This window comes from Triturus cristatus, chromosome 3_1 (assembly GCF_964204655.1).
Source record: "Triturus cristatus chromosome 3_1, aTriCri1.1, whole genome shotgun sequence".
Classification (NCBI taxonomy): Eukaryota; Metazoa; Chordata; class Amphibia; order Caudata; family Salamandridae; genus Triturus; species Triturus cristatus.
In genome coordinates this window covers 443,145,327-443,217,415 of record NC_140583.1, presented here as the reverse complement: position 1 = coordinate 443,217,415, position 72,089 = coordinate 443,145,327, and positions in this window count along the sequence as shown.

Here is a 72,089-nt window from a genome sequence, read left to right as displayed (position 1 = left end):
TCACTACAATTGAAAGTATATATATATTTAGTTGCCCCCCTCTGTGGGGTAGTGGTCTTTCCTTGTAGCTTTGTTTGTGCTGTGGTGAGCAGGCCTTGGTTGCATTTTGTTTTGCATGGCAGGTTGGAGGAGCCATCCCTGTTTCCTGTTCCTTCATATGGTCTACTTTTGTGCTTCGGTCTGGCTTTTGCTTTGCCTGCACCCCTTTGTGGTCATGTACAGTGCTTTCTCTGTGCAGTTGGGGTCAGGGACCCTGCTCTTTTCTTTTGGATGGGAGAGTCTCTTCCCTCTTCCACTCTGCTGTAATACATTTAGTGGGACAGTGGCAGCTCTTCTGGGGAGCATTCATGTACTCTGACGTAAGGTTTTCTGCACTTCTATTTTCCTTTTGCAGCGATGGTTGCTCTCCCTATGGTTATGGGGCTCTCAGGGTTGAGTTGTCTGCTTGTCCCTACATTGCACATTCCCTATTTCCTGTGTCCATCCTGTGTGTTTGGTTCCTGCCCATCCATCCCGTGGCTGATTATTTTGTCCCAGGAGGTCTTTTGCTTCTTCTTCTGCTCCTAGGGGGATTTGCCCTTTTATGCACGGGGTCTCGGCGGTGGGCTGATTCTGCCCCCACCTCCTAGTCCTGCTTGTCCTCTGGTTCCTGCTGGCAGGGCTCTGGTAAGGGGGCATTTGTTGCCTTTCCTCCCGTCCTGGTTGGCCTGGGTCTCAGTTCTGTGGGTTCGGCGGTTTGTACGAGGTGGCTCCCTGTTTTTTTTTGGCTCCCTCCCTTCGGGGGCTTTCATTCTCGATCCCCTGCCTTCGGCCATGCCAGCATGGGTGGCACAGTTGGCGGGCATTCGGGATCTTCCCAAGCAGGGGCCGTTTGTCCGATTACGGAGTATATTTGGGGTCTTGGAGTTTCCTCCGTCCTGTTCTGGTGGGTTTGGTTTCTGGAGCCTTCTTTCCTGTGTTGGTTTTACGGTGGGTGCATTAATTTCTTCTGCATGTTTCCTCTCTAATGGTCTCTTGCGGGTTGTTCTGTCATTCCTGGTTCGGAGGGAGGTGTTGGCTTCCTTGGCCCTGCTGGCTGTCTGCCTCCGTGTGCATTTCCTCTTTTTGTCTCCGTGGTTCCTGCGGTTTTGGGTGTGGGACATGCACTTCTGATTCCTGGTGCTCGCCTTTGTTTTGTCTTTGGCCCCAGGGGTCTTCACAATGGTGTTGGGCCCCTTGGTTGGGATCTTCTGCGAGGCTGCCTGGCTGTTATCTGCCTCTTCTTTCTCTGTGGAGGTGCTTCTCATCCGGAGGATCTGCTCGGTCCGGGCCCGTCGGTTACTCCAGATCCGCCGCTAGTAGTCCTGTCTGGTTCCGTCCCTGAGCCTTGGTGTTCCTCGGGGGTCCCTTGGCCTTGGTCATGGGGATGTTGTTCTTCCTGCAGGGCGGGGGTCCTCCTTGTGGGGGGCCTGAGTTGTCTCCTGCCCTCGGATTTCACCCCTGTTCATCTGTGGTTGTGGGTGCAGGGCTTGTTGTCTGCGGCTGTCACTGTGCTTCCCAAGGGTTCGCCTACCTCTGTTCCCTTTGGTGGCCCTTCTCTTGTCCCTGTGGGCCCCTTGTCCTGCAGCTTCCGTTCGACCGGTGGTTTTGTCCCCACGGGTTCGGTCCGTTCTTGGCCGGTGGTTGGTGGTGTCCATTCTCTCCTGATATCTTCCTTTTCTGGGGCCCTCTTCCTGGGTAGTTACGTTCATTGCAGGCTTGGGGGCTAAAGGGGCAACTTTGGTTGTCCAGTCTGTGCAGGCTCAGTGGGTTCGCCTGTGGGCGGGTTGCTCATCCCACTTCCGGAATATGTGGGCCCTTCCTTTGGCTATTCTGGTGTTTGCCCCTGCTCTCCGGGGTCGTCCTGTTTCCGGTACGGGCTGATGTTCTGGTGGTGTTGGGCTGCCTCTATCTCCAGAGCGCTGTGGGGTTCGCCCCTTTTGGCTCCTTGCGCTGTTGTTTTGTCTGGGCGAGGGTGGTGGTGTTGCTGCTACCAAGGAGCTATAGCTCACTGGTAAGTCTTGTGCCTCTGGTGTCACGAGCTCTAACAAGACAATGGTTCGAATACTGTCCATGCTGTCAAAATATCCAGCGATGGTACATTTTCAAACTGGGTTTTAAGTGGGTGGCTGTGTCCCTTCTGTTGCAGGCACAGTTTGGGCACTGGTGCGCTGCTTACTTGCCTTGCTTCGGAGCTCTCCTCCTGTGCACGGGGACGTGGCGGCAGGTTGCTGGGTCGTTACATTGCCCGGGCTCCCGGTTTTACGATTTTCCTCAGTTTCCTTTGATGACACGTGTTCTGTGCCTGATTGGCCTGGACAGGGCATTTGTTGTGTTGACTCAGTTCTCCGCAGTTGGTTTCCTCTGCTGAGGGTGCTGGTGGTCCTGGGGTACTGGGTTTTTCTGGGTCTTCCTTTCCCGTTGTGGAGCCCTCACTTTCTGAGGGGGTTCGGCCTCATCTTCAGGCATGGCTCCTGTTTTGTCTTGTGGAGCCTGCTGTCTCGGGGGTTCTCCCTAGTGGTGGTCGTGTTGCTTCAGGCCTCCCGTGGCCCGGCTCCTTTTCTGTCTTGTTCTCACCTTTGGGGGTCTTTTTCTCGATGGCATGTTTCTGTGAGGTTAGCCTCTGTTTCTGTGGCCCCGATGTGAGGGCCCGATTCACAGAACTAACTTAAGACAAAATCCTAAACTTACTACCATTTTGGTATTCACAGAAGGCACTTACTCATTGTGGTATTCACAGAAGGCACTTACTCATTTTGGTATTCACAGAAGGCACTTACTAATTTCAGTATTCACAGAAGTTAGGAGTCCTAACTTTAGGACTCCTAAATGCCTTCTGTGAATACCGAAAGTCTTAAAATTAGGATTTTTCTCAGTTTAGTAGTAGTATAGTTAGTACTCCTAACTTTAGGACTCCTAAATGCCTTCTGTGAATACCGAAAGTCTTAAAGTTAGGATTTTTCTCAATTTAGTAGTAGTAAAGTTAGGACTCCTAACTTTGGGACTCCTAAATGCCTTCTGTGAATACCGAAAGCCTTAAAATTAGGATTTTTCTCAGTTTAGTAGTAGTATAGTTAGGACTCCTAACTTTAGGACTCCTAAATGCCTTCTGTGAATACCAAAAGTCTTAAAATTAGGATTTTTCTCAATTTAATAGTAGTAAAGTTAGGACTCCTAACTTTAGGACTCCTAAATGCCTTCTGTGAATACTGAAAGACTTAAAATTAGGATTTTACTCAGTTTAGTAGTAGTAAAGTTAGGAGTCCTAACTTTAGGACTCCTAAAGTGAGAAAAATCCTAATTTTAAGACTTTCGGTATTCACAGAAGGCATTTAGGAGTCCTAAAGTTAGGACTCCTAACTTCTGTGAATACCGAAGTGAGTAAGTGTCTTCTGTGAATACCAAAATAAGTAAGTGCCTTCTGTGAATACCAAAATGGTAGTAAGTTTAGGATTTTGTCTTAAGTTAGTTCTGTGAATCGGGCCCAGTGTGTTGGTTTTCTTTTCTGTTGGCTTTGCCTTGGGCCTTGAGCCCTCTCCTCTTTGGGCTCTATTGATAGTTTGGGTGCTTTGGTGGCCAGGTTGCTGTGGTGTTGTTTCCTGCTGAGTGCTGGGGCTCCTTACCCTGTGCCTTCCTGTGCTCTTTTGTTGGTGCTACCGTCCATTCCAGGGGGTCCGATTGTGCCCTTGGGGTCCGTGGCCCTCTGGTTCCTTTCCAGGATGGTGGGGTTTTTTGGTGGCCGTCTTCTCTGCGGGTCAGATTGGAGAGCTGGGGTCCTTCTGGGCTCACCATTGTTCTTGCGGGTCCTGCCGTTCTGTTTTTTGTGGCATCAGGTTCCTGCGCTTCTGCCTGGGATGCCCTGGGGTGTCACGCCTTCCCGGTCTGTTGTTGCCTACTTTCCCTCCAGTCGTTGGGTCGAGGAGGGGTTTTGCTCTCTCGCTGTTGTTTGTTTGATGTGCGGTGTTGCTGGTTTTGGCGCGGTCTGCGTCTTTTTACTACTGTGGCATCTTGTTTGTCGCTGTTGGGTCCTTTCCGGTTGGTTCGTTGGCCTTCTCTCTCCGCCCTGTGTGGTTGGTTTCTGCTGGCTTCTGGTGTCCTGGGTTCTGTATTGTCTATCCGGGTGCTGGGCCGGTCTTCTAGGGCTCAGTCTTTCTCCTGGGTCTTTGTTCGTGGAGGTCCCCCCTGTGGATCTCTGTTGGGCGTCTGCCTGGTCCTCACCGCACCGGTTTGTGGTTCGCTCCCAGTTGGTTGTGGGTGATCCTTCTGTGGGGTGGGGCTTTGCTGATCGGTTTTCGGGGCACATGCTTCTGGCTCTTGTTGGTCATGCCTTTGGTGCTTCTTCTTGGTTGTTGTCCTCCTGTTTTATATTTTAGGGCTTCAACCTTCTGTTTTGCATTATTCCGTTGTCTGTAGTTTCTTGTGTGATTCCATGAAGCTGCTGGGCTTGAGTATGTGCTCACTTGGTAACTCTGGTGGCGAGGAAGACTTACGAGGAGATAATGCCCCGGTTGCTTACCGGTAATCTTCATTACTCTGAGTATTGTCTTCCTCGCCACATGAGTTCCCATCCTTCCCTCCCTGTTTGGCTATGAGCTTCATGTGGTTCTTGGGGCTTGGTAGTTCTACAGGAAGTGGGGTGGGTCGACCCACCTCTTATACTGGGTCATGACGGAGGTAGGCCATGTTGGGGAGGGATTGGAGGCATGGGAGGCTAATTTGCTTAGGAGGGTTCTGGTGGGTGGAGCTAAAGCTCACTTCGTAGCTCATGTGGCGAGGAAGACAATACTCAGAGTATAGAAGATTACCAGTAAGTAACCGGGGCATTATCCTTAGTCCTGATAGTACTCATCACATTCATTACATATGAGGTGGATACTACCTGACAGGAAAAAATCAGGAAGTAGGACTCAATAGGCTGCAAGTTTCCCACCCTCAGGGTACCCTGAAGCATAGCTTAGCCATAATCCTTCTTGAAGTACCAGGACTAACCAAAGAAGGCCAGCAGTCCAACGAAGGGTGGATGGGTCATAACGACTAAGAGTAGTATGATAAGGAGTAAGGATAATAGCCCATCTCGTAAATGTTTTCTGTATCTATCCGCTCAAGGTAATTTTGAAGCCTCTTTGCTGTATCCTGAACAGCAAAGGTTACAAAGGACCAGATTTTCTAAAGGGCTTTGTACAGTCTAGATAAACACTGCCATTTTCACATCCAAATGATAAACATTTGGAAGGAAATAACTATACTAGAATATCTTCCTGATCCAAAAAAGCCATGGAAGGAATCTTTCGAAAAAATTCTGGATTCAGTCTTAAAACAATAACATCCACTAGAACTCTCAAAAATGAAGGTTTTGGACGCGACTTGTGGGTGCAGCGGCCCCCCCCTGGCGAAACCCCCCATCGGGAGCTCATTGCTGAGAGTTACCGGAGATAACGACTTACCTCAGAGTGGAACAACGGGATATTTTTGGCTCCACATCCAGACCACCCCCTATTTCACTACGGTATAACATGGTGAAAGATAAGCCACCTGGCATATCATCCAAGCAAAGCACGATGGGCAAGTACACCTGAGCGGCAGCCCTGGCGCCCGCGCAGGGCAACCAAGCGGCGGTTATGCCGGACAATGCGGCATTGCTGGCGGCGATCAAGCAGTCCAGGGAAATGCTGGTGGCCAGGATCGGAGCTGTGGCTCTGACGTAATGTTGCTTCGATAGGATCTCAGGAACGCAGTGCAGCACATTACGGAATCAGAATCCCGGATCTCAACAGTGGAAGACACAGTGAGTACACACCAGAAAAATTTAACTACCTTAGAGACACTCACGAGGGGCCTGGCAGCGCGGGTAGAGGAGACAGAAGTGCGCACCCGCAGAAATAATCACGGCTTCGTTGGCTTTCCTGAGGGATCCAAAGGAGGCAGTGTGGAGGACTTCTTTGTCAGGTGGCTCACAGAATGGCTCCCACCCGGTGTGGGCTCTCTGTGCCTCATAATCAGGCGCACACATCGGACGCTGCTGCAGAAGCCACCGACAGGTGCTCGTCCTTGACCAATAATAACGAGGCTTCTCAATTACAAAGACAGAGATGTCATTTTACAGCAAGCCAGAGTGAAAGTAACCCTTAAATTCGACTCCCAGCGTATCATGATTTTTCCAGACTATACCAGGCTGGTACAACAGCGCCGACAATCATTTGTTGAGGCTAAGGCTCGTCTTCGTGGTCTTAAGCTCCAATACTCCTTGCTGTTCCCGGCAACCCTGAGGGTGGCCTACCAGTCACGTACACATTTCTTAAAGACACGGGAGGAGGTATTTCATTGGATGGCTGAAACTATGAAGATCGAACCTAATACTCCACCCAAACTTGACTCGGACTCCTTATCTGGGGGACTTAGACGGGGGCCGCCCGGAGCAGATGGCAAGCAGGGTCGCCCATCGCGTTCCAAAGGGCATTCTAAAACTCGCAGCAAGTCCCGTAGGTGAGTGTCGAACGATCAGCCGGAACATGGGGCCTCCTAACTGATGCTCCACCGAGATCTATAACTACATCAAACCCATACACTTTGGATGACATAAACATTCAGGCTAGGGGGCATGGCTTGGACACCGATGGAGTAGGCGGCAGAGCTTACGAGCTCCGTCCCGGCAGCCGCCCCTTGGCACCATCCTGACTTCCATAGTGATGGAGATTCGCCTGCATAGTGGACGCAACTGCTCTATATCGGAAACAGCCTATAAGGAAGACATTATCTGGATCCTACGAGCTGAAATCAGCAAAAAAAGATTGGGCGGCTCGGAAGAGCAGTGGACAAAATGGCGGCGCCCATCCGTAGCGGAGAGGGAGATGGAATGGCAGGCGCTTCCGGTGCGCCTTGAACCTGACCTGATTTACTGCAACCTCCCGGACTCGCATCAGTCCGAGGGGAACGGTGAACTGGGTAGCGTGTGGACAACCCCGGGGGGGCAGAGATGTGACCGGGGGCACCGGACTGCGGAGAAGCTACAAAGGGGCACATGCATCAATTCGCAGAATTCGCAGAATTGGTCTCAAAATTGGTCTCAAAATTGCTGAATTATGCGAATACCAAAATAGCAAATCCGAATTAGCGAATCTGTAATAGGTAATCGGTAATTGAGAATCGCTAAAGCTATGCATGAAAAGTCGCTATTTGCGAAAACTCAAAAGTTAGCAATTAGCAATTCTTAAATAAGAACAAATGAAACCAGGTGGCAACCTTTACAAATTGGACAAATCATGTGTCAGTCATCAGGAAACTGCTTAAACAGGCCCAGAATGCATCAGAATGTTCCACAATGGCAGCGCTCTACGTCATGGTGAGGAGGATGAGGCTATGAGCAGCATCACAGAGAAGGAGGATACAGGAGCGCATTTTCAGAGTGCGTGTTACTTTGCTAGGGCAGACAGAGGAGGAGATCTATGATAAATATAGGCTGAATGCAGACACAATCACTGATCTAATAGCTGAATTAGATCCACTACTGCAGTGTCAGACTCGCAGTACACATGCGATCCCCACTCATGCACAGGTCCTATGTTCCCTGCACCTCCTAGCATCAGGTCAGGTAGCTTCCAGGGAGTAATTGCCGCAGCTGGAGGTGTATCTCAAAGTGCACTATTGCGCTTTTTTAACTCATTCCTAGATGCCATGTTGCAGAGGATACACCACCACATCAAGGTCCCCACAACACCACAGGAATTGCAACAAACTAAATTTGAATTCTATCAAATAGCACAATTTCCCCACGTAATTGGTTGCATTGATGGGACCCATGTAGCCATTTGTCCCCCCTCAGTGAATGAGTACATTTACACGAACCGAAAGTCATACCATTCATTGAACATACAAGTCATGTGCAATTCCAAACACATCAACACAGACATAGTGGCAAGTTACCCTGGCAGTGCACATGACTCCTACATCTTCAGACACAGTGCCATACACAGACGTCTCCTTGCAGGTGAATTTGGAGAAGGATATTTGCTTGGTAAAAGATGTTATACTGTCTTCCAGACTCGTCCATCATGATGACACATAGCAGTGAGTAATGTTATTGTTTATTTTCCTGTAGGTGATAGCGCATATGCTGTGCGCTCCTTTATACTGCCGCCATACCTGAATCCAAGTACCCCAAGTTAGCGATATAATGTGGCACATATCTCCACACGCAATGTAATTGAGCGGACATTTGGCTTATTCAAATCTACGTTCTGCTGCCTCCACAAAACTGGTAGTGCATAGCAGTACAGGCCAGATACCTGCTGCAAAATTGTTGCCACATGTGCTATGTTGCACAATATAGCCACTAATATGGGCATTCCCGTGGAACACTCTGACAGCAAGCAATTTCTTTAAAATTAGCTATTAAGGAATCTCAATAATGATTTTTGATGCATGTGCCCCAAAGTGCAGAGGCAGTTCATACAGCTGTATGCCAGCCTGTTTCCCCGCAGTGGATCAAAGTAGGGGACGAGAAGTACTGCGGCCCTAAGAGTGAGAGATCAGCGGGGGGGGGGGGGGCTCCAACAAAGATAAGCGGTGAGAGACTCCTCTCGCACAGACCGGATACCTTGAGATGCCAGTGCGCAAAATGGCGCCCGCCGAGCTCTGAGACTGTGAAGACCCCGAGGGATTGCCTAGTCTGGCCTTACTGGCAGAGGGTGAGGTAGTAGATAATCCTGAAGTAAAGCACACTCCAAGACAGGCTATCACTGAGACAGCAGTTTGGAGGGGGGAGCTGAGCGCTACCTCCCCATTTCTGAACCCTGGCTACAGGATATTGAGAGCAGGGGAATGCTCTGGGCTCCACTTCGCGAGGACGACCTGCTGACCGGGAAGCCGGGTTATAGCCGCCTTGTGGACCCCAGCTCTCCTTGTGCTTGGAATGAACCAAGAGCGGTGGGGGAGAGCTCCCGGGCATAGCGGCGTGAATCCCATTGAGTGCACTGGGAGACTGGAGTCCACTCTGCAATGACAGTTCATTAGCACCTAGGAGAGCACAGAGCTTAAAGTCTGGACAGTGTGTAAACCCCCTCACCAGCATATGGCAAGTAACCCTCCCTCTTAACAGTAAGAGCACCGAAGGGAAGGTGCGAACAGGCTGCAACACACGGATATACAGCACCTCAGACCTGAAGAAACTGAAAACATATAACACATTTAGGGGGGGACTGATTGCTCCCTTGCGAGGGGATAAGAAGCCTACCCACGCACCCAAACAACAGCAGCAAGCAGTGTGGAAGTATAATGGGGAAGCAGGTCAAAAGAAAACAAAAGAAGGATGCGCCGACCAACCTGAGGGGAGTGAGCCACAAACCTCCCCGGAGATTCTGACTTTGTAGGACATTTTACCAACCATAAATACTTCTAGTGAGAGGCTGGAGACCAAAATGAATGCGATAGGGGTGGACCTAAGTCTACTGCAAGATGACCACAAGCGATTGGTCGAGAGAGTCGCTACAAACAAAAGCCAAATATCTGAATCCGGCCCAGTGCTTGCAGCTGTGAAAACCCAAATTTCTGCGCTGGAAACAAAGGTGCATGTCTTAGAACTCTGAGCGGAAGATGCGTAGAACAGCTCACGAAGAGGGGCAGTAGCACAAGAGGGACTATCATCTTTCTATGCCCTTTAGAGGGCACACCGAGTCCCAGCGACACCGCCTGCCCTGGGAACTCCCACAAGGCCAGTGAAAGCAAGACTGCTATACTACCAAGATAGAGACCACATCCTGGCACAGGCCCGACGATGGGGAGAGTTGAGGGTCAATAATGTGGTGGTGCAGATATTCCTGGACTTCTCAAGGGAATTACAGCAACAGAGGAGCTCCTTCCAAGCAGTCAAGTCTAAACTTCGACAGCTGAACTACAAATATGTCTTGCAATACCCGGCCACACTGCGAGTGCCTACCTCGAGCGGGAATGAATTTTTTACCACCCCACAGGAAGCATGGAGCTGGCTAGAACTGCATCGAGGGGTGTCTCCCCCCAGGGACCAATGATGTCGAGGAGGCCACAGTGGGAGGTCTCACAGCAAGGGACCCAGGAGAGGTACTTTGGCGCTGACGCAAGCAGAGACACAGATGGAGCTGCAAAGCGCAATGCAAGTTGTGGCATTGATCAGTGAGAAGAGCCCAGACCAAGACGACCAGGAAGTCGGCAGACCAGAAACAGACTCTAACTCGGAACAAGACACAAACATTTCAGAGGCTCCGAGCGAGGAGCTCCCCATAGTAAGGCCTGGAACGGCGGATGAGATCATCTGAAGGTGCAGGTAGGGGGGTATGAGAGAACTAGAAAGGAAAAAAAAGACAACAGGACACAATTGAAGATTAGATTTTTTGCTATGGAATGTAGTAACAAGGCCGAGCGGCGTGCTGGCGGGCGGATGCATCTGACGCTTCGCGTGCCTTGCCTCCCCTTCTGTTGAATGTTTGTACAAGGACTTGGACTCTTAGTTTGGATGGGAGGGTACAACCTACGTGTCTTGGGGAAAGGGCGTTGAGGGACATGTTATAAAGTTGTTTTGTTTGCAAGCTGGGGTACAGCGAGTCGCATTATAGGTTTACACCAGCAGAAATGGACAACAAAATGGACAACACCGTTATCCCAGCGAGTTCAGCATGGTGGGATGTGGGCAGGGAGGGGAAGAGGGAAGAAAATACACATGGCTAATGCAGTAAAGTACAAGAGTGTCACCTGGAACATAAGGGGTATGCATACTATGGCTAAACGATACAAAGTGCTTTCCTATCTTAACAGGCATGAAGTGCAGATTGCGCTTCTTCAAGAAACTCCCCTCACAGCTAAAGAAGGTCAGGCCCTACAGAAGCGATGGAAGGGACAAGTGTTTTACACGGACTATTCGGCCTATGCCAGGTAGTACTGATCTGGGTGAGGGCGGGAGTCCCTTTCCAAGTGCTAGATTACCTAATAGACCCCGAGGGTAGATATGTCGCAGCGTGAGGGAGGCTAGAAGGCAGAGAAGTGAACATTGTAAGTGTCTACACCCCAAACACAGATCAAGCACAGTTTCTGACCAGATTGTCCCAACAACTGGCCCCATATCGGACCTCAACAGTGCTCAGGGGTGGGGATTTTAATGCGGTCACAGACACCTCCCTTGATAGGTCTCACCCCCAATTTGCAGGACTCACTGGTCACCCGAACTGCGCATCTGTTTAGTGACTGGCAGAGACATTGGGGGTTACTGGACTCTTGGAGGACTTTACATCCAGCTGACAGGGACTACACATTTTTCTCAGTGATACGCAATGTACACATGCGACTGGATACGTTTTTATGCAGTCCAGACATACATGGACAGGTAGTCACCGTTGAATATTTGGCTACGACGATCTCGGTGCTGCTAGGCCTTCGCTGGGCAGGCCCTAACTTGGCCATCCCCACCTGGAAACTGCGCCCTGAGGGGCTAGAAGACCAGGTTTTTAAAGAAGGAATTCGAGGAAAGATTACACAATACTTTCAAGAGAATGACGGAATGGCAACCTCCTCCTTGCTGGAGTGGGATGCTTTTAAGAAAGTGATACGAGGCCACTGTATAGCAGAAACTGCAGGGATTAGACGCACACTAATAGCTGAAGTACTGGCGGCTGAAAGAGTTCTCAGGGAACTGGAACAGAGGCAACGGGGACATCCAGCACTGCAAGAGGAACTCCTAGAAGCCTGAGAGTCAATAGTGTGTAACACAGAGATGCTACGATGTTTTGATTATCGACAATACCTAGACCGTACACATGGGGGATGGGGAAAATCATGCTCTTTGCTGGCGTGGCTAGCCAACCCGAAGAGCAGGGGGTCCCCTAAAGGAGAAATGAATGATGAGGAAGGGAACAGACAATATACCCAGGAGGAGATTAACGGAATATATGCCCGATATTACACTAAATTATACCGTAAAACAACCCAGTGCAGGGATGAGACAATAAGGGAGTATTTAGAGGGATTGGAGCTACCGCAGTTGAAGCCGGAGGAAGCAGAAGTCTTAGGGGGAGACATCTCCTTGCGAGAGGTGAAGGTGGCCATTAAACCTATGGCGCGTAACAAAACGCCAGGAACAGACGTGTTACCTGTTGAATTTTATGGGACATATGTGAAAGAGTTAGCCCCAAAGTTGGTCCTGATGTATGAAGCAGCAAGACAATTGCAAACGCTACCGACCACCACCAAAGAAGCCCTAATAGTCCCAATCCTTAAACCTATAAAACCATCTCATGATAAAACAGGTTATAGGCCGTTGTCCATGCTGAACATGGACTATAAAATATTGAGCCAGATTTTGGCAAACAGGTTATTACAGTACATGCCCCAACTGGTACATATGGACCAAGCAGGATTTATCCCAAATAGGAATACTGCCATCAATAATAAAAGCCTTATGGCCATACTGGGGGCGGCAGACTACCGCAAAGATGCCGCCGTAGTTTTTGTGGTGGATATTGAAAAGGCGTTTGATAGGCTGGGTGGCAGTACCTATATCAGGTCCTTGAAAAGATGGGCCTAGGTGAGGGCTTTGTGAGGTGGGTGAAGTTACTGTATGCAGACCCAAGAGCCAGAGTGCATACAGGAAAATTTATCTCCCAGAGTCAGCGAGTGGAAAGAGGAACTCGACAGGGGTGCCCACTGTCCCCTCTGTTGTTCGCACTAGCCATGGAGCCACTGGCTTGCTTTCCCCGGATGGGGCGTGACTACGTAGGGTTGACAATAAGGGAGACTCACCACCAAATCGTGCTATATGCGGATGACCTGCTCCTTTTGCTCCAGGATACAGGGACGGACCTAGACGGAGCCAAACGTATGTTAGAGGATTTTGGTCACCTATCGGGTTTGAGGGTGAATTGGCAAAAATCTAGATTTTTCCCTACAGCACCGGATAGACGACCACCGGAGGGTTTGGGAGATCTTCAGTGGGAATCCACCTGCCTAGACTACTTGGGGGTGACAGTATATAACAGAACTGCAGACTTAGTAGAAGGCAACATGGGTAAGGGAATAAGGGCCCTCCGCTCTTCCATGGGTTTCTGGGGCTCACTGCCGCTATCTGTGGCAGGCAGAGCAGCCCTGCTAAAAATGGTGGCACTCCCACAACTGCTATATATATTAGGAGCACTTCCGATGTGGATACCGAACACGGTATTTCAAGATCTAACCTCACACATAATAACATTTATCTGGGGAGCTGGCCTCAGACGAGTGGCACTGGCCATGATGCAGCATTCCTCAGTGACCGGGGGCCTGGCAGTCCCGGACTTCGAGGCATATTACCTTGCAGCGCAGCTCCAGTTGATTGTGAGGTGGCTGGTGAATAGTAGGAACCCAGAACGGGCACAATCCCCTTTTATGCCAGAGATCTCAGTGCTGGCGAGAATTCTTCTAAGACTAAAACAAAGACCATACAGGAGAACAGAAGAGAAAGCGTAATTACGAGGTGCTGGAAAAGATGGCTCCAGCAAGCTAGATGCAAGGTCCCCTACTCCCCAGAGTTGCCGTTGTAAATATTCCGATACCTACCACATGGAGGAGACTGAACAGGGTTGGACGATTGAAAGGAAGCTGGGATGACAGTGGTTGGGGACCTATTTAGAGAGTCCCAGTCGCTTCCATTTGAGGATTTCTGGGCGGGGTTTGACCTTCCCCGAGGACACTTTTTGCTGCATAGGGCGCTCACTGAAGCACCTTGAGGCACTGGTGCACAGGAATGACAGCACCCAGAGTGTTGGACTGTTGTAGATATGTGGCTCAGTCCTCAGGCAAAATTACGACGGTCTCCTGCATTTATAGGGCAATCAGAAGAGATGTCCAGAAGCCCCTGGAGCGGTTGAGAACACAATGGGAGGGTGATCTGGGGGTGCCAATCCCCAAAAAAGATTGGGAAACCATTGTTGAACATACCCCTAAGATATCGACAAACACCAGATTTAAACTCATAAACTATTCTGCACAGAGCGCACTTAACGCCGGCACGCATAAGACGATACTTCCACGCGGATGAAGTGGCCTGCTCGAGATTTGGAGAAAAAGAGGCGCATATATTGCATATGTTCTGGGATTGTCCGAGACTGAGTGATTTTTGGGAAGAAGTACTAAACATAGTTGAAAGCTTTATAGACAAGGAGGTACCACATACCCGTGGACACTGCATACTCCACTGGTTCCCACACACGGACAGGACGAAGGTTACTGGGAGGTTTCAGGACCTGGCATATGTCTTGGCAAAGTGTGAAGTTGCAAGGAATTGGAAACATTGGGACCTGGAAAAAAGAGCTAGAGAAGTGGACAGACACAGAAAACAGAATCTTGCAGAAAGAAGCACAACGAGGTATAGGGAACCTAGAAACAGCAAGAGCATGGGGAGGGCTGTTAGATGACATGCGGACACCAGACCTAGATGAGGCAGAAGAAGCCAAATCGAACCCACCAACACCGGAAAGGGATAATGAGAAGAGACCCTTCAGAGACTAAGATCAAGAAAAGGTGGTTAGCTATACGCTGTCCCGCAGAAATCCCAGATAAGAGTAACACAAGATAAGATAACGGTGAACACATAACGACAGAACATTCAACTACAAGTAGGCGGTCTGCAGGGGGGGAGGTGGTCTCTGGCCCTTCGAATTATTTGTACGAGCTTTTGTGGCAATAAGAATACTAGGAGAACACCAATGTATTTTCTCCTTGTATGTATAAAGCCTATTATTGTAATACTGAAGAAGTATATAACTCAAATGTCAATAAACTTTTTTGTTTTAAACAAAAACAAAAAACAATCAGGCTCCTGTACATAGGATCCCCGGTCATTAGACTTTAATATGTGCAGGGGACTCAAATTGGGGATCCATTGGCTGCATGTTGCCTCTGCCCCCCCGTTGGGGGTTGGGGTCACATCATGCCGCAATAGATACTTTAGTACAACACATCCTTTAGTGTTTATGAGGTATTGGGGTGGGGGGGTTGGTTAGGGAGTTCATGGGAAGTTCTTGTGTTTTATTAGTGCCACTAGCAGATACTGCACACATAGTCTCCGGGTTGCTCTAGCCATTCAGGTATGTACGTTCCTATGCCTCGATGCCAGACATGACGTCGGGCTCGATGGGGTCTGGAAGTCGGGAACTTCGGATCCTTAGTTGGAACACCAGTGGCCTCATAGACAAGATCAAGCGGGGTGCCGTGCTCCGACAGGCCAAACGCTATAAAGCAGAAATCCTTTTTCTCCAAGAGACCCACCTGCTGGGTACTAAGACTCCATGCTTGGCAAGATTTGGATTTGCTCAAACTTTTCAAGCTGGGTTCACTAGAGGATCCTGCGGTGTAGCAATCCTCATACACCGCAGCATCCCATTTGTCCACTGTAAGACATGGTCAGACCCACAGGGCAGATTCATAGTGGTCTATGGAACATTTATGGGGAACCCCTCGTGCTAGGAAGTATTTATGATTCTCCCCCTTGCGTGGAACCTTGTGGAGCGCTTGACAACGCTCTGGACTGAGTCCCATCTGGCCTGACGATAGTGGGAGGAGACTGGAATGATGTACTATGCTCAGTGAGGGACAGATGGCGCAGCACGGACCGGGCGACAGTGATCTAAGACTCTAGACTGCTGCCCTTGATACAGGGGATGGGGTGGTTTGACTCCTGGAGGGCGCTACACCCCGTAGATCATGAATACACATATTTCTCAGGGGTACATGAGTCATTCTCTTGCATTGATTACATATTTATATCCACAGCCCATGCCCACAGGCTCATATATGCAGAGATCCTATCCCGGGGCTTGTCGGACCATTCGCTAGTATCCTTGCCATTGTCCTTGGACCCTAGACGTTCCCAGTTCCGATGGCGGCTTTCGCCATGGCTGCTGCAGGATGAGCATTACAGGTCACAAATTCATACGTCCCTCACTGACTACTTTTCACATAATACAGGCACGGTAGACTGTCCTATGGGAAGCTATGAAACCCACACTTAGGGAGGCGGATAATGTTTTCTGCGCCACGAGGCGTCGACAGCACCGCAAGAAATTATTGCAGACCGAAGCACAAATGCTTAACTTAGAGTGTAGAAGCAGGGAGGAGAACAGGGATGCTCCACGCAGACAGCTGCTAAGTGCACAGCAAACATATGCCAGTGAGCTGCTGGATGAAGCGCGACTCTAGTGGCTCGCTACCCGTAGCCCGATCTACCAATGGGGTGATAAATCCAGTGCCCTGTTACAATGCTTGTGTCGCCAAACGCTGCGCCCACACACCCTCCTGAGCGTATGTGGCCCTGACAGAAAGATACCCACAGACCCGCTGCAAATGGCAGATTGCTTTGCCAAGTATTTCACAGAATTATATGCCCCCCCTAGAGACTCTACCTGCAGATACCGTTCATAAGTTCATTGACGACCTTCCCCCGTGGATTCTCTTTGACATGGTCCGAGCGGCACTAGATGCCCCATTGCCGGTTGAAGAACTGCAAACAGCATTATTGGATATGCACTCAGGGAAGGCACCTGACCCAAATGGCTTCCCATGCGAGTTTCTACAAAAATACCAGTCTCAATTGATGGAACCATATCTTGCGGCTCTCGATGCGGCTGTGGATGATGGCTGTCTTCCACCGTACTGGAGACACGCATAGTTAGTCGTTTTCCTAAAGCCGGGTCGACCGCCAAAACTTTATTTGTCATATCGCCCAATATCTCTTCTCAATGTGGAGGCTAAGTTGTTGGCCAAGGCACTCGCCAATCGCTTGGTTCATCATATTACGGACTTAGTCCACCTGGATCAGGCCGGCTTTATGCCTAGCCATGCTACACGGCATAATATTCGGCATGCACATAATGCCATACCTGCCGTCGACCGACTTGAGGGACCGTCCGCACTCCTCCTTGCAGATATAGACAAGGCTTTTGATTCCCTTAGTTGGACCTACCTCTTCACTTTGCTTAGCTGCCTAAATATCAGCCCTCGCCTACTAAGCTTAATATGCCTTTTATATACAGACATAACGGCTTAGGTCCGAGTGGCTGACTTCGCTTCGGGACTCTTTACTATTGGGTAAGGAACGCCTCAGGGATGTCCCCTCTCCCCATATCTTTTTGCGTTGGCCATGGAGCCGTTGGCGGCCTGGGTGAGAATGGATGCACAGGTCTATGGCTTTGAGTGGTCATTGGGTTTCTTAGACCGCATATCGCTATATGCGGATGACGTATTGTTCTTCCTCACACGTCCCGATAAGACTGGCCAACCTCTACTCAGAATCATGCAAATTTTGGGTGAAACCTCAGGCCTCTATATGAATCGGGGCAAATCCTGCCTGTGGCTGCTGCGGGGGAGATCAGTTGGGTGGATGGTCATGGGAGGTGGCGGTGGTCCCGGATGGTTTCAATTATTTGGGGGTGTTTCACTCGGCTTTTCAGTCTATCGCATGGGACAGAAATCTGGCCCGCTGTGGACACAGATTGGAGACCCGGTCCGACAGTGGTCTCATCTGCCGCTGTCCCTGTTTGGCAGATCTGTCATTTTTAAAATGGTCTCCTTGCCTTCTACATCAGCTCCAGAACCACCCGTACCTAATAGGGCCGACATGGTTTCATCAACTAAATGCAATTCCAGCCTGGTTTCTCTGGGAGGACGGCGCGGCATGAGTAGCACTGAGGACTTGCTTTCAGTCCACATACTGTGATAGCGTTGCCACTCCAGATGTCCAGGCATATCACATGGCTGCACACCTTCTTGTCCTTAATGATTGGTGGTATGGTGATAGAGGAGACCCAGCATACGCGGTCAAACATTGGCTGATGGGTGCTATGTCACATACGGTCCTATATTCTGCGCCGACACTTAGGGAACTGCCGCCCGCAACCAAAACGGTATTCATGATCTGGAAATGTTCACTTCGTACAATGGGATGGTGGGGGAGGCTTGAGAGAGAAACTCCTCTGTGGCAAAATGGTCAGTTTCCACAACTGACGCAGTTGTCTGGCTTTCAGCGTTCGGAGGCCATCGGGATAGACACGGTGGGAGCAGTTATGCATGGTAAGGACCTAAAGTCCTTTCAAGAACTCCAGACCATAAAATAACCAACATTTATTGCGCACTCCTGAATAATTCTCCTACAACACTACATAAAACTAAATATGCATGGCAGCTGGACCTAGGTCCCCTAGATGAGCACAATTGGGTGCAGGCATTGGAGTCCCCGCACAGTGCGGCGATCGTGGCCACCTGCAACTTATCTAATTCAAATATCTACACCGGGTCTACTACACCAGACACAGGCTGTGGCTCGCCGGCCTGGTTGCCTCCCCACACTGCTTGTAATGTGGGGCCACGGAGGGTACCTTTCTACACACGTTGTGGCAGTGTACGACACTGTCAAGGGTTTTGGAGAGGGGTGACCACATGTTTGTCATTGGTCCTGGGGTGGGATGTCCCGCTTCCTCCACGATTGGTCATGCTGCACATACTGAGGGCTTGGGCGGTAATAGATACAAACGCCATCTGTTATTCCTTGGCCTCTCTTTGGCAAAGAGAGATATCGCCAGGGCGTGGAAGGATTAATCCCTGCCATCAGTGGCAATATGGAAGAAGGCCCTGGATTTTACCATGGGCCTGAAAATCACTGTTTTTAAGGTGAAGGGGTGCCCACAGAAACATTTTAAAATATGGAAACAGTGGGTGGAGTACAGAGGGTTGTATTTAGAACCTGTTCCTACCGTTTCTGTTATTGAGGGGTTGTTGAGATGATTGTACTATGCTGTGACTCAAATGCTGCATATATTTGTCTTCGTAATGAATGGCCTAGACCCCCGTATTTAAGATGCATTTGATTCTCCTGCAAATTCTATATGACACTATTGTTGGTTTTAAAAAAGGTATTTAGTAAGTATGTTTACTTCATAAACGATGCTACAGTAGTATTGGAAATACTGATATCACTACAAGTGACAATACCTGTATATCACTGGTGTGCCTAATGGCACCAGACTTGTACCGGCTGTCAAAAATAAAATTACGTTATGAAAAATAAAATGGAGGTTTTCACAACAGTGCTCCCAATTCCTCAATTCTGCTAGCTGGTGGTATGACCAGCAAAAAGACCTCCTTCAAGGACAGGAATTTCAGTTCTAAAGATTTAAAAGGGTTGAAATGGAATCCTTAAAGAGTTTTCAAAAACACGGGTAGACCCTAAGAGAAATAAAAGGTCGGATCACCAATCCAAAACTCTTAACTAATCTGAATCCCAGGCTTATCTCACCTGCTAAACCTCACCATGGCTCCTGGACATCTCTTCAAGTGCAAGGGTGTATGCATTGCAGGGGATTGATCGTTTGTGTGGAGGAAGGTGTTCCTTCCTGCACATAAACAATCAGTAATGGTGCTTTGTAACTTCTGTATGTGCTGCTTAATGCAGCCCACATAGAAGCTGCAAAACGTCATTTTTTTCAATGATTAATTATGTGCAGGAGAGGACACCTTCCTTCACATAAACAATCAATGGTGTTTTTCTGTTTCTATGGGTGCTGCACAATGCAGGACACATGGAAACAGCAAAAACGAGGAGAAATAAAGCATTTCTCCTTGTTTTGCCTGTTCAAGACCAGGTTTTCCCTGGTCTTAATTTTGGTGCTGCCTATTTACGCCACCCTTGTAAATAGGGGGCAGCGTCAAAATCAGTGGGTGTTGTGGTGGAACGCCCACCGCAACACCCATTGCCCTCCCCTTTCACGCTAAGTGTAGCGTGAAAGGGTGCCTTATTTACAAAGCAGAAGCGCCTATCGCCACCACAACCCCTGAGTAAAGTGAATTTGTGATGGCGATAGGGGCTTGTAAATATGCCCTGTAGTCTCTTGTTCATTTTCCATTTCCTTTGAACAACTTTGTCTGACAACGTTGCTTCCCAACCTGTAAAATTGGCGTCCTTTGATAACACATAAGGAGGATCCGTGTTGAGAAGAAATTCATTGGTCAATGACATAGATCTCAACTACCACTGAAGTTGAAGTGACACCTGAGAAATGATTGGAACCAACCTGTCTTACTCCATTGACACCAGTATCCAATATTTCAACTAATGGATCATCGAATGTCATAGATGTAATCTGGCCCAAGGTGCTAGAAAACACAGGAGGCGATGTGTCCTTGGATTCTTAACCCTAGCCTCACTGTAGCTTACTTCCATGCCAACAAGTGTGACAGCATATTCTTGAGCCTCTCTTCTGTCTCCTCTGAAAGGAACACCATTCGTCCAAAAGGACACCCCTATGAAGATTCTGTTCTGCGATGGTTACAAGAGACACTGTGTTAAATTTATAATCAGGGCATGACATGCCAGGCACTCCTGTGCCACTTCCAGGCCCTTCAGTGCTTCTTCCTCTGAGGTTTTCAGAAGCAACCAGTCGTCTAGGTATGGAAAAATATGCCAACCTGAAAGATGTAGCCAAGCCAGTAAAGGTACCATCATTTTTGTGAAAACTCTAGAGGCAGATCAGATTCCATATGGCAGAATCTGGAACTGATAATGATTCTCAAAACAGAGAATCTCTGGTATTTATGCTGTTGGACAATAATTGGATGTGAAAGCACATATCCATCAAGTCAAAAGTCAACATGTGAGACCCAATTAGTATCAAAGGAATTATCCTTTGAAGCCTCTATATTTTGAATGGTATTTTATGAATCCATCTTTTCATATTCCTCAAATCTATAATTAAAAAAAAACCTTGAAACATTTGGCACTATAAATATTCTCTAATAAATTCCTTCCTCTCTTCCTGTTTTTCGACCATCTTTTTGGCATTCTTCATTATTAATGAGTGGACTACTTTGTTCATTGCATCAAGCGTCATCTGATTGGAAGGACTTGGAGTCTTGGAGTAAGAATGGTCTCAGTGTCTGGAGGAGGATAAGAAAATGGTATAAAGTTGCCCTCATTCACTATCTTCAATACCTATGGATTGGAAGTAGACTGTTCCCATACTGATAGGAAATGTCTGATAATCCACCTTTCTTTTCCTTAAAAATTCTATGCAGCTTCTTCCCAAGTTTCAGCCCATTTAATGTATTCCCTTTAAAGGACATTTACAGTGATGCTGCCTTCGATGCTGCATCTGTATGCTAGTCTCTTAAATACATGTTCTTCCTTGATGCAATCACAGCTTCTACAAGAGCAGCAGCAGGGACTACATCAAATAATAATAATAATACTGCCATTTGTAGAACGCGAACAGCTACCTCCAAAGAGGTGTCCCGGCGCTATAGCATCAGATGGCGCGTAAGAAAGCATGCAACGTAACAAGAGTCTAGGGAGATTAATCTTGATTAAAAAGCCATGTTTTTGCTATTTTCCTAAATTGCGTTTCTGAGGTAATCTGGCGGAGGGCATTGGGCAAGGCGTTCCAAATAATGGATGCCCTGAGCATGAAAGATCTACCTCCCATCCGTGCTTTCCTGACTCGAGGATACATAGCAGGTTCTGCGAGCTAGACCTAAGTAGACAGTCCTGCTTATATGCACCTAGCCTATGCTTCAAATAGCTGGGGCAAGTTCCATGGAATGCCCAAAAGGCTAGGGTTAATTCCTTGAATTTGATTCTATTGGCGACCGGCAGCCAATGCAGTTCTTTCAGATGCGGAGAGATATGTTGTCTGAATGGGACACGTTTGATTAATCTCGCAGCCGCATTCTGAACCATTTGCAATTTTGTTATCTGGTATGCCGGTAGGCCCAGATAAAGGCCGTTCGCGTAGTCCATGCGGGACGTTACTGTGGCATGGGCCACGACCTGCCAGTAATTTTCAGGCAAAAGATGTAAGACTTTTCGCAGGTTTCTAAGCCTGCTGAAGCACGCTCCTGTCACCTGCTGAATTTGGGCTGAAAAAGATAAATCTGTCTGCCATTTAACTCCCAGATTTTTTGCACACTCTGCAGGGACGGGAGGACAGCCCATTTCCTCCGGCCACCAGAGATCTGCAACGGGTGGAGGATTTTTACCAGAAAACACCACCTCTGTTTTATCCACATTCAGCTTGAGTTTGTTGTTATTCATCCATTGAGCTATATCCTTTAAGCAGCTCTTAAAATTCTCAAAAGAATCACTCGACTGGTCTTTAAAAGGAGATCGCCTTCACCCCCCAGTTGGCAATCAGTGAGAACAGGGAGTCAGATAAATGTTAAAAAGTAGAGGGCTCAAGGCCGACCCTTGCAGAACCCCACACCATAAGTGCTTGCGATTGGACTGGTGCGGTTGAAGCGCAACCCTCTGCGTGTGCTTATGGAGGAATGATTTTAGCCACTCCAGGACAGTACCCTGTATCCCAATGTCCGAGAGGGGCTGGACCAATATGAGATGGTCCACCATATCAAAAGCGACTAAAAGATCCAGGAGCACCAGCATAGCTGATGCCCCTGACTCCAGCGCCATCCTGACTGAAGCCGCCACCTCTATCAGTGCTGTTTCTGTGCTGAAACCAGGACGGAAGCCAGATTGGGTGTCGTGCAGGATAACATGGCTCTCAATAAAATTCGATAGTTGTCTCTGCACCATCTTTTCAAGCATCTTGGCTGGTGCAGGCAGCAACGAAGTTGGTCTGTAATTATTCAATTCGCCTGCATCCACATTGGGTTTCTTCTTGAGGGGGAGGAGAGTGGCGTGCTGCCATAAGTCAGGAAAGATGCCGGTAGTAAGTGAGGTGTTCCATATTTCAGACAACACCTGGATAGAAGAGTTATCCAGCTCTTATCACAATTTCGGTGGACAGGGGTCCTCCGGTGAGCCAGACTTACAGCCCTGGATCGCCGCCAGTGCCTCCTTCTGTGAGATCTGAGTGAATTCTGAGACGGAGGACCTGGGTACTTTCCTTTTAATTATGTCTGATTTAACCGTTTCATTTATAGCCGAAAAGGAATTGTAGACCTTACGGATTTTGGTGACAAAAAAATCCGATATTTTCTCACATAATTCCACCGAAGGTTGTGCGTCAGTCATCAGCTCACGAGGTTTAAGGAAAGCGTTTATCACCTTAAAAACAGCTTCTACAAGCGCAGCAGCAGGGACTACATCAAAGCAAATGTCAGATAGGAACTCCACCTGCATTTCCATATTTTCCAGTAACGATGAACATTCGGTGCCATCCTGAATTGCCTTTAACTGTTGCATTCAGTCTGCATTTGAAGATTGATTAACATAAGCTCCTACATAAACTTTCTTCAAAACTAACTCAACCTTTTTCACTGTGGAATCCTTTAACAAATTCTCCTCAGCCATTGCTGTTCTTCCCACCAGACTGGTCACCAATAAATTCACCATCACTGATCCAAGATTCTTCTTTTCCATGTCTTCAATTAGGAATAACTAGGACATGAACCGGGCATAATATTTTCATCAGGGTCTTTCCATTCATGTAAAATTACATCCAGAAGATGTTGGCGCACTGGCAAACCATGAGTCTGCGTTCTCTGAAATTGTCTCAACACAGGCTTAGACAGTGTACCAGGAATCTCGTCTGCAAGAAACCCCATGTTCTGTATTAATTTAAAGAGAATCTCTGGCAACAACTCTTTATCAATATATTTGCATTTATGTTCTGAAGAGGTAGCCATTGGTTCCTCTTCAGAGTGTGAAGAATTAGCAACATTTCCCTTAGGCTCTAAAGTTACTAAGGGCCCAATTTAGAGTTTAGCGTCACAAATGTGACGCTGTACCCTGTCTGCCAAAACGTCTGTCTGTCCAACCTATTTAGAGTAGGGCGAACCGCCAGCTTTCCATCGATGGTGCCCCCTTTGGCCCTATCAATAGAAAATGTACTCTGACGGCCTGACACAGTGCTGGCCGTCGGACTAAGGCCATCGGTCAATCTGTCCTATTTAGGGCAGATCTGTCTGTCACCATCAGTAAATATGTGGTGGTGACAAAATACAAATAATAACCCACACACCCAGGGAAACACCCCCTTGGTGTAAGTAAGCATGTAAGTAACGTTTTACTTCAGTTAATAGAAACCATGAAAACATTAGGCGTGGCAAATTAGAATTTCGAACAAATTAAAATGACTAGTAACAATATCACATCAGTTAAAGCCTGCAGAAGGTCCCAGCCATCAAAACAAGGTTGAAACAGTCCTTAAACTGAGACTGGGGTGTAATGGAAATAAATGCCCTGTGTAACAAGCAAACAGTGTGATGGCCATTGATAATCATTCTATAAGACACATCTCATAAAACGTTTAAAGCTGGTAAACAGTTTTGAGTGCTTAAGCTCTAAAGTGCTGAGTGCCGATAAACCATCATTTGTTAAAATCATCATTAGCAGAACCTCACAGGGCTGGAAAGAATAGGGCTAACCCTATACCTATCCTATACAACACATTTCGTAAAACAGTGAAAAGTGGTAAAAAAAATGTTTAATTCTTAAATGCTAAAGTGCCAGAAAACCATCCCTTAAAATCATCATAGGGAGAGCCTCACATGTCTAGATTAGAAAGAATCGGGCTGACCCATTAAGCTAAGTGTTAGCAAATCAATTATCCTATAATGCTGTAATATGAAAGAGAGCGAGAGGTCCATCCGTTATGTGATGTTTCCTGAGCTATTGGGCTCGGCCGTATCACCAAAGCTGTGGTTCTCAGGGGCTGCCATTAACAAATCGTTTCTGCAGAAGAGCCTGTCTCTTTTGTCCATAGATTTAATAAACCTGACTGTGACCATAGGCAAATCGCCCCTCATGCCAAAGATGGCCGCTCGTTGGCAGGTTCTGATGCCAAATTGGATGAACATTGGGCGCATCCAATGTCTGCGTTCAGTTCGAGGCGAGGGCAGATGCAAAGGAGGTGCAATGGAGGGGCATATTGAGACGAGCACAGTCTGCAGGAGCTATGGAGAGCCGTTCCTCCCATTTTAAGAGTAAATCTTGTGAAGCGTAATTGCGTTAACCTTTGTTTGAAATAAGGCTTGTAGCTTTCAGCCAGATAACTCTGATGCTGAGGGCGCCTACAGGTGTTTATCGTCAGCCCGGCGTGGCTTCTTGTCCGGATTTGTTCCTTGCCTCCAGGGAAAGAGAGCGGATTCATTTGTTCGTTCAGCATTGCTTCAAGTTGGCGAAGGGTAGAGCCAGGAGCCCACCCAGGGAGACACACGAGAAGACTGGGCACCCGGTGGGTCGCGGTCGTAGACAACATCTTTCCCGCTACCACACTTCCACATAGACGGTAACTGGCATCCCTGCATCCTCCTCCTCATCCGACTATCCTCCTCCCCATCCCCGCGCCTGCGATTACTCCGACATCATCCCACGCGATGGTCCAGTGCTCAGGCTCAAGACTACTGTAGCTCACATCCTGCGGCATAGTGCAACTCCCTCCCCCAGTTTCTATATCCCCAGTTGGCTGAAGGTTAACCCATGGCTGCAACCCCATAGCTTGATGATACGCTTCGCAGGGACATAGACACACTACATGGCTCCTATGCGGCGCAGTGCTCGTCATGCGCAGTGGTAGGACATGCCCAGACGCAGACCCCGGACGTCTGTCCGCAGTTTACAAAGAGTAGTAACACGCAACCCCACGAGTCCACGGGCTCGGGGGCTCACCTGGGCCATGGCTGGGCATTCCTGCCTTATGTAGTTCTACACCAACAGTAACCCCGAATGTGCCTCTGTATGTAATGTTTATACAAATGCCAATAAAAAAGATTTTTCAAAAAAAGTTGGCGAAGGGTAGACTCTGCTCTCCTAGCCTTCTGCCTGGATCTCTCCGATCGACGAGGGCACGTGCCAGCTTCCACGCGCTCGAGGTTGCATCTCCTTACAGATGAGGCATCAACGTGCCTCAGGGGAGGCATCCTGAATCTGTGAGGACTTCTGTGGCAGCTGTGGATCAGTGAGGCCAAATCCCAGCCTAACAGGGGCTTGCGAGGCATTATTGGGGAGATTAAATAATAAACAAAACTCTTCACTTTGTGAGACGTTTGGAAAGGACCCCAGTTTGCCGGAAATGTTATGAAGCCAAAGGATAGTGCAGGGTAAGCTGTACTTATTACCCCCAACAGGGAAACCAATGATGAACTGGAAGACTTACAAGAAAGTGCTTGGAAGGCATGAATGGCACTGCCAGCTTAGGTTTCAGTGAGCTAAGGTGCAGACGGTGCGAGCCATGGCCCTGTAACCACACTCCCAGGGTTTTGTAATGGGTGCAAGGTCAATACAAAACCAAACTCCCAGTTTGGGAGTCTGTTTTTGAAAAAGATACATTTTGGTGGATGGTCGTTAAAACTGACAGTGGCCTTCTACCAAACTTTTGACACTGTCGGAGGATGGGTCTTATGATGGTACAGAGATCACAGTGGTCTCTAAATAGGGTGCTCTTCAGTTCATCAGGGTGGCATATGTAATGTCCTCCACCACCCTGATGGTCAGAGTACAGTCTGCCATGCTATAAACCAGGGTTCTCCAATGTTGGTCCTGGAGGGCTTAATCCATGCCAGATTTTTAAGATAATTACATTTACCTAAATATGGATATGCTAAATACCTGGCATGGATCCAGCCCTCCAGGACCACCATTGGAGAACCATGCTATAAACCAATCCCTAAGTTTGTATTCTGCACATTAGTTAAGGTTCTCCATAGCACACGCCTTATCTTATCTTCAAAAGAGACATCTTCCCAACCCTTACTACTCCTCGTCCTTTTCTTAGGAGGAGAGGGTGGGCTAGATCGGATTCTAGATAATGTCATTCACGTGCCTCATCTTCCTTGAGTGTTTGTCCATTGCACACTAAGATAGTGAAATGTGTTACTTTCCCAAAAATGCCACCCCAAAAGCCTTAAATTTGTGCCTAACTACAAGCACACTGTTTGCTACACTCATTTACGGTGCCAGAAAGAGTGCACTGAATTCTCCGCTTAAAATATCTTCCTCATTACATGTGACTTGCAGGATTGCCAAAAAGAATTACTAAATTGAATCTCCTTACAGTCAACCTTATTGTATTACACCATTGAGTAATATCCTTCTAAAGAGATCTTTGCCTATCCCTCCTGGAGAACTCCTTAGCCCAACCATGAGTCTGGAAAAAAAACAGGAACCATTAGCTGTGCTTCAATGAACCCTGAGGCTCGGTGGACTCACATACTACTTACTCCTATTTCCTGATTTTTTTCCTGTTGTTAGGTGGGATCCGCCTCATAAGTAATGACTGGGATGGGAACAATGGATATACGGATAATGAGAACATTTGTAAATGTAAGGAGGTTGACTATTGATCTCTTCATTGTCAGTGCAATTCTGAACAGAAAATCCGTAATCAACCCTCTGGCAAAGGGATTTCTGGACTGATCAATTAATACTCTGAATTATTATTATAATTATATTGTATCAGGAAGTGTCTATCAAGAATGCCAAATGAATTGCCTGTTTTCAGATTGGTAGATGTTAATTTTTATTCCTAGTATTAGCCAAACCTTTTGATTTGATTAAAATTATCTATTTAATATATTCACCTTATATTGATATTCAGCCAGCCCTGTACAGCAAGGGCCAATAGGTCAGCCCACCTCAGCTATTAGTTAATTTCACTGTGAGCGATGGCATTCTGCCCTTTCATAAGGAATATATCCACACAAAGTAGTTCCCTTCAGTGCCTGGGACTACTACCGCAATGTATGGTTTTTGAGAGCAAAAACAAATATTTGAGTTTAGACATTTTTTTTATTTTGCTGAGGGGTCCAGCATCCCCTTCAATAATAAAGTTTGACAAAAAAACACATCAAAACAAAACAAGATCTTGTTAGATCTAACATTAGCCAAAATCTTTTGGTTTTACTAAAATTATATGTATAATATACGTAGTTACAGTGCCTTTCAGCTAACCCACTTCCTCTATTGGTTTCTTATTTTATATTTTGCCAGTGATTGGTTGTTCTGGGCATCCCTTGTGCTTTTCGGTTAGAGACCATCCCCACCAGCTGCTCCAACTTTTCATGGGAAGGTATTGTCCCACTTTCACCTTTAAAATGTTTTTAGAAACACAGGGCGACATTTCAGATTGTACTAGTAAATATTGAATATAGACTTTTTTTTTAGAGTTTCTGTAGCTGATCAAGAAGGCATGCATACAAACGCATAGTAGGGCAGATAAAGATCTAAGGTGCTGTCAGGCTGTCTCCCTCTCCAGGGATCTTCAACTAGATCTGGGTGACTATTTTGACAACCTGATCAAGACATTTGTTAGCATTAGAACATCTCTTTATTATCCTGATCAAAGCATTTGATAGCATTAGAGCTTCTCTTTATTATAAATCCCATCCTTCATCGACTCTGAAAAATCCAGACATCTGCGATCCACAGACACATGGAACGAACAGGCAAATTACGAACAAGAACCAATAACGCATGTGGACACATAGGGCCTGATTAAGACGATGGCGGTGCGGTGCCGGGTCCGCCCCGCCGCCGCATCGCCAAAGCAAAGGGCAGATTAGGAGTTTTCCTCCTGACTGGCGGGCATTACCCTTGACGTTCCCACGGCAGTGCGCGGAAAATGGGCCCAGCGATGGAAACTCCAAAAACAGTTCCTGCACGGCATGGGCTGTAAAGTCCATGCCGTGCAGTACTTGGTGTGCATGCACACAGGGGGGCACATGTTGTGCCCGTTTGTGTGCATCCACAGGGCATGAGGCGCCAGGGGACCCTGTGAAGAACTGGAGTTCATGCACACGGGGGCACATGTTGTTCCCCCCTGTGTGCATCCACAGGGCATGAGGCACCAGGGGACCCTGTGAAGAACTGGAGTTCATGCACACGGGGGGCACATGTTGTTCCCCCCTGTGTGCATCCACAGGGAATGAGGCACCAGGGGGCCCTGTAAGGCCCCCTTTGTTTTCTCTCCGCCACAGTTTTCATGGCAGTGGAACCACCATGAAAACAGTGGCAGAGAGGAAACTTGTAATATGCCCGGTGGGTTGCGCCAAGCATATTACTGCCTCCTGACCACTGCAACACTGCCAGGGAATGGCGTCCGTGTCTATTTCCAACCAGCGCGCATGCCACACGCTTCTTTGCCATCGAGGAGGCCTCTGGGACCTTCCACTCATGCCAGCAGCCTCCCCACTGACACCCTGTCAGCTGCACCTGAACGCCGCACAGCCACTAGGGTGACCGACTCGCATGGGTGCAAATTCGGGACGGCGAGAGTAAAATTTCATGGCAAAGGGTGACAAAAATTCAGGACAGGAGATCAAAATTCAGGACAAATCTTCGGGATAAAAGGTAAGTTTTATAGACGCATCAGAGGAGGTCGCGCAATAGTATATGAGTAAGTAAATAGATAACCTACTTAGGTACAAGTCAAAATAAGATTATATTAGGTTGAGAGAATCGTGCACTTCACGGTTTGTCAGTATGGGCACGGATTTGAGCAACTGTGCAGGTCTTGTTGAGGTATTTCATCTGATCATAATCTATTTATGTGGTTACTGCACTGGGTTGTCCGGTCTGATATTTTGTTTACAGTTCATGGTCCTGAGCAGGCATGTTTGGGGAGAGAAGAGGTCGGGAAGATCTGCTCGGATGGACATTGTGAGATGTAAAGCGGCACCCATAGGAGGCAGCTGATTGGGCCTGCAGCGCTGGACTGGAGGGCAGTCCTCGGAGTGACCAGCTGAATGTGTCAGATCGCTTCCCGCATTCCATCTCTGGTCAGCTGGTGATGACTGCTACAGCGGCTGGTATGTACTCGAGTGATGAATGAGAACCACAGCGGACCGGTCTTGTGTGAGGGGAAGAGCATTAAGCAGAAAATGGAGTTATTAACCAGACTGCATGAGCTATAATTGGCTGCACCTGCTGAGTGTTATGGTGTTATTGTGGGTCAGAGCAGTTAGATAGGAGTTGACATTGCTATATAATGCCCTGACTAGCCATATATCAGCCCTCCTTATTTGAGCTGTATATTGGAAATAATATACTGATTGGGCCATTTTATTTCTGTGAGCTTTAAACTGCAGATTCCCACTGATGCACAGAAGTGTGCTACTGACTATAACTGTATACGCTGTTGAGGCATTATTGTAGGGCAGAAGGAGGCACTGACTTTTACATACAGAACATTTTCTATTGAAATGGAAGCAAAATGCCATCATGCAGTTTTACTGATCAATCTATTTAGTGCACAAATACTAATGTGTGGAAATGTGGTTTCAGCAAATATGTATCATTTGAACATCACCAAGTAAAGTGTCTTGATTGTTTTGATCCTATTAAAACTCTGTTTCCAGCACACTTCTGAATTACAAAAAAGCGGTCCATTTGTGGTTTCCTAACTGCTGATATGTTTTGAAACATTTGCACAGTTTATTTACAGATATTTAAAAGTTGTTGTCTGATATGAACAAACTGACAGCTCACAGCCTTTGTTTTCGCCCCCCTAAGAACATTTGGGAAAACATGGTGCATTCTACAACACATTTGTCATTATATATCAATTGTATTAGCTTCTAAAGCATAGTAAATGATGACTTTACTGTGCACCAGGATACGACAATCTTTGATGGGGCTCTGCAATGATTCCATCACTATCACCAACAGTGCCTCTCTCTCACATGTGTTTCATTTGGTTTATAGCGCCTCTCATACCAGTGCAGGGGGCCAGAGCACTTTACATCACACACACACATACAGAGACAATGAATCATAGGTGTGTAAATCAGTGTGTAGAAAGTGTTACATAAGGCAACGGGGACTGCAAGGTGTAGGAGGCACGTCACCCGTACTGGTAGGCATTTTGTAAGAGTGCTTGGTCTGAAGAAGCTCAAACTCAGGATTCTAAATATAACACAGTAGTTAGAGTTGACTTTAATGATAAAAATGTATAACTACCCAAACAAACCTTTTTTAGCAACATCAGGATAATGAAAAACTGGAAAGAAAACATAACTTTATAACCTGTACCATGCAGCTCTTTGATGGCAGTTCATAGCTCACTGGGCTAGATTACGTATGTAACTTATGAACTTCACAGTAACAAAAGAATCTCAGTGACAAAAGTAGTAACCCACTGAGATCTGCACATAAAATACTGTTCTTTGATATGCATGGTACACATTCTTTGCAGCAGGCATATTAACCCTTTGTGGTACCTTAGATGATTCAAAACTCCCATCTCACGCCTGTACGTACATTAGTCACCAGACACTGATGAACCACACCTGATAATAAGTGTGGTTGCTTTTATTGTTGCCTGAAAACTAATGGATATACAAGGAACTTTGCAGTGCCAGCCCCTAGTAACAAAACCGCCCCCACAACTTTTCAGCCTCCCAGGGAAATGCCCGATGCCCGGTCCAGACAGTCCGGCCTTGCTATCACCCTCCAGTGGTGCCCCTCATCTTCACACAGACCCTCTCTCATGTGTACTTATTTTCTTTTATAGTGCTACTCATCCCAATTATGTAGAGCAGGATGTCGAAGTGCGTTACATCACACACATATTATATAGAGACATTGACTCATATAAATGTGAAAGTCAATGTATAGGAAATGTTACTAAAGATAATGGAGGTTACAAGGTGTAATGATACTTTCACCCATCATTCAGTCTTTCACCATTCATTCTGTCCTTCCATCTGTGTGCTCATCCATAACCATATTCAACAATTTACAAACCTATCCATCATGTATCGTTCCAGCCATCATTTCACTCATCCATCCCTCCATCCACCCTTTCACTAACCCATCCATTATGCATCCATCCACCCTTTCACTGTATCCATCCATACACTCATACATCCACTCTTCCACCCATTCAGCCATTTACCCTTTCACCCATCCTTTCACTTACTCATTCATCCATCAAGTCATTCATCCTTCCACCATTCACCCTTTCAATCTTCCATCCATCCATCCTCTCTTTCTCTCTCCATCCCCTTTCACTTAGCCATCCATCTTTCCATCCACACACCCGTCCATCTACTCATGAATCCATCCATTGACTCTATCACTCATCCATCCATTCTTTCTCTCATCCATCCACCCTTTCTCTCCTTCACTCATCTATCCATCCTTTTGTCCATCAATCCTCCCTTTCACTCACTCATCCAGCCTTACATCCACCCTTTCACTTATCCGTCCATCCATTCATCCATTCACCCTTTCAATTATTAATTCATCAATCCCTCATTTCAGTCATCCATCCACCCATTCACTCGCCCATCATCCACCCTTTCACTCATCCACCCATCCTTTCACTCATTTATCCATCCTCTTACCTATCCATCTACCCTTCCACCCATACATCCATCTATTTACCTTTTCTCTCATCCATCATTCCACTCACTCATCATTCCATCCTTTCTTTCACGATCCATCCATCCATTTACCCTTTCATTCATCCATTCCCCATTTCACTAATCCATCCAGCCATCCACCCATCCCTTCACTTACTTACTCACTCAACTTTTCACATTAATTATGAGCTGTACCTTTGTCTGCAGAGTTGCAGATAGAAGAGACCCATCAAGAACTCCACCCTCGCTGTAGCTCCTAAAGCAAGGGGTGGGGTAGGGTTTAATATTCCCCTGCACATAGGCAATTTGAAATGGTAGAAGCAATGAGTCATGTATGATGTCCAGTGTCAGGACGTGAGGCGACTGTGACATGGTGTTTCCAGAGCTTTAAGTGGGATGAAAAAACTTGGGGGGTTTCTCCATAGGGGGCTGTTCGATGTAATTAAGAGCATGGTTTAAAACACCCAAGCAAAAAATCTGTGCTTAGCATAGTGTGCCGCTCGACTGGTATTTTGTTCCTTCTGTCATTGCATCCAGATACATAAGCCAACAAGGAACGATACACCTACAACAAGCCAGAACTATTGGCTTCGTCAATAGTTGTTAGTTACATAAAATAAAAAAGCAGCAACCATGGCTTCGGTGAATATAATATTGAAAATATGTCAGTTCTAAAATGATGAGACTGTGAAATAACTATAATCTCTTCTTTGTAACTGGTTTCGCCACCTTCTTTTCATGTACTGGATTCTCACGTAGCAGCATGGACGTTTTTGTACATCTCTTCCATCTGACAGAATGCCCTGCCCTAGACCAAGGTTGGAGGAGGCCACCACATGCAGTAACAGCCCAGACTGGCCCATTGTCATTCTGTATGTGGCAATCAGCCGGCATACAGAATGACAATGGGTGGGGTGGGTCTGCTCTTGTGCTCAGACGATGAGTGCGAGGCAGCCCCATCAGGGAGCTGAGGCTTCTTGCAGGGGAACAGTGTTGTTCCCCAATACCCAAAATTACAGACAAAAGGCGTCCGTAAGAGGAATCTTCACGGACAATGGACGTGTGGTCCAAATTACGAACGATCTGTGAAATTTACGGACGGTTGTTCACCCTAACAGCCACCCGCTCGCCTCTCCTGTACACAGCCCACTGCTCCGTCCTGTCATCTGACTCACCGCGGATACCCGAAGGCCTTCCTTTATCCCTTCAACTGATACGCTGCGGAGGCCCAGAAGGCCCGCTTGCTCTTACCCTGTGGCATGTCCTGTGGCCCTGGCAGACGGGCCTGTGAAGGCGTCCTGCACCACATGCCCACAACTGTCAGCCTATGCAGTGGCAGCTCCTCCGCTAGTGCGAGAAGTAGTATCATAAAATGATAATAACTTCTAGTTATTATCATTTTATGTTTGTGCTGCTTTGTGCACGGGCAGGTGGGCCGAGCTTGTCTGCTCCCCGAGCAGGGCAGGAGAGGAGTGGTTTGCCCTAAGTGCGCGGTGATTGTTTGGGTGGCCCTCTCGGGCCACCCAAACCATTCATGAGCACTTTCCCTGTTCTCCATGCATGCTGCATTACAGCCTGCATGGAGAACATGCCCAGGTCCCCCTTCCCTGGTTGAGTGTTGAACCAGGACGCTCAAAACCAATCACAACGCTGCGTTGTGATTGGTCAGTGGGGCCTGGCTGTGCTCATTGTTTCTCGAGGAGAACAGGAGCAGGGACGCGGGACCCAGCGGCAAGTTAAGTTAATTTAAAAAAACATTTTTTTATTATGCGCACCCCCGGTAACCCCCTCTGGGCCGCCACTGAGCCTATGAGACCACAGCTCTGCAGTTCCATGCCTGTTTCTTTCACGCTTCACACCCAAGGCCCAATGCCGGCTTTTCACAGTTGATAGCACCTCCTGGTGGACACTTCTTCTTGCCATCATCAGCCACCCAAGCCACCTTCCTCCTCCTGTGAGTATCTGTGGACTGTGTGCTGCCCGCCCAGATCTTTCCAGCCGAAGTGCATATGTTTGCGAAAGAACCTGAGGATCCCCCACGCCAGACCCAGTGTGCAGCTGTTGACTCAGCATGATGTCCATCTCAGTCGTGGAACCTTTTACTGTCACAAGGCCCCCGTCGACTCAGGCTGCCCAATGGATAGCCTGGGTGGAACGCCCAAAGACTTATTTTGAGGCTATGGTCATTGAGGACGGCAGGGAATGATCCCTGCTTCTTCAACTGGGCTGACGTGAATAAGATTTCTAAAATCTGTAGCTTAGGCAGACCCACCACACACGTACACAATGTTCAAGTACGCCATCTCGGCACACTTTAAACCTTTTACAAATCCTGACTATGAGAGCTTCCTCCTCTACTAAGCGGGTGCACTTCTGTAAAACTCAGAGAACGCATTTTGCAGGAGCCCAACATGTAGATGAGGGACAGTCCAAAGAACTCTCCAAAGCGAGGGCAGCCCACATGGACACGGTACAGCAATTGCTCATCAAGGAAATGCCCATCAATGCTATCTGCAAAGAGACCCGTAAGTTGAAGCCAGAGACATTCAGCCCCAAGGCAACAGGTCGGCCCTTCAGATGATGTGGGGTACCTACCCCCACCAAGGCAACTGTCCAGAGCGAGGGAACACGTATAGTGCATACAGGAAACTGATTCACTTTTCCAAGATATACCACTCTACCCAGATACAATCAGCAACCCAGCGTACACTAAGCATCCGATGTGTTGACACAGACACCAATGCACTGGCAGAGAGTGACAATGGACTGTACTATATGGATGACAAGAAGTCATCCATATAGTACAGTCCATTGAACAGCAATGCTCAACGCTCCAGTCTGCACCCACATGCCTCTTCAAAGTCCAAAGGTAACTGAGAACTGCTCTAATCAACACAGGAGCCTCTATTAACCTCATGGCTGTGGATTTGTACCACAACCCCCCTGCCCCACTTGCCCTTCACGGCACTAAGATCAAGGTCTACGCTTTTGGTAACTGCTCGCCTCTGCAGCTGTCAAGAGCCTTCCACGCTGAAGTCACCTCTCATACTACCTCTGCAAAAACCAAAGTCTATGTGTATCCTATGATGGTGCTGGATTCCTCCTGAGTAGCCAAACCGCCCAGGGTCTCAAACTAGTGTCTTTCGTTTTCAGTGTTCACACACTAGTGATATCACCAGACTTACGCAAAAGTTTGCCCCCCTGTTTGACAGCAATGGGTGTCTCGAGGGCAAGAGGGTCTACTAGTATATCGACAAGATGATCGCACCTGTAGCACTCCGCTACCAGCAGATAGCTTTTCATCAGAGCTCCAATTTGGAGGCGGAGCTGAGGTTCCTCAATGAAGTCGCCATTATCGAAAGAGTGACTGGCCCGACTCCATGGGTCTTCCCCATTGTGGATGCGAAAAAACCCAAACAGCCAGGTGCCGTGCGGATCTGCATTGACATGAGAGTGCTTAACCTTCCAATCAAATAAGAGCGTCACTTGACACCTACCATTGATGACATCCTTGGAGAACTCTTGGGATTGAAGTGGTTCTCCATTAATGAATCTTAGGTCTGGCTATCACCAGATACCATTGCACCCAGACTCACGTTACATAACAACTTTCTCCAAACACGTGGGTCTCTGGGGGTATACCTGGCTAAACTTTGGTATATCAAGTGCACCTGAGGTTTTCCAACACATGATAAACGAGGTGTTAACCGGCCTCCCTTGGGTATTAAACGTGATTGACGACATCTTGGTGCATGCCCCGTTGATGGACAGCCATTTCACCCACTTCCGAGCTGTGTTCGCCAGCCTGAGCGATCACGGCTTATCTCTTCACAGAGCGAAGCGCTAATTTTTGAGGAAGAGCATCAGTTCTCCGACTGAGGAATATGACTTTACCTGGCAAAAGTGAGGGACACCAGCACCACACCTCCGTATCAGTAGTCAGCAGTTTCCTTGGCATGGTAACTTAGTGTTAATGGTTCACGAAGAACCTGTCGGACATCACAGGTTCCCTCCATGAACTCACCAAGTCCACCAATCCATGAGGATGGGGAGCAGAGCAAGAGCAGACATTTCGTAACACAAAAGAAGCATTATTCACTGATACAACTTTAGTTTACTTCGATCCCAAGAACGAGTCTCAGATAGCGGTGGATGCCAGTCAACATCCAGTGATTCTGGGCAACTCACTTAATCTCCCTGTGCGTAACAAAAATTAATGTGTCCATTTGTAACGCAACTAAAAAAAGAACAATTCGTAATTCACTGGGGGTGACATAATTCCTACATGTGCTTGTACGGTCACCCTTTCATCATCTTCACTGACCATAAACCATTAATCCCTTTATTCAGAGGATCTGCATCCTAGGCAGCCTAAGACTTGAGAAATGAATCCTGCAGCTACAAGAGTTCAACTTTACCATAGGTCAGGCACTCGCAACCCTGCAGACCTTTGTCATGCTACGCTCAGCCAGCTCCCCCCTCTGAAGCCAAGGAAGCACAGGACATCCAGGAGTACTTCTGCCTTGTTGTCGGGAGGTCCAAGCCAATCCCCATGTCCCTATCAGACATTGTGGAAGCCACAGGATGAGATGACTGCCTACAAATTGCCATCCAAGCACTACTAACTGGTGACTGGCTTGCTCATCGCTGCCACTCTGCACATCACGCTGAAGATGCAAGGTTATTTCTTCAATTCTTACATCATGTTCAGCAGGAACTCTCAGTGACAGCCGAGGGCTGCCTCATGTGAGGGCCTCATGTACGGCTCCCCAGCAGTCTGAGACACCGGGCTGTCCTCCTAGCTCACGGACCCTACCAAGTGGTAGCAAAGTCCTAAAACAGGCTTAGAAGCAAAGTATGGTTACCCGGCCTGGATCAAAATGTGGAAGAGGTTGTTAGGGACTGTCCAGCGTTTCAAGCAACAGGTCAACCTGAACATCCTGTACCTGTCATCAAGGAGAAAGGACCCACCGCCCCATTGCGGCATGTTAGTGCGGATTTTGGCAGTCTACCTCATAGCTCACACATGCTCAACCTCATAAATGACTTCTCCCAATATCCTGAAGCTGAGATCGTGCCAACCACCTCAACGTCGTAAGCCATTCTGAAAGTTGAGAAAGTTATGGCCACTCATGGGCTGATTGAAGAAATCTGCAACAACAGCAGCCCACCATTCAACAGTTATGATTGGGCTAAATATCTCCATTCATGGTATGCAAAGCATCAGTGCATCATGCCAAGGTGGCCCCAAGCTGACAGAGAGGTGGGGATGTTTGTGAGGACTTTAACGAAAGCCATCCACATTGCCATAGTGGAAACCAAGAATGCGTTGAGCTCCATTTACACATTTCTACAAGAATATCGGCTAGCACCTCACTCTATCACTGGCATTGACCCGAGCCGACTGTCCTTTGTCCAATAATAATGAACACCATTCCCCAACACCCCCTTTGGGCAGATCAACCTAACCCTCCGAACTGCTCCGACTCCCAGTGAACATGCAACAATGAATACGCCTCGCGCCGGTGACGTGCCAAGTGCCACACTTTTCAATTAGGAGACAAAGTGTTTGTTAAGGTCCGACACCCAGGAGAAAAGTTCAGCTTCCGATTCGAAGCAGCACCATGGACAATCACAGACATCAAAGGCACTATGATAACCGCCAAGAAAGGAGCAGAGACTGTCACCTAGAATATCTCCCAATTCAAAGCAGCGTCCCTACTACATGATGGTGAACCGCCAGATGATGACTCCATAGACCTCCCAATTCAAAGGAGCACTCGTACTACACAATGGCGAACCATCAGATGGTGATTCTATTAAATGCACACCTCTGGGCAGTCCTCACAGCCTCAATGGGGCAGTAGAGAGGAGGCTTAGTGACGCCCCAGCTCCAGATGGATCACCTCCAACACCACCATTCCAATGCTACCAGTCCCTATGCCACCTCCCTGTGAGCAAAGCCGCAGTACTTTAAGTACCCCTGTCGAAGCCACCCAGACACCAGCTTAGATGAGTGGCACAGGGCGGTATCACCTGAGATCCAACCCAACTCTGTCTCTATGGTATGCAGACTTTTTGGCTGATTAAAAGAGAGGGGGGACAGCACAGCCACTCTGGACCAGTGCCTTAACCACCATTTTGTCAGGTTTCTGCTGTTAATAAGTGCTCATGTTTTTGTATAGTTTCTACAACTCCATGTTAACAGAGGGATGTGGTGTTGCATCAAGTTTGTGCACCACCACGTTGGTCACCCGAGGAAGGAGGATTGCATACAGTCACCATGAGTGTGTGCATATTAGTATTGCCTTGTGTACTGCATCAGGCACTTAATAAATATAGCCCATTGGACGGCGGAGTTCGTTATTTACTGACCCAAACTCACTACATGGTGTTTGTGTCTTATTTACAGCCAGCCCACATGCAACACACTACATGGGGTTTTTGAGGATGCAGCCCCAAGCCCAACAAGGCAGATGCACCTTTCCAATGCTCCCGGCTGCAGCTCATGGAATGCTGTAACATTATGATGGATCGGACCTCGTCCTTCTCCATACTGAGGGAGCAGCTACTGGGAAACTTTGCTGTGCCAGATGCTGGCACCTGAAAGTGAGTTTGGAGGTAGCGGTTGACCCTTTTGCACAACGGCCCCAATAGAAGGACTGCCCTGCATGACCCTGGGCCCATTGATAAATCTGCCGTGCCCACTGTGGAGTTGTTGGATGGCCCGGGCCCACTCTCACTTTTGGGGTCCCAGACAACCCTTGCTAGTGAGCAACCTAAGAGACAACCATCCTGGGGGAGGAAGCAGATGAGCAGGACGTCCTGGGATGCGGCACCAGAGAACCAAATCTATGGCCCATAGCGCGTGAGTTAGCCTGCCTCTCTGCATTAACATTGGCTCTGCAGATGGCCTCATTTTGTGTTGAGGTTCCCTATTAAATGTGCTGTTATTTGCTGCTCAACAACCAGACAATCAATCACGCCCATGACTGTGTGTCGTGCAGTTTCCAATTTCCAGTAAAAACTGCATGTTTGTTGGGCAACATAAACGTTGGTATGGTGCCAGACTGATTCTGAGCACTCCTGCAGGCAGTGGGGTAACAAAGGCCGCCGCAGCACCCGCGGTGCAATGGGGATCGAGCTTCAGGGGGCACCCTCAGCACAGGACCCTGGCATGACAGCTCCTGATTGAGTACGGAGGGGGGGCCTCCATATAGTTTGCAGGGGATCCCCCTCAAGTTTCATTACAATAGTGCATACAGGATATGTTGTCCTATAGACCAGGTAGCTGACAGTGCCATCATAAGCACCCCTAACCCTAAGCAAGTAGCAAATGGGTTTGGCAACCACAGAACAAGACTACCCTGACTCCCCCCAGCAGTAGTGGTAACAGATCTAGAACCATTTCACTCAGTCACTTGTGCTCGCTCTTGGAGAAATATACGAAGAATACACAGAAGGGCGTTTTAAATATTTATTGAACTATCGTGATTCTTGTATAGAATATATGTGCTGCAATGATCAATAGACTGAAGCAGATATAAGTAATTAGCAAAATTATGACAGTGAACAAAATACATTATTCCACCATCTTGCTAAAACAATGTATATATGCAAGCATATGAAACTATGTATATATATATATTATCTACTATCGCCAGTAGATAGTTATAGTTAGGACCTATTTTCCATAAGAAATCCGCAACATTCTATTCCCAATAAGTCTGGCGCCCGTTGACGAATCCTCGCGAAATGTTTTGAAAACTTTTGGCCAGCTCCACTCCGCTCCTACCCTGAAAGTTTTGTGGTGATTCGTCAAGCGGGGGCCGAGAAAAAAGGGGGATCCCAAAACGCATTTTCCCCATGCAATTTCCCATAGGATCTGTTGTCACAGCTACAGCCCGAACCGCTGAACGGAATGACACCAAATTTGGCAAAGAGGTAGTCCTCAGTTCAGACTCGTGCCTTTTGCATAAATTGTGTGAATCCTTTCAGTAGTTCCTGAGAAAATTAGAGTTAAAAGTACATAAATATCTATGTCCGTGGAGGATCCGGGGACCCTACCCGCACTGTATGCGCACCCTCCCCGAACCAAGCGTGCACCCTCCCGATCGCGCACTGAATGCTAATTGGCTGTCGAGTGTCTCTCTACATTCGAAACCAGGAACTGTTGGCGGCCATTTTCTGCCTCGGTAGAAGCGAGGCTCAAGAAGCAAGGGGAATAAGTGTGTAAAACATATAAAGGGGGCAGAGTGGAAATACTCTGACCCTCTAGAGGTGCCCCCTTTTTAAAAAAAATAAAAAAACGGCGAAATGCGCGCACGGTGCCCGCATCCTATCGCGTTGGGTGCGCGGATACACAGAATTTTTTTTTTTTAAAAGACAAGACATCATTGGTTGTATGACTACTTTGTACACTGAAAGGTAGGGTGTATATTTCTGTTTTTTAAAGGTATGATTCTTATTGGTTAACAAAAACAGATTGTAAGGAACATTATATATGATTAGCTGATATGTTGAAAAGTGAAGCACACTTACTCTCATGTTTAGCAACATTGTGTGCTGAACTTCTGACCTGTGTGCTCAGTGCAGTGTTCCATGACCTGTTTCTATGGTAACAGGCAGAAGGCAGATTGGGGGAAGGGTTGAAATGTATTTCAGTTGGAAAGGGTTGAAATGTTTAACCAATAGAAATGTGTGTTTGCTTTTGAGTTTATGTGTGAAGGATTGTGATTTGATGTTTACATGTATATGTGTGGATAATGAAAGGGAGACTTTTCCATTCTTTGTTTTTGCTGAGAGGTGCACAGTGCAGAGATTCTGTAAAAGAAAATATGGTGAGTGACTGATATACTTCTTAATCTACAAAATAACTTGAAAGATGAGTTATTTAATTGTGAGGGGATATATGTAGACTATTTTGATTTTAATCAGACTAATGTATTTCTCCTGCTAAAGTGTAGGGAGTACTTTTTTTTCTCTACAATCTTATTGACAGTGTGTGTGCATGTAGAAACCATTCTGTGATAAGCATTTGTGTTTTTCATGTGTTTGCAGACAGATAACTGTGCTCTTTTTATATTTTGGTAGAATTAGAAACCAGTCATTGTTTATGAATTTGTGAAATGAGTTATGTTATGTTTCTATACTAAAATGTAGTACTTCTTCTAGATGAAGAAATGTGTTTTGGTGTAGTGCAAGGGATAGTGTTGTTTGTCTAGAATCACACAGTGAGTATGTGTGCATTTGGGAACCACTGTGAGAGAAGCATTTGGTAACATTGTGTATTTGTTGACAGATAAATGTTTTAAAACCTGTCTTGCTGTCCAGTTTTAGTAGCATTAGAAGGCAGTTTTTGCTTATGCTTTGATTAAATGAGTCAGGCTTTGACACAAAAGTGCAGTCCCAAAATATGTAGATTGTGTGCAGTCCCCTTACCACTTACACAGTAGTGAATGATTTTTGGTAAACTCCTAGGTATAGTGGTTGTTGTCTAGAATCACACTGTGAGTCTGTGTGCATTTGGGAACCACTGTGAGAGAAGCATTTGGTAACATTGTGTATTTTTTAGCAGATAACTCTTTTAAAACCTGTCATGTTGTCAAGTTTTAGTAGCATTAGCAGCTAGTCTTTGCTTATGCATTGATAAAATGAGTCAGGGTTTGACACTAAGGTGCAGTACCATGTACTATTCTCTTCACTGTGGCAGAACTGAAAATTTAAAAGTTTTACCCAAGCACTCTCCTAGAAGTAGTCTGATGATTTAGTCAGTTTCTAAGTACCAAATAGACTGCTTCAAATGTCTATGCAGTATGCAGTATGCATGTAGTGTTCTAACATACTATACACTTGTCTTTTACACCTTCAATTCCCTAGTCAGTATCCATACACTTCCAGGAAACACCCTGTCACTCCCTTTGCTGTCCTCTAGTGACCCATTCCACACCATGTACTAATCCATTCACTGTGCCAAAACCCAAACACTTATAAATTCACCAAGACACTCTCTTTTCAGTACTCTAATGATTCAGCACTGCCTAAGTATTCATGCACTGAGCCAGGCCTTAGCACATGGACTTCTTCAAACCCCTATCCACTATGCATGCAGTCCTCTAACCACCTACACACTTGTCTTTCACACCTTCAATTGCCCAGTCAGTATCCATACAGTTCCAGCAAACACCCTGTCACTCCCCTTGCACTCCTCTAGTGACCTATTAAGCATAAGGTACTAATCCATTCACTGCGCCAAAACCCAAACCCTAATAAATTCACCCAGGCACTCTCCTTGCAGTACTCTAATCATTCAGTCAGTACCCAAGTACTCATCCAGTGACCCAGGCCTTAGCATATGGACTGCTTCAAACCCCTATCCACTATGCATGCAGTCCTCTAACCACCTACACAATTGTCTTTCACACCTTCAATTCCCTAGTCAGTATCCCTACACTTCCAGGAAACACCCTGTCACTCCCTTTGCAGTCCTCTAGTGACCCATTCAGAATCATGTACCAATCCATTCACTGTGCAAAAACTCAAACACTTATAAATTCACCAAGATACTATCTTTACAGTACTCTAATCATTCAGTCAGTGCCTAAGTATTCATGCACTGAGCCAGGCCTTAGCACATGGACTGCTTCAAACCCCTCTCCACTATGTATGCAGTCTTCTAACCACTTAGACACTTGTCTTTCACACTTTCAATTTCCTAGTCAGTATCCATACAGTCCAGCAAACATCCTGTCACTGCCTTTGCACTCCTCTAGTGACCCATTCAGTACCAAGTACTAATCCATTCCCTGTGCGAAAAGCCTACCACTTATAAATTCACCTAGGCATTCTCCTTGCTGTACTCTAATAATCCAGTCAGTACCCAAGTAGTCATGCAGTGAGCCAGGCCTTAGTACATGGGCTGCTTTAAATGCCTATGCAGTATGGATGCAGTCCTCTAATCACCTACACAGTTGTGTTTCACACCTTCAATTCCCTACTTAGTATTCATACACTTCTAGCAAACACCCTGTCACTCACCCAGTGTGTCTCCTTATAGTACTGTAATCATTTAGTCAGTTAGCATGTAGTGTTTAAGTGAGGTAGGCTTTAGGGCATGAACTGCTTCAAAGTAGTATGCACTATGCATGTAGTGTTTTAACCATCGTCACACTTGTGGTTCAGGGCTATAGTTTCTAAGTCAGTATTTATATAAAATGTGTTTGTACAGTAATGGAATAGTATAAATTTGAAAGTTATTAATATACATTTATTTGTGATTCTTTTTTACAGATACAGAACAGGAGTGTTTCTCATCTGTTTGCACTCTTCTCGTGCAAGATTGTTTGGATGAAGGGTCCTTAGGTGTTTCATCATACTTGCTGTGCCGCACGAGTATTTTTTGTTAGGATCCCCTCGTAACAGAACTCTTTTGAAAATCTTGCGCGTGACAAAGGTGGCATTGGTCTTTGTTTGCCCCTCGAGAAAAGTAGAAAATGTCCACATCACTGAAGGAAAACGTTGTGGGCGTGGTGCATCCTCCAAAAATTCATCTTTAGATTCGGTGAATATTTTAAAGCGACATCATTTACAGTTTTTGTAAGTTAAAGTTAAAAAAAATTGTTAGCTGTGTGCATTTTATATATCTGTGATTTGTATCTTGTTTTTTTTATGAATAGCATGTTGGTTTTTTTTTTAACAATCTGTGAGATTGTGTTTTTTTTGCCCACTGTTAAGTGATGAGTACGATTGAAATCACTATTTTTAGTGAAATTTAATATATTCTGAGAACAGCAAAAAAGGCAAAAAAATTACTTTGTGGAAATTATGCTGTGTTGTAAAAAATGTATTATTACATGTTATAATTTTTTTTTCCTTTTCTTTCACAGATCCAAATTTTAAAATAAGCAATTTTTAAGAATGTAGATTGGAATGAAAATGTGAAAAAAATGTGTACCATTTTTTATTCCTATTACTGTGAAGGTAAGTTTAACTAAGTCTCAATATGCTGAATGAGGAGGTCTGCAAGAAGCTACAAAGTGGAAACATGTTTCTAAAAACACTCTGTTTATACCTATGTAGTTTTGAAATCTGACCATAATCAGATATCATGTGACCTGCAAAAAAGAGATTTGAGGGGTTCATAATATTTCCTATTTTAGCTATTGAAGGACCGCAATTATTTCAATCATTCTTCTTTGAACATCTTTGCAGACAAAACTCTGTGCTTACCTTTTATCAATCGCAAGGAATTTTAAAAACAAAAATATGTCACTTTTTTTAACATAGTTATTGTGTAAGATACTCTTTCATATTTATAAAGAGAGGAAAAGGCACTTTGTGCACTTTTTATACTCCATGTAAATACAACCTCATCATGCAGACCACTTTGTTTTGAAAGGGTGTTCTATAAGTGTTGTTGTGCATGATTGCACTGAATACTCATAGAACAAGCACATGTCTAGATTTATCAGAAATCATAAATCTCGATATGTGTGTGAATGGTGCACCATTCTAAAATTGGTGTAGGAAAGCACAACAAGGAGAATTGTTTTCATTTCTCCACATTTTTATATCTTCAATGCATGCTGAAATGTTCAGCATACATTGAAGGAGAAAAATGCATTTTCTCATTGTTTTTGTGCAGGAAGGTGTGTCTTCATGACACAGATATCCTTGCACTATGGTGCAAGGGTGCCTGTGTCACCACATGGCTGCAGTTTAAGCAGCCGTGCAGACAGAAGCATAGATTTTCAACATATTTATGTACATATGTTGCATCCCTGTGCTTCGGAAGTACTACAGCACACTGCAGTTAAAGAGGTTACTGTGTGATGCTGCAGCACTTCCTCATACTTCTGCACTTATACATTCACCATACGCTACTACTGCATTCTTTCAGTCAATTACGTACTACACATACATTCATCTAAACTAACACTAACAAAGAAATTTAGCTCTTTTTTTAAACCAGGAAAGTTAGTTCTTACAAGAACTTTTTTTTTTCTTCTTTCTTCTTTTATAATTTTTGTTTGGTTTTCTGAACAATTTTTTTTTTTTTTTGTTTTTTCTGCAAAAAACAAACAAAAAACAAAACAGGAGAAACCAAACAATGAACTTCAGGGAACAATAAAAAAAAAATAATAATAGCAAATGTGACTTTCTTGCCGGTGGCAGATCAGATCGATCGACTGCTCACCATAGCACAAAGTCTTATTGCACTTAGTGCAGAGCACTTTTAAATATTGAAATTGAGGACGGATGTCCAAGATTTGAGCTGATGGATGCACTCTTGATGTGCTCGGCTGCGATGAGGTGGATGGCGCAGGAGCAGGAGTGTTTCTCATCCGTTTTCACTCTTGTCGTGCAAGATTGTTTGGATGAAGGCTCCTCAGGTGCTTCATCATACTTGCCATGCCGCACGAGTATTTCTTGTTAGGATCCCCTCTTGACAGCACTCTTTTGCAAATCTTGCACGTGACCAAGGTGGCATTGGTCTTATTCTGCCCCTCGAGAAAAGTAAAAAATTTCCACACCACTGAAGAAAAACCTTCTTTGGGTGGTGCCTCCGCCAAAAATTCATCCTCAGAAGTATGAGGTGATGCAGGTGATGCCTGCTGCCCTGAAGCCATTTTTGGTTGAAAAAAGTTAGAGCTAAGTGTAAACTTAGTCTGAAAAATCTTCTTCTCTACAAAGAGATGGTGCTCTAAAGAAGGTCAAAGAAGAATGATTGAAATGGGTGGGGTCTTTCAATAGTTAGAAGAGGAAGTGTAATGAACCAATCAAATCTCTTTTTTTTGCAGGTCACATGGGTTCCGCACTCCCTGTGCTTACGCAGCACGCACCCAGCGCGCATCCGCGAAATTGAATTAAAAAAAATGATAGGATTAGATGTAAAAATATATTAGTTTTAAGACTAGTTTAGAGTTTGTCTTCAATTAATATTCACATGAAATACATATATATATGTTTTTTTAAATGTTAAATATTTTGCGGGATCCGCGCACCTACCGCGTCATAGACGCAGATGACGCATCGCGGAACCGCGTAAACGTCGCGTTACGTACATCGAACGTGTCGCGTATACGCTGGGAGTCGCGTACCGGTCGCATTGCGATCGTGCACTAAACACGTACCCAATGCATACCATGCACGGATGCTATCGCGTAGGGCTCGGGAACGGTGCGCTTAGGGTGCGCGGATCCAAAAACATTGAAAAAAATATATAAAATAAAGTTTTGCACATATAGTTAAAAAACATTTGGAAAAATATAAAAAAATATGTTTGAAAAACCCATTAAGTTCAAATAATATTTTTTAATTTTTAAAAGAATTAATTGAAAAAATAAGTTTAAAAAATGGTGATTAAAAAGTATTTTAAAAAAAATGTAATTAATGAAATTGACACACTGAATTAGAAAAATATACAAATCCAATCAAAATCACTAAACATGATATCTTTAGAGATAAGTTATAGATAGGAATTAGTATTTAAAAAACCTTTGAAATTCACTGAAAAAACCATAGGTTTCATGCACGTGATAGTTAGGAATTGGCATTTAAAAAACCTTTGAAATTCACTGAAAAAACCAAAGGTTTCAGGGGCGTTATAGTTAGGAATTGGCATTTAAAAAACCTTAGAAATTCACTGAAAAAACCATAGGTTTCAGGGGTGTTATAGTTAGCTGGACATTTCCCTCGTACAAAACCCTAGAAATTCCCCTGTTATAGTTAGTTCAGCTAATGCACTGCTGATGACGTCAAATATTACATCACTCATGACATGGTCGGTGACATCACTGATGACATCCCTGATAACATCTCAAATGACATCACTGATGATATCACGGATGACGTCATCCATGTAATAAATTACTGCATCTTCTGACACCCTAATTTAACCGTTGATACACCAACTTAAAATTTCAGACGTCCATTCTCAAAACCATATATACTCCAATACCAATAACTACATACCCACCTATTAACTCTTAGGTCTACATACACCGCCACTCATTCACCTGTACAGTCACTCATACTTACAGTCACTCCGTACAAGACTATCATATGCATTTATACACCTACATAGACACTCACACACCACCAATCATCCCTAGAGGTACTCTCACACCTAGTCAGTCATGCAAATAATTAATTACACTCCCATTTACTCACCTATGCAGTTATACACACTCAAGTTCACTTACTCATAAAAATAGTACCACATTCTTACGCTCTTATACAATCATTGATACAAGCACAAACTCATCCATACAGCCACTGTCACAATCACACACTCTCACATATACCTACTTATATACTCTTACACACATATATACTGCCTTTCACATATGTAGTTAGTCTCAAATGTACCACTGAGATATACATTCAATCCCTAACACACCCATACATACACTCACTCAACCATACAGTTCATCACAGATGCACTCTTAAAACCATGCACCCATAGAATCACCCACTCACACATCTATGCACAGAGTTACACACAGCCTACGCACACAAACACTCAGGCACCCATACAGATACTCATAAGAAACAATCAATAACCCATATAGACACTCATATAGCTATTCACAAAACCATGTAGCCACTTATACACCAACACACAGACACATACAGACATTCACACATTTTAGTCACTAGTCTGTAGTAAAATACATTTAATGACTCACTTATAGAGTCAGTTACACACCTACAAAATCATCCATTCACACACTTGTACACCCACTCATTCTTCGACAGGCTTTTCCCTATATATAGTAAACATATTAAAACTTTACAGAAACACATACTCACTGTATGACTTCATCAGTGATGTCATTTGAGATGTCATCAGTGATGTCATCAGTGATATCACTGACCATGTCATGAGTGATGTAATATGTGACGTCATCAGCAGTGCATTGCGGGGGCGCGAGTTATAGTTAGCTGAACTAACTGTAACAGGGGAATTTCTAGGGTTTTGTACAAGGGAAATGTCCAGCTAACTATAACACCCCTGAAACCTATGGTTTTTTCAGTGAATATGTATATACATACATTCACTGAAAAAAACATAGGTTTCAGGGACGTTATAGTTAGAAATTAGCATTTTAAAAACCTTTGAAATTCACTGAAAAAAACACAGGTTTCAGGGAAGTTATAGTTAGTTGGACATTTCACTAGTACAAAACCAGAGAAATTTGGCCATTATAGTTAGTTCAGCTAACTATAACTCACGCCCCCGCAATGGACTGCTGATGATGTCACATATTAGATCATTCATGACATGGTCATAGCATGGTCGGTGACATCACTGATGACATCATTCACATCACCAGTAGGTAATATATACATATATATATATATATATATATATATATATATATATCTTTACTCAAATGTCCTGTTAAAGTGGGAGCACTCTCCAGTCGATGCCCGCGTCGAGACCAGGGCAAAGTCTCGCAAGTTTATTTTTCCACGATAAAATAATAGCGCGGCACTCCTCTTGGTGATTAGATGTGATCTATTTCAAATCGTGTCTTTCTCCAATAAATAAATAACATCTAATCACCAAGAGGAGTGCCGCGCTATTATTTTTGTGGGAAAAAAAAAATATATATATATATATGTATATATATATATATATATATATATATATATATATATATATATCAAACAGGAAAAAGTCTTCCAGTGTAAAGACTGAGAGCCACACCAATCCAGTTCTTCAAGAATATCCTTTATTCACGGGCACAAAGACGCGTTTCAAGCTATCCAGCTCTTGGTCACATGACCATGGTTCCGCTACACAGGATTAAATGCTTTTTTTTAAAATAACAAAAATAAAGAAAAGACTATGGATTTCACCACCATCCAGAGGCTGGGTGAGTAACATAGTACATTATTATATACTATTTCAATGATAGCAATAAATCATAAGTGTGGGCTGGCTCAAATTATATTTTATAGCTTGTCATTGTAAATACTGAATTTAGGTATAGTACCTTAGTCTATGATAAAGTCTATGATAAAGTGTATAGTGTTGATAAAACGATATATACTGGGAACAAAAAGGTGCACCATATATCTTCTCAAAGGTCAAAACAAATCTTAGGGCCTAATTATATATATAGTTAGAAGACTGTTATCTCAGGTCTAGTATATATATATATATATATATATATATATATATATATATATATATATATCCAAAAACAGTTCCAGCTCCGCTATGCACAATCGAACGGGGATCATCTTGACGAACATCCATTCAAAATTGAATCAGGAACACACCAGGATAAAGTGCAAAGTGCATATTTTATTTTCAGCACATTATATCCAAAGACTGCTCGGACATAATGCCCGCCACTCTGATGCGTTTCGCTCACCTCCGCGAGCTTGATCACATGACACGCTTTCAGACGGGAAGTACTAAATACAAAAAGATGCACTATCTACTGTGAAAAAGTGACTACATTGTGGATGGCAATAGAAAACAGACTTTGGATACTTAGGATTGCCGAGAAACTACCCACAGTTCATCTCACAAAAATATGATCCATGAATTTAAAGGCATTTTTGTTGTTGGTTCTGATATTTGCGCACAAAGTACAAATCATCTCATATATACGTAAATGATACAATAAAATTCTACTCATTGTTTGCACAGTTGCATATGTAAACAGATCTCTTGTATATCTGTAAAAGCTCACTGCATTTGCCGATATTCACAGATTAAAAATACCTGAATCTTTTTTCGTCCTCACATTTAACAATCTATTGTCATTATATAATAGAAAATGCATATATATTGATAGGTGCCCTCAGTTGTCCAGTATTTGCGTGTTGTTTAAGCACGTGCTATCAACAACATATTCTAACGGGTAAAGTATTGTAAACTATACCTCGTGGGGAAACTTAGAGGACACTGAATAAACTGCAAGTGCAAAGTAATTATTAGATTGTAGTTGCTGGGAATGCAGTAAGAACCACTAATAAAGTGCAAGTGCATGAGGCTAACAAAAGAATAAATCGAAGAATTTAGGGTATTAAATAATGGGCAAATGCTACATATATAGAAAGCCCAAATACAAACTTTGAACAATGTAAGTCTATAAGTTTCCTTAGCTATGTGCAAATATTGCATTAGATAACAATGTGCAAATATCGCAATAAGCCAGTATTAGAACTAAATGATAGCTGTCTGGTCTAACATTCAGCATTGCTACTCAACCAGTCTGTAAAGTGCTCTGGTGCCTATACATGTGATAAATAGTGCAAAACATGCAAAGTTATAGGACATAAATGATTATAGCAGCTAGTAGAGTCTGTTCAAGCCTGAACAGAATAGCCTTAAAGTGCCATTGATTAAAAAATCAGTTAACAGTTAGTGCATATGCACACAAAATCAAGTATCTCTGACTCTATCCAGACTAAAAATCAATTACCAGAGAAATAAAGAGCCTCATGCTCTATAGGAATCAGAATACACATGTAAGATTATAAAAAATTGTATAGATCCTCGCTGTTAAGGAGGCCGTTTGGCATTTTGGTGTCTAGGGACAGTATAAAGTGAGTCTCCAATTGACGGAGAATTTTTTCATGATTCCCACCCCGTCCGGAAATGGAAACCGCCCCTAGAACAGTGTACTCTTAGTCCTTGAGTTTGTTAATATGAACCAGCTTAAAATGTCTTGCCACCGGGTAATTAGGGTACGAGTTGACAATGGCCCTCACATGTTGCAAGATGCGTTTATGTATGGGGAGTTTCGTACTCCCAATGTAGTCAAGACCCCAGGTGCAGCGCAGTTTGTATACAGCGTACTCAGTGCGGTATGTTAAGTGTTCCTTAATAGGAATTCTTTTGTTGTTAAATGCCGTGGTGTAATCAACACTGTTAGTTGCAAATGTGCAGGCGCGACAGGAATTACACTTAAAAAAGCCCTTTCTAGTCAACCAGGTAGTTTTAGATGTATTTTCTGGGCTTGGTTTAACAAGTGCATCCCTCATAGAGGGAGCTCTGCTTAATGAGTTTGTGCAGGAATGAGAATGAGCAGGTGTTTCTGGTAATATTGATTTGAGTGTAATATCTGTCAATACAATAGGCCACTGCGAATATAGAATGCTGCGAATCTTGCTCTTCTGCTGACTAAAAGTTGTAATGAATCTCACATTGCTTTTATCAGTCTCAGCATCAGGTTTCTGTGAGGCAAGAGATGGTACTCGGTCTTTTCTAGGAATAAATAATTCCTCCCTAGGTGGCAAGTTAGCTTTAGTTAATGCTTGGTTCAAGATAGTTTTGGTATACCCTCGCTCAAGGAAACAAAGAAATGCCTCATGTTGGCATGTTACGCATTCGGATTCCTCACTGCAAATGCTGCGAATTCAAAGGAATTCACCGTATGGAATGCTGCGAATGGTGTGGTGGGGGTGGGAACTATCTGCATGCAGAATAAAATTACCTGCGGTTACCTTACGATGTAATTTGGTATGTAATTCACCCGCATTAACATACAGAGATACATCAAAAAATTCAAAAAATGTTCATCCATATTGGCTGTAAATTTCAAATTCAAATCATTGCAGTTGATGGACTCAATAAAATCACTGGCCGATTGTCTGCTACCCTTCCATATCATGCAGATATCATCAATATAATGCCAAAAGAAATCACATTGTTGGCCCATACTGTCTGATATGTAGCTCTGAGGTCATGCTCCTCCCACCAGCCTACATGCAAGCATGAATAGCTGGGGGAGAAACATGCCCCCATTGCTACCCCTCTCAGCTGCTGATAGATTTCGCCGCCAAAGAGGAAATGGTTATTGTGAAGGCACAATTCAATCATTGTCATCAACATGATGTTATGTTCTCTCATCCCCATACCTCTTTCTGATAAATAGTACCTAACTGCTGACAGACCATCTGTGTGATTAATGCTAGTATATAACGATTCTATGTCCATGACAACTAGCAGATAGTTTGACTGCCATACAACATTCTTGATCTTGTTCAGAAAGTCAGGAGTGTCCTTGACAAAAGATGGTAAGGCAGAGACGTGCGGCTGAAGAAAGTGATCCACGTATTTTGAGATTTTCTCCATTAGACTTTTCTGTGCAGAAGATGCACTATCTACTGTGAAAAAGTGACTACATTATGGATGGCAATAGAAAACAGACTTTGGATACTTAGGATTGCCGAGAAACTACCCATAGTTCATCTCACAAAAATATGTTCCATGAATTTAAAGGCATTTTTCTTGTTGGTTCTGATATTTGCACACAAAGTACAAATCATCTCATATATACGTAAATGATACAATACAATTCTACTCATTGTTTGCACAGTTGCATATGTAAACAGATCCCATGTATATCTGTAAAAGCTCACTGCATTTGCCGATATTCACAGATTAAAAATACCGGAATCTTTTTCCGTCCTCACATTTAACAATCTATTGTCATTATATAATAGAAAATGCATATATATTTCTAGGTGCCCTCAGTTGTCCAGTATTTGCGTGTTGTTTAAGCACGTGCTATCAACAACATATTCTAACGGGTAAAGTATTGTAAACTATACCTCGTGGGGATAGTTAGAGGACACTGAATAAAGTGCAAGTATACACATATATTCACTGAAAAAACCATGGGTGTCATGCACGTTATAGTTAGTAATTAGCATTTAAAAACCTTAGAAATTCACTGAAAAAACCACAGGTTTCAGGGACGCTATAGTTAGTTGGACATTTCACTCACACAAAACCATATAAATTCCCCCATTATAGTTAGTTGAGCTAACTATAACTCGCGGCCCCGCAATGCACTGTTGATGACGTCACATATTACATCATTCATGACACGGTCAGTGACATCACTGATTACATCACTGATGACATTTCAAATGACATCACTGATGACATCATCCAGTGACTATGTGTTTCTATAAAATGTAAATATGTTTTATATATATGCCAAGGTGTATTGAAGAATGAATAGGTGTATAAGAGTCAGGATGGATGATTTAGTAGGTGTGTGACTGACTGTATAAGTGAGTGATCAATTGTGTTTTACTGAATGCATGTGTTAGTGACTCATACAGACATTCACACAGTTTAGTTTGTCAGTTGGTGTGTAAGCGGTTCCATGGGTTGGTGAGTAACTAAATGAGGATCTATATGGGTTATTGATTAGTTGTTTGAGTATCTCTATGGGTGCCTGAGTGTCTGTGTGGGTAGGTGGGGTTGGGTGTAACTGTTCATAAATGTGTGAGTGGATGATTCACTGGGTGTATAGGTTCAAGAGTGCATCTGTGAAGAGTTGTATGGATGGGTGAGTGTGTGTATGGGTGTGTTGGTGAGTGAATGGATGCCTCAGTGGTACATGTGTGAGTAACTGCATATGTGAAAGGCAGTATATGTAAGTGTTGGAGTGTATAAATGACTATTTGTGAGAGTGAGTGATTGTGAGAGTGGCTGTATAGATCAGTGTGTGCTTTTATTAGTTATTGTATTAGAGTGTAAGTATGTGTTAGTATATGTTTAAATAAGTGAGATGGTGCGTGTTTAACTGTACAGGTGAGTAAATGAAAGTGTGATTGATTATTTCCATGACTGACTAGGTGTGTGAGTAACTCTATGGATGAGAGGCAGTGTGTGAGTGTCTGTAAAGATATGTGAGTGCATATGATAATGCTGTTTTGATGGCTGACTGTATGTATGAGTGACTGTATGGGTGCATGAGTGGATGTGTGTGTAGAGCTAAGAATTAGTGAGTGGATATGTACTAACTGGTATTGGTGTGTTGATGGTTTCAAAAATGATACTCTGTATTTTAGAGTGGGTGTATCAAGGGTTATATTAGGGTGTGATGAGGTGCATCAGATTTTCACTTGGATGAAGCAATCAGTGATGTTATCAGTGATGTCACTGACCATGTCATGAATGATGTAATATGTGACGTCATCAGCAGTGCATTGCGGGGGCGCAAGTTATAGTTAGCTCAACTAACTATAACGGGGGAATTTCTATGGTTTTGTATGAGTGAAATGTCCAACTAACTATAACGTCCCTGAAACCTATGTTTTTTCTAGTGAATTTCTAAGGTTTTTTAAATGCTAATTTCTGACTATAACGTGCCTGAAACCTATGTCTAATTATAATGTTCATTAAACCAAACTTTTTTTTCTGTGTTTTTAAATTATCATCCCATTCTCAACCTGGTCAAAACTGCAAATCTCACAACTTTTCCATCAAAACCTTCCACCAAAAAAATCGCCACAAATGAGAGCCACAACTAACGCTAATGATATGCAAAGTAGGCGTTCCCGTGAAAAAAAAAAACTAAAACACCACTTCCCCATATTTTCAACGACCAGCCAAATCTGCAATGCAATCCAAAAAGCAGGTAATAAGCCGAGTTAGCAGTAAGAAATTAACATCAGCCTTTAACTGGTGTAAGGAGGTCGACTATCTACAGCGTGAATTGGACCCAACTCACAGCCACATCTAAAGACCAATACGTGATACAGTCACTGATCATGCAGCTCCGACACCCAAGAAGGCCACAGCACCCACCGCTACCACCACCAGGACCTCCCCCTGGACCACCCCCCTACTACCACCGAGGCAGCGCAAAAAGGACAACAGACCTTCCCAAAATGCAATGGCCCCTCAGCAGCACAATAGCTGAATGTTGGGAGATGTGGGAACCAAGTATATGTGAAGGAGACAAGTCACCCATCAATAATAATGCACACAATACCAAGTGTAGTGGTGATGTGCTGGACAGACCTCACTATGCAAAGCACAAACCTCTCCATGTGGACATTTACTACTGATAATTGTAGTGTTGTGCACAGTGGACACAACCATGTTACCTCTGGCAATGGGGAAGATCTCGGTCATGTAGCTGTGTTGTCCCCCCTGGAAGCGTTGGTGGAGTGGGCTGGTCTAACGTACGGCACTCCAGCGTAGGAGTATGAATAAATAGGCTGGGGCTCTGGGAGTGGTTCACTTGTGGGAAGGCCAAAGTGTTTGCCAGAGCGGCGGCACTCACCCTGAAACGTGGCTGCCGCCATGACCGCGGGCCTCCTCGACACAGGCCCCCTGAGAACCCAGCGGCACAGCACCGCAGACTTATGTCTGTACAGACTACTGCCTTCGATCTACACTGCGGACAGCAGGGCTCACAATTCCGATGCAGTGGTGATTGCAGATTACGCAGTCCAGTAGGCAAGACACTGCTGCCACTGCGGCCCGCCCAGACCACGCATGATCGCAGGCTGTGTACACGCTGAGCACCAAAGGTACCACTAACTCAGTGCCCCATAAGTCAACGCGAGGAAGAGTGAACAATTTTATGTCAGCAGTGAGGCATACTAACACTCGAAAATCGTATTGAGGCAGAATTCAATAGACAAAAGACATTGGTCCGAGTGCGCCCTCCTGGACCACGCATTATCGCAGGGTACGTACACGCTCAGCGTCAAAGGTACTTCTAACTCACTGCACCACAAGTCATCGCCACGTGGCCTTATTGAGGCAGAATTCAACGCAAGCCGCAACATACGGTGTCACTAACCCTGTTGAACAAAAGCCGGCGACACGTGGTGCCACTAACCCTGTTCAACACAATACGTGACACGCGGTGTCACTAATCCTGTTCAACACAAGCCGTGACACATGGTGCCACTAACCCTATTCAACAGAAGCCGGCGACACGTGGTGCCACTAACCCTGTTCAACACAAGCTGATCCCACGTGTGGAACTGTGTCCTGAGTCCTGAATGACAGTGACCCCAAGTCCGTGGCAGCGGCCACAGCACCAGACTCCCTTTGATCAGTTAGGCATATTTCCATATGCAAGGCCGGCAACAAGTGGTGCCACTAACCCTGTACAACACAAGGCACGAGACACGTGGTGCCACTAACTCTGTTCAACACAAGCCGATCCCACATGTGGAACTGTTTCCTGAGTCCTGAATGGCAGTCACCCCGACTTTGTGGCAGCGACCACAGCACCAGACTCCCTTTGATCAGTCAGGCATATTTCCATATGCAAGGCCAGCGACACGTGGTGCCACTAACCCTGTACAACACAAGGCACGAGACACGTGGTGCCACTAACTCTGTTCAACACAAGCCGATCCCACATGTGGAACTGTTTCCTGAGTCCTGAATGGCAGTCACCCCGACTTTGTGGCAGCGACCACAGCACCAGACTCCCTTTGATCAGTCAGGCATATTTCCATATGCAAGGCCAGCGACACGTGGTGCCACTAACCCTGTTCAACACAAGCCGGCGACACGTGGTGCCACTAACCCTGTTCAACACAAGACGATCCCACATGTGGAACTGAGTCCTGAATGGCAGTGACCCCAAGTCCGTGGCAGCGGCCACAGCACCAGACTCCCTTTGATCAGTTAGGCATATTTCCATATGCAAGGCCGGCAACAAGTGGTGCCACTAACCCTGTACAACACAAGGCACGAGACACGTGGTGCCACTAACTCTGTTCAACACAAGCCGATCCCACATGTGGAACTGTTTCCTGAGTCCTGAATGGCAGTCACCCCGACTTTGTGGCAGCGACCACAGCACCAGACTCCCTTTGATCAGTCAGGCATATTTCCATATGCAAGGCCAGCGACACGTGGTGCCACTAACCCTGTTCAACACAAGCCGGCGACACGTGGTGCCACTAACCCTGTTCAACACAAGACGATCCCACATGTGGAACTGAGTCCTGAATGGCAGTGACCCCAAGTCCGTGGCAGCGGCCACAGCACCAGACTCCCTTTGATCAGTTAGGCATATTTCCATATGCAAGGCCGGCAACAAGTGGTGCCACTAACCCTGTACAACACAAGGCACGAGACACGTGGTGCCACTAACTCTGTTCAACACAAGCCGATCCCACATGTGGAACTGTTTCCTGAGTCCTGAATGGCAGTCACCCCGACTTTGTGGCAGCGACCACAGCACCAGACTCCCTTTGATCAGTCAGGCATATTTCCATATGCAAGGCCAGCGACACGTGGTGCCACTAACCCTGTTCAACACAAGCCGGCGACACGTGGTGCCACTAACCCTGTTCAACACAAGACGATCCCACATGTGGAACTGAGTCCTGAATGGCAGTGACCCCAACTTCGTGGCAGCGACCAGAGCACCAGACTCCCTTCAGTTTTATTTGTTGTTGTTTTCTTTAAATAAAATGTTTTATATGTAAACCTATACATGACTAAGATTCTTGTTTGTCCAACTGCACAGGGACACTTCCGGGCAGAAGAAGGTTGTTGGGGGTATGTTGGTAATGTGGGAAGAGGATGCGTTACCTGCTGATGTGGGGAGAGGCAGCGTGAAAGGGTATCTCTCACAGAAAGAACTCCAATATGTTTTCAGAAATGCCTCGGACAGATGCCAGCTGACGGACTGAATCACAAAATGATTTTTCAATGCTTATGTGGGGTGAGTTATGAACAGTTCGCACCCAGGCTCGCTGAGGGACAACTGCGGCCCGTCCACTCGACTCACATACGCAGTATTACGAGCCGTCTGCTCCCAAAGGAACAGCAGCTTAGTAGCTCGCAGAGGTACAGGCACAGCAGCGTACTAGCTCGCAAAGGTAGAGAGCTATGAGACGACGGACTGGCTTCTAACAGCATAGCTGCGAAGTGGTGATGTTGGGCAGAGGGAGAGTGAAAGAGTTATCTCGCAGAAACAGAGCTCCGGTATATTAAATTACCCCCGAGACCTTTCTTGTATATTTTCACTCGATGCGAGAAAGCGCGCTTTCTGGACCAAGACCTTTCTCCCTGCCAAATTTGGCGTAATTCCGTTCAGCAGTTTGACCTGTATCCTTGTCTAAAGTTTCCTATGGAAAATCCATTGAGAAAACACGTTTTCATACCCCCCACATAGCTACCTGTCGCAGGCATACTCGTTGTTGGTGTGCAGGTCAGTGGTCTAGTTGTCAACATATCACAGCCACTCCCTGAGGGCAGGTTTGCACACACACCACACACATCCGGCACATGCGTCACAGGCCATGTGACCACGCAAATATAATGGATCGACAATGTCACATCCTTTATTGCCGCTGGTGACTGGATGGTGGATGCTCCACGGGTCTCAATCATAAAGAGTACATGAAAAGTTGTGCAGAGGGTTAGTCGCACCCTGAGCTGTATGGCTGTCAGAGGCCTACTACCACGTGGCGCGGACTTGAGTTCCACATGGTTAGTGCCACCCGAAGCTGATGTGGCCGTCAGGGGCCTACCACCACATGGCGCGGACTTGAGTTGCACAGGGTTAGTGCCACCCGAAGCTGATGTGGCCGTCAGGGGCCTACCACCACGTGGCGCTGACTTGCGTTGCACATGGTTAGCGGCACCAAAAGCTGATGTGGTCTCCGCCATTGATGACTCAGGACTCAGCGACATGTGGGAGATCTGCCAGGCCGCCGAGAAGCTGATGTGGTCTCTGCCATTCATGACTCAGGACTCAGCGACATCTGTGAGATCTGCCGGGCCACGGAGCTTTGACGGGCACATGGAGTGCCCACTGGTAGACACTCCGGTGGCAGCAGGTAATTATTTGGTCATGGATGCGCAGGGGCGGCAGTATCTCTCTTTCTCTCTCTCTCTCTCTCTCTCTCTCTCTCTCTCTCTCTCTCTCTCTCTCTCTCTCTCTCTTCCCTCTCTTCACTCTCTCTCTCACTCTCTTCCTTCCTTTACTTCTCTTTCTCTATCTCCCGTCTCCCTTTCTCACTCCCTTTCTTTCTTTCCTTCCCTCTCTTTTTCTCTCTGGCTTTTTTTCCTTCTCTGTGTCTCACTCCTTTGATATGCGCATTACACACGTCCTTATTTTGTGCTTTATTTTCCAGACTGTGTCGTCGACATTCATGGTCCCGACAGGAGTCTTCGGCCTTGTTGTTTTATGTTCAGTTTGTTAAATTTAGTTTATCCTTTATATATACGTTTACGAAAAAATAAAGTTTGAAAAAAAAAAGAGAAAAAAATCAATCAAGTTTTTGGTTGGTACTTAAGTGCTGTGTGACTCTTTATCGTTCTTATTACTATTATTTTGTGGTGTCCACCATGGTATTACATTTTTGGGGCAGTTATCATGGGAATACTGGTGATGTCTGCAGTTTGCACCAGCTTCTGAATAGTGTGTTAGATTGATCTCAACTTTAGTTGCATTAAAGTGCTGATAATAAAATGCAGAGTAGGCGTTCCCGTGCAAAAAGACACGAGGTGCACCTTTGCGACTTATTCTAAATACTAAAATCCTGTATTGAATTGCACTGTGGTAGTGGGTGCACTTACAGTGTACACAAAATCAATGAAGAAATGTCATTATATTCATATTGATTGCGAATAGTGGGTCAGGTGCTGGATCTTGATGGGACACACTGCCCAGTTTGTTTATTTTTCTGTACTCGAAAAAACCACATCACAACTTTCACAACAACTGCGATGCGAAACAAATTCCGGCGATAAGCCGCGTTAGCACCAGGGATTTTACACCTGCTTTCTGCTGGTGTTAAGCAGGATAACTACCTGCAGCATGAAAGGGAACACAGCCAAAAGCCACACCGAAACACCCACTGGTGCCATAGAGTCAATGAGCATGATACACGGATACCCATGAGGTCCACAACACTCATCGCACCAACCCCAGGACCGCCAACGCCCCCGAAACCGCATCTGAGCAAGTGTGTCCGTGTGGTCATTGTGTTAGCATGATAGGCACGGGCCCTGCAACATCACAGTGTCAGCGGATGTTACCATGTCACCTCAGCGTTGGCAGTGAGCCTGGACATGTAGCTACGCACGCATCCTCCTGTATGCACAAGCGGCGTGTGCTGGTCCAGTGTACACAGGTCAGCGCAGGGGTCTGCCTATCCGGCAAGGGGAACGGGGTGTCTCGGACATGTCCGTGTTCAGGAAGTGCGGTAGGTGTGTCTCTGTGTTCTGGTGTGGCCACCACAAGGGCCGCAGCAGTCGATGTTGTAAAGTGGCATGCACCACCTCCAAACTGCAGTGTCACGGTGTGGTTGGAATGCCGCAGGACATGCACGAAAAGGCATTACAATGGTGTGCCGTAGGAGTGCACGGGATACAACAGTGTACCGTACAAAAGTGTGGGGGCTCATGGGAGGGAGGAGCAGCTGTTTGGCAACGTAAAACACAGTGAACCCGCCCATGTGCCACGTGCTGGGCATCTCATCCATGATGACCAGGGTCGCAGATATCCCACAACACCCACGACCGGCCTTTGTACACATCCTGTATGAATGCAGCTGGAGAAGTTACTGTAGGGATGAAAGGTTCTTTGTCTGAGCTATCTTGCGCTAGCACATCTGCTGCTCCGAGAAAGAACTTGCAAGTGGCCAGCCCCCCTGACAGATATGATAATATTTGCATCCGTCTCCCACACTACGTACTCCCCGATTTGAGAACAACGAGTACACATCCCACACTTAAAAGTCCTTTGTCGTAGTTAGCGTGCGTGAAATGGCCTTCACACGTACTCCCACCACACCCCTGCCCTGCACCCATTGCACACAGACCCGGCTCATTGCACCAAGCTATGCCATTTCATCCACAAGACTGGCACACGGCAAGCCAGTGCAGCTACAAGCAGAGCCACTGACACAAAGCCAGAGCATCCCGAACACATGGTCGACTCCATTCACGTCCACCTATACCTTGCACGCCTGCTGCATGTCCTGGGTGCACTGCCTTTGGCAGTACTGCGGATCACTTACCGGCTGAGCTTCCACATTGCGGACGTCACCTGAGTTCAACCTATATTGCACTGTTGCACCTGCCAATCCGAGTGGTGCATGGATGTGTGCCGCTCCAACGAGTGGGTAGCTGACATGGATTACGACGGGTGTGTGCGCACCCCTGTTGGCCCACGGCCAGGAGTGTCATGGTGATGCCCGTTTTTGGCATGCATGGATGTTTGGCATGCATGTTGGGAACTGGGCCTGGAAGATTGCACGTGTCATAGTATGCAGTAAGCAAATTAACCCACTTCCCAATTCTACTTTGGTGCACATTGGGTACAGTGGTTGGAGGCAGCACATCTGTCCCAGTCAGCTGATGGATTACGTCGATTACATGTCAAATATTGTGGCCAACCATCACTCATTAGAGATAGTGGCTTATGCAGCTGCACTTACGTTCATGGACGAGTGACAAGGTACCTGCAACCAGGACTCGATGTGCCACATTGCACGTGTCCCCCCGCATTATTGCACGTTGTACATCTGGTCACATCTCCCACAACAACAGTGGACATGGCTGCATTGGTGTCGAATCATGTCCGAGGCGCGGACAACCAACACTGCTTGACACTGACGTGTAATGGTGATGGACTAACCCTAGGTTACCATGGACGTTTCCTACGTTCTTTATTCAGGCATGCTGCTGCATTTCTCTGCATATCCTGGCACTACTCTTGGCAGTACTGACACGCACTTTTTTAAATAAAGTTTCCACATTTTCACTTGTCTCCAAATGTGTTGTGTCTTTATTTGTATGCGAATGTGTGTGTCACGGACTCTCTGGCTGCCTGCCATACGTGAATTGCTACCCTAGCCAGACTGTGGGTTTGTACTTATGCATTCTCATGTGCCTGTTTCGTACTGATGCTTTTGGATGCTTATCCACCACAGGCGAGTGCATTTGTGTCCTGTGTTCGATTGTGCGAATGTTTGTGTTTGGACAACATTGTGTTGGATGTTGGTGTACTGTGCTTCCTATGTGTGTGTGCTTCATTGTGTGTGAGATGTCCCTTCATGTGAGCTTTTGTTCACTCTTCTCCCTTTCAAGCAGTGTGGTTTTCACTTCAATGCTTGTTCAGTGGTGTGATGTTGGTGGGTTGTGTGACTTGTGCTCCTTGTTGGTGTGTTTCATTTTGGCCATGATTTGTCTATAGTTGTGCTGTACTTAATTGTGCATGTGTGCCATTGTGCCCATCTCCCCCATCCCCTCACTCCCTGCTTCTTCCTCTTCCTGGTGCTGTTGTGTCTGTAATTTTGTTGCTCCACACATAAATACATGTAAGGAACAAATTAGAATAGTTCCTTGATTCTTTTAGGTTTCAAAACTTCTCTCTATTGTTTTTTTTTTCCATAAACAGTTTTTTTAATAGTCAAGGACACATAGAAGTCAGAAGTGCAACGTATTCTATCAACACACATTCTAGAACATTCTACAACACGTGCAGGTTAAAAGTTCATCAATTTTTTTAAACCTAACAATATTTTTTTGCAACATTTTCTCGAACATTTAACGGCATGTTAAAAGTTCATGATTGTTTTAAGTTCGAACAGTGCCTTCCAAATGCAAGTAGCAGGTGTGGTGGAGTTGAGCAAATTTTATTCTATGATATGTACGTTTAAACTGCTTTTTCTTAACCAATCACAAAGATGCTTTTCCACAAAACGAATGTGCACCCTACTTTTAAAAAAACAATGCTTTTCATCTCCCAATCAGGTATCGTTTTGTATGGCAAAAAAAAGTAGTTCCCCATCTTTAAACATATCTCTTATTCTACAAACGGACTGCATGAGCTACAGACATCTATCCATTCCTCCCAGCCATACCTTCAAAATCCTAGTGTGGATCGTAGGACATAGCTCTGTTTTCTGGTGCAAGAGGTATGCAGAACAGAGATGTATTGACTTAGACCTAGGTTTACAAAATGTGGACATTAAATGGTTTGGACAGAGAGGATTGAAGTGGCACCAATTGTTGCCTTTGGTTAAAACCTCTTTGTATCTCCAACACCCTGACCTCATGATTGTGCACTGTGGTGGAAACGACCTAAGCACATTGACTGCGGTAGGTTTGGAAATGCTAATGAAGGACACCTTTCGACAAATGATGTTGCTTTTGCTTCAAACTGTCTTTGTATATTCCAATATATGCCAAAGACAGAAGTGGAAATGGTCAAACCAATTTTGTCCTCAGATTGAAAAATCTAGGAAGAATGTCAACAAAGCTGTGTCTGCATACCTCAGAGACCATAGAATGGGGTCGATCTATAACAACAACATACGTTTTCATATGGCTGATATCTACAGAAGTGATGGAGTACACTTCACAGATCAGGGAAATTGAGTTTTTCTGAATAACCTGAAGCTGTGCATCCGCACTTATATGTAGCTCCAACTAATAAACACAAGGGCCCTTTTTAGAGCCGCCTTATATTCCCAATATCGGTTTGCAGTGACAGCTGCAATCCGACTAGCACAGGGAGACCTGCGTGCCGTCGAGCAGCCTCGCAGAGGGACACCTGCGGCCCGTGTGCTCAGCTCGCACAGGTAGAGCTACGGGCCGTTGGCTCGGCTCGCACAGTGTGAGCTACGGGCTGTCAGCTCGCAAACGCACACCAGCAAGCTGGCTCGCAAAGGGAGAGCTCCGGTCTAACTTGCAAAGGGACACCAACGGGCCAATGGCCCTACTAGCAGAGACACACCTATCTCCTAACGGACTGACTCGCACATGTACGGCTAGGGACACGACAGCTCGCAGACGCACAGCTGCATGCCGACAGACTGCTACTTTTTTATGCTTTAGGGTAGTACAGTGGTGTTTGGGTAATGTAGGGGGTTGTGCTGGGGGTATATTGAGGGTTTAGAGTAGTGCACTGGTGTTTGGGTAGTGTAGGGGGTCGTGCTGGGGGAGTGTTTTAGAGTTTACGACAGTGCAGTGGTGTTTGGGTAGTCTTTGGGTAGTGTAGAGGGTCATGCCGACAGACTGACTCACAAAGCTCTGAGCCGATGGACGGGCTTCTAAAGGCATACCCGTGACCTGGAGATATGAGGAGAGGCAGCATGAAAGGCATATCTCACACAGACACAGATGCCAGTGTTGCCTCGCACAGGTAAAACTGCGGACCCAATGGCTTCTACACGAAGAGATGCGAGCTGACGTAGTAAATCACAAAATGGCTGCCAACACTTCCTGGTTTCAACCATTCACAGCCAATAAGCCGCAAGCTGGTGCTTGTAACCCCTCAGCCAATCACATGTCAGAATTCTCAAATTTCGATATCTCTCAAATTTGATATTTCTCAAAAACTACTGAACGGATTTACACCATTTAAACAAAAGCGTGCTTTCTGGACCATCACCTTTCTCCCTGCCAAATTTGGCGTAATTCTGTTCAGCAGTTTCACCTGTAGTCTTCTGTAAAGTTTCATATGGAAATTCCATGGAGAAAACACATTTTAGGACCCTCTTTTTTCTCAGACCCTCCTACACCATTCACCCCCAAACTTTCAATGTAGGAGCTAATCAAAAAAAGAGAAACTTTTGGATAATTTCATAAAGCTCCGTCAAACGACGCCAAAGTTACATGCACATAGAAGACTCCAGGAGGGGGGCCGCGCAACCCCCCTCCCAACATAAGTGAAGCCCCGGGGCTGCGTGGACCCCAGCGGACCCCCGCAACCCCTGTGAGCCCCTGCTATTATTTTTTAAGAAATACCCACGCAACCTAGCCCACCCGAGGGCCTCAAAAATAAAACGCGAGAACCCATGACCCCAGCCTAAATTGTTGCCGATTTTTTATTTTTTTAAATGATTTTATGGGCCCTGGGGGTCCTCCTGGTACCCCCTGAGCAGACCTAGTGGGTCAGGGTTTTTCTACCCTGCCCCCTTCTCTTGTTTTATACCTTTGTTTCTCCGTTTTTGGGTGAATCGCTTCTACCGAGCCACAAGATGGCTGCCAATTCTTCCTGGTTTGGAGTGCTAGCAGCCAATCACAGTGAAGCTCGTACACGCGACTTAGGTTCCGCCCAGATATCGAAACTTTTATTTTTCTAATTTCTCAGCAACTACTGAACGGATTTACACCATTTTTAAAAGAGTCGCTTCCTGACCCAAGCACTACTTTTCTGCCAAATGTGGAGTAATTCCGTTCAGTAGTTTCGGCTGTCGTCTTGCACAAAAATTCCTATGGGTAATTGATTTTTTGACTCTTATTTTTTGAATTTCTCAAAAACTACTGAACGGATTTACACCATTGGAAATTAACATGGAGAAACATGGAGAAACGAGGAAGATTCGTCAAATGACGCCAAAGTTATTAGCAAATCAAAAAATGCTTTTCCTATGGAAACTAGGTTCTAACTATAACTACCTACTGGCGACCGCCAGTAGGTAATATATATATATTATCTACTGGCGGTCGCCAGTAGATAGTTATAGTTACAACCTAGTTTCCATTGGAAATCTCAAAATTCTATTTTGAATAACTTTGGCGCCGGTTGACGAATCCTCGCGAAATTTTCAAAACTAATGGGGCGCTCCGTTCAGCTCCTACCCTGAAAGTCTCGGGGTGATTCGTCAAGCGGGGGCCGAGAAAAAGGGGGAGTCCCAAAACGCGTTTTCCCCATGCATTTTTCCATAGGACCTTTAGTCGCAGCTACAGCCCGAACGGCTGAACAGAATTACGTGAAATTTGGCAGAGAGGTAGCCATAAGGTCAAGGAAGTGCCTTTTGCAGGTCTGGTGTAAATCTGTTCAGTATTTCCTGAGAAAATAGCATTTAAAAGCATATCAATATCCATACGCGCGCACCGTGTGTGTGTGTGTGTGTGTGTATATATATATATTCACTTAAAAAACCATAGGTTTCACACAAGTTATAGTTAGCTGTACATTTCACTCGTAAAAAACCAATGAAATTCCATGTTATAGTTAGATCAGGTAACTATAACTTGCGCCCCCGCAATGCACTGCTGATGACGTCACATATTACATCACTTATGACATGGTCAGTGACATCACTCATAACATCAATGATGACATCTGAAATGACACATTGTGCATTGCGGTCGCGCAAGTTATAGTTACCTGATCTAACTATAACGTGGAATTTCATTGGTTTTTTACGAGTGAAATGTACAGCTAACTATAACTTGTGTGAAACCTATGGTTTTTTCAGTGAATTTGTACGTTTTTTAAAATGCTAAGTTAAGTATTTCTTTTAAATTTTTGCGCGCACGGTGCGCCCACGTTGCGCATTTTGTACCGTGCACGCCTCGCCATTTTTTACAAAATATCAATTGTTTTTTTCTCCCTTGGGGGTCCTTAGATTTATATATTAAATGTGATTGTTAATTCTTTTTTTTTTTTTTTTTTTTTTACCGTACGCGTACGGTAAGCTTACCGTACGCGCACTCCGCGATTTGTTTTTAAACTTATTAAATTTATTTTTCATACTTTTTGGTCCTTCGTGAACCCCCTGACGAACGCTAGGGGGTCTGCAACTCTCTTCGTTGCCCCCTTTTCATGTTATCAACCTTTGTTTTTCAGTGCGAGAGACAGAAAATGGCGGCCGATACTTTCTGATTTCGACCGATTCAAATGTTTACAGTCATGTAACCACCAATCAGAATTGAGCTCGCACACGGCACCGTACGCGTACGGTAAGCTTACCGTAAGCGCACGGAGCGCGCTTACAGATATATATATTGATTTAAATGCTATTTTCTCAGGACCTACTGAACAGATTTACACCAGACCTGCAAAAGGCACATCCCTGACCTGAGGACTACCTCTCTGCCCAATTTCAAGTAATTCTGTTCAGCCGTTCGGGCTGTAGCTCGGACTAAAGGTCCTATGGGAAAATGCATGGGGAAAACGCGTTTTGGGACCCCCTTTTTTCTCAGCCCCCGCTTGACGAATCCCCCCGAGACTTTCAGGGTAGGAGCGGAGCGTAGCGCCCCATTAGTTTTGAAAAATTCGCGAGGATTCGTCAACCGGCGCCAAAGTTATTCCAAATAGAATGTTGCGGATTTCCTATGGAAACACGGTCCTAACTATAACTATCTACTGGCAACCGCCAGTAGAGAATATATATATATATATATATATATATATATATATATATATATATATATATATATATATTCATTCACTGAAAAAACCATAGGTTTCACACATGTTATAGTTAGCTGGACATTTCACTCGTACAAAACCATTGAAATTCCCCCGTTATAGTTAGTTCAGCTAACTATACCTCGTGCGCCCGCAATCCACTGCTGATGACGTCACATATTACATCACTCAGGACCTGGTCAGTGACATCACTCATGACATCACTGATGACATCATCCATTGAGTATGTGTTTCTGAACAATTTTAATATGTTTACTATATATAGGGAAAGGCCTGTTGAAGAATAAGTGGGTGTACAAGTGTGTAAATGGTGGATTTTGTGTGGTGCGTAACTGACTCTATAAGTGAGTCATTAAATGTATCTTACTGCAGACTACTGACTAAACTGTGTAAATGTCTGTATGTGTCTGTATGTTGGTGTATAAGTGTCTGCATGGATTTGAGAACAGCTATATGAGTGTCTATATGAGTTATTGATTGCTTGTCTGAGTATCTGTATGGGTTCCTGAGTGTTTGTGTGGGTAGGGTGTGTGTGATTCTATGGGTGCATGGTTTTAAGAGTGCATCTGTGATGGACTGTATGTTTGAGTGAGTGTATGTATGGGTGTGTTAGGGATTGAATGTATATCTCAGTGGTACATTTGTGACTAACTACATATGTGAAAGGCAGTATATATGCGTGTAAGAGTATGTAAGTGGGTAGATGTGAGAGTGTGTGATTGTGACAGTGACTGTATGGATGATTGTGTGCTTGTATCAATGATTCTATAAGAGTGTAAGAATGTGATACTATTTTTATGAGTAAGTGAACTTGAGTGTGTTTAACTGTATAGGTGAGTAAATTTGACTGTGTTTAATTACTTACACGACTGACTAGGTGTGTCAGTACCTCAATGGATGATTGGCGGTGTGTGAGTGTCTATATAGGTGTATAAATGCATATGATAGTCTTGTACGGAGTGACTGTAAGTATGAGTGACTGTACAGGTGAATGAGTGGAGGTGTATGTAGACCTAACAGTTAATAAGTGGGTATGTAGTTATTGGTATTGGAGTATGTATGGTTTTGAGAATGGAACTCTGAAATTTTGAGTCGGTGTATCAAAGGTTATATTAGGGTGTGAGAAGATGCACTAATTTATCAAATGGATGATGTCATCAGTGATGTCATGAGTGATGTCACTGACCATGTCATGAGTGATGTAACATGTGACGTCATCAGCAGTGGATTGCGGGCGCGCGAGTTAGCTGAACTAACTATAACAGGGGAATTTCAATAGTTTTGTACGAGTGAAATGTCCAGCTAACTATAACATGTGTGAAACCTATGGTTTTTTCAGTGAATTTTTAAGGTTTTTTAAATGCTAATTGCTAACTATAACGTGTGTGAAACCTATGGTTTTTTCAGTGAATATATATATACTCCTAATCTAACCTAGGTGCATAGGGTGAGGGATCACCGTGCAAGCACAAATGTCCTACCACACAGCGTTCCCTTCAATCTCCTGAATAAAATTATACCTCACTTGTGTCGGTGGGGCAAGGGCCTGTGACTGGGAAGGCCAAAAAACACAGAAATTAAGGGTATAGCACAGTGAATTCTGAGTGCTACATTAAAATATATATTTTTTTTTAGCCAATTCTGCATTGGACACCCACACAAGTGATGCATCATTTTACTCGGGAGACTGAGGGGAACGCTGTGTGGTAGGAAATCTGTGTCAGCCTGGTGATCCCACAACTTTCCCACACAGAAATTTGAGAAAAATTTGATTTTTTCAGCTAAATATGAGATTTGCAGGGGATTCTAGGTAGGAAAACATTGGGGGGTCAATGCAAGCCATACCTCTCTGGACTCCCCCGGGTGTCTAGTTTTCAGAAAGGTGTGGGTTTGGTAGTTCCCTAGATGGCCCTCGTACCCGGGGCCAAAAACCCTGGTGGTACTCCTTGCAAAACCCGATAATTTTGTGATAGGTAAATTTGATGTCTCCACAATACGTTTTGGACCCTTGCTTGTCACAGGTACTTAGCTCACTCACATGAGTGAAGTACCATTTTGTATCGGGAGACCTGGGGGAATGCTAGGTGGAAGGAAATTTGTGCCAGCCCGGCAATACCACAACTTTCCCACAAAGAAATATGAGATAAAGTTGATTTTCTCAGCTAAATTTGAGGTTTGAAGGGGATTCTGGGTAGGAAAACGATGGGGGGGGGTCCACGCAACCCATACTTCCCTGGACACCCCGTGACATCTATTTTCAGAAATGTGTGGCTTTGGTAGCTTTCCCTAAATGGCCTCCAAGCCCAGGGCCAAAAACCCAGGTGCCCCCCTTGTAAAACCCAGTCATTGTGTGATAGGAAAATTTGATGTCTCCACAATATGTTTTGGGCCATTGCCTGTCGCAGGTACTTGGCCCACCCACATGAGTGAGGTACCATTTTTATCAGGAGACCTGGGGAAAGGCTGGGTGGTAGTAAATTTGTGTCAGCCCGGTGATCCCACAACTTTCCCACACATACATTTAAGAAAAATTTGATTTTTTCTGCTAAATCTGAGGGTTGCAGAGGATTCTGGGTAGGAAAGCTTTGGGTGTCCACGCAAGCCATACCTCCCTGGACTCCCCCGGGTGTCTAGTTTTCAGAAATGTGTGGGTTTGGTAGATTTCCCTAGATGGCCGCCAAGCCCAGGGCCAAAAACTCAGGTGACCCCCGTCTTGCAAGACCAGATTGTTTTGTGATAGGTAATTTTGATGTCTCCACAACACGTTTTGGACCCAAGCCTGTCGCGGGTACTTGGCCCACCCAAATGAGTGAGATACCATTTTTATCGGGAGATCTGGGGGAACGCTGGGTGGTAGCCAATTTGTGTCAGCCCGGCGATCCCACAACTTTCCCACACAGAAATATGAGAAAGATTAGATTTTTTCCCGCTAAATTTGAGGTTTGTAGGGAATTCTGAGTAGGAAAACCATGCAAGCCATACCTCTCTGGACTCCTCCGGGTGTCTAGTTTTTAGAGATGTGTGGGTTCAGTAGTTTCCTTAGATGGCCGTCGAGCCCGGGGCCAAAAACCCAGGTGCCTCCCCTTGCAAAACCAGGCTGTTCTGTGATAGGTAATTTTGATGTCTCCACAATAAACTTTGGGCCCTTGCCTGTTGCGGGTACTTGGCCCACACACATGAGTGAGATACCATTTTTATCTGGAGACCTGGGGGAATGCTGGGTGGTAGGAAATTTGTGTCAGCCCTGTGATCCCACAACTTTCCCACACAGAAATGTGAGAAAAACTAGATTTTTCAGCTAAATGTGAGGTTTGCAGGAGATTCAGAGTAGAAAAACGTTGAGGGGTCCACGCAAGCCATACCTCCCTGGGCTCCCCCGGGTGTCTAGTTTTCAGAAATGTTTGGTTTGGTAGTTTTCCATAGATGGCCGTCAAGCCCAGGGCCAAAAGCTCAGGGAACATCCACCTTGCAAAACCAAATCGTTTTGTGATAGCTAATTTTGATGTCTCCACAATATGTTTTGGGCAATTGCCTGTCATGGGTACATGGCCCACACACATAAGTGAGGTACCATTTTTGTCGGGAGATCTGGGGAAACACTGGGGGGGTAGGAAATTTGTGTCAGCCCGGTGATCCCACAACTTTTCCACACAGAAATATGAAAAAAATGTGATTGGTTCAGCTAAATTTGAGGTTTGTTTGGGATTCTGGGTAAGAAAACCTTGGGGGGGGGGTCCATGCAAACCACCCCTCACTTGACTGCCCAGTGTGTCTAGGTTTCAGAAATGTGTGGGTTCAGTAGTTTCCCTAGATGGCCGTCGAGCCCGGGGCCAAAAACCCAGGTGCCTCTCCTTGCAAAACCAGGTTGTTTTGTGATAGGTAATTTTGATGTCTCCACAATACGTTTTGGGCCCTTGACTGTCGCGGGTACTTGGCCCACCCACATGAGTGAGGTACCATTTTTATCGGGAGACCAGGGGGAATGCTGTGTGGTATGAAATTTGTGTTAGCCCAGTTATCCCACAACTTTCCCACACAGAAATGTGAGAAAAATATTTTTTTCTGCTAAATTTGATGTTTGCAAGGAATTCTGGATAGGAAAACCTTGGGGGGTCCAAGGAAGCCATACCTCTCTGGACTCCTCCGGGTGTCTAGTTTTCAGAAATGTGTGGGTTCAGTAGTTTCCTTAGATGGCCGTGGATGGTAAAAAAATTGTGGTTTTTCTGATACCAGAAGATTATGACACAGTAATGCCAGAAAAATTTATGATATGACTATACATTTTGAGGTTTGCATGGCATTGTGAGTAAAAAAAACCTGTTGGGATCCATGAGAGGCACACCATCCAGTACGTCCCATTTCTTTTGATTTACAAAAATATCCAAAGTTGGTAAATTTTCTCTAGAGACAAATTACACCTTAGCACAGAAAGAAAGAGAAGACAAAATGACTGTCTATCCATCTGTTCCTCAAGTACACACACATACTGGTTGCATTTGGCACAAGGGCGAGTGAAAGTGGAACTCTTTCTTTTTGGAGGTGGCTGTCCCTGGCCGGGCTTGGCTCCGCTGTTTCCCCGTGGTTTTCCCCTCGGCCGGGCTTGGCTCCGCTGTGTGCTGTGACCTGGACTCCATCCCCCAGCAGCCCCGCTTCTCACGAGGACGCCGCTGACGCTGTTTCCGGGTGCCAGGAGGCGCATAAAGGTCTGAGTGTGCCCGAGGCCCTTGTGGAACTCTTTCTTTTTAGAAATAACTGTCCCTGGCCGGGCTTGGCTCCGCTGTTTCCCCGTGGTTTTCCCCTCAGCCGGGCTTGGCTCCGTTGTGTGCTGTGACCAGAACTCCA